The following is a 60,948-nucleotide window of genomic DNA, read 5'->3' as shown; positions in this document are numbered from 1 at the left end:
TTAATAGTAAAATAACGTGTAGAAATAATTTTAGAATATTATGGCTTCTCAAATTACAGATTTTTTTCTATTTTTTCTTTTTTTACTGCTAACCTTATTATTATTATTATTAAGTGTTTGGAAGGGATATTAAAAAGGAGGATTTAGTTTTTAATAATAGTATTGATTGATTAAATTAATAGTAAAATAATACTCTGTAACTTTAATCTAAATTATTAATAACTGAATTTTTTTGTTTGAAAAATCTTTCGTATATTCATATTCATTATATTATTAGTAAAATAACGCGTAGAAATAATTTTAGAATATTATGATTTCTTGACTTACGGATTCTTTTCCATTTTTCCATTTTTACTGCTTACCTTATTATTATTAAGTGTTTGGACGAAAATTAAAAATGATGATTTTGTTTTTAATAATAGTATAAAGGGAAAATGAAACTTTTTCCCCCTTTGTTATATACTTATAACACTTTTTCCCCCTAAATTATTTAAGTGACAGTTTTTCCCCCCTGATATATTAAATGGACATATTTACCCTTAAAATAAATATTTTATTTATTTTTCTTCTCTAACAAATTATAACCACGATTTGAAAAAATAAAATACATTAAGTGTTGAATTTAGAATATTTTAAAAATAAAAAATAAAATTTTAAAAGAAAGTTTGAACCAACCGTTCAAATTGGATCCAAAATTGTGAACCGACGGTTCAAAATAAAACTCAAACCGCGATTATATATACTTATATGTGAGAGTCAATATAAATGCGAAAAAAAAAACATACACTATTTGCAAATATTATAATTCTAATTTAAGCTATTGCTAGTAGTTATTCCGATTTGAACCTCCGGTTCACGGTTCAGGATCCAATTTTTTCCTGTTCACGATTTTAATAAACGGAAACTCAAATATTGGGTTATGTTATGAATCATAACCGAAATTTTTTAATTTGATTGCTATAGTGTTTGGTTCAGTTCGAACCGAACCGTGGTCATCCCTACGTATAAGCAATAATTTGTTGAAGAAGAGAAATAAATAAAATATTTGTTTTAAGGATAGAAATGTCCATTTAATATTATCAGGGGAAAAAACCGCCACTTTTATAATAATTGAGGGGACAAATGTGAATGCATGAATAACTCAGGGGAAAAAGTGCTATAAGCATATAACACAGGGGGAAAAAGTGTCATTTTCCCTAGTATAAATATAGATTCTTAATAACTAATTCTTTTCCTTTTTTTTTTCACAAAATATTCATTAGATTCATCAGATTTATATTAAAATAATAGCCTGTAATTTTAATCTAAATTATAAATAACTTTTTTTTTTCAAAATATTCCTTATTTTATATTCATTAGATTAATATAGTAAAATAACACGTAGAAATATTTTAGAACATTATGACTTCTCGAATTACAGAGTTTTTTTATTTTTCATTTTTTTACCGCTAACCTTATTATTATTATTATTATTATTATTATTATTATTATTATTATTATTATTATTATTATTATTATTATTATTATTATTATTATTATTATTATTATTATTATTATTATTATTATTATGTGTTTGGGCAAGAATTTAAAAAAGATGATTTTGTTTTTAATAATAGTATTGATATTGATTGGAGTAGTGACGAAATAATATTGTTGAATAGGAATAGAAATTTTAATGTAGAATTGTAGTACGAATAAGAAAGTATGAAACAATATACTCCGTATTATATTATGAATTGTATTACACTATTTTACAATATTATGCAAACCTTAATAATATAGGATTGTTTTGGGCGGAAAGTTAAAATGTAGAATTTTGCTTTTATTAATAGTATAGATATAGATTATAAATCTAACAATATAAATTTTAATTAAGGACATTATATTATAGAATATTCCTAAATACATATTAATAAATATTATGTGCATATAAAGTATATTATACAATCATAGAAGGAAATGCATTCTATTATCACTAGTACAGATCTGCACATCCGCTACCCTTGTATAAGGCTTTCTGCTACCCTTGTACAAGGGTAGCGGATGTGGGGGACGCGAAAAGCCTTGAGCTTAATAATATTATGCAGACCTTAATAATATAATTATCCGCGCTACCCTTGCTACAAGAAAGGGTAGCGGAAACTCTTTCCGTCATTTTTTATTTTTAAAATCGCTACCTTTTTAATAGAAAGGGTAGCGATTTCTTATTGATTTATTTACAAGTATGCCACCGCCCTTTTTTTTTTTAAACAATACACTACCCTTGTTTAAAGAAGGGTAGCCTAAAGTCGTATTTCTTTGCTCTATTTTGTACTAGTGCATGGCGTTTGGATGGAGAGAGGGAATTACGTGGGAAAAGAATTGCAATTCCATGGGAGATGAATTACAGGGAATAAGGTGGGAATTTAAATTTCAGTCTTTGGTTTATAGGAATAAAATTACTGAGAATTTCAATTCTAATGTTTGGTATACATGGGAATTGAAAGGGAATAAGTAGAAAGTGGTATAAAGTCCAAAATGCTCATTGTTTTTATCAGGCATCAATTTAAGGTTAAAAAGGAGAGGGTAATTTTGTCTCATCATTGTCTTTTTTTTCTTCTTAAAATCTATGGAATTAAAATCCCATTTGGGGGGGGGGGGGGTGTGGAGGTGGGGACATAGGATTTTAATTTCATGAAAATGAGAAAATTGCAATTTCTTCCAACCAAACTAAGGAATTTAGTGGTCTTTGGAATTAGGTGGGAATTAAGTGATAATGAAATTTAAATTCCCTCCAACCAAACGCCCTGTTAGAGTTTAAATTACTCACGCAAAATTTAAAATTTACATCTTTTTTGTATAAATGTAATTCTATTAGTTATTATTTATATTCTTGCAATTATAATATATATGAAATACAATTTGGAATAAATCAATATAATAATGTAAACTGTCTCTATAGATTTATCTAGATATGCACTTGATTAGGGACTATATTAACCATATAAAATTTTAGTTTTAATTTTGTATGATATGAAAATAAATACTTGACAAAATATATGGAACTCAAACTGTATTTTTATATTATACATTTTAACATCTTTACATTTTTTCTATTTTTTTTTAATGCATAATAATATAATTGATTCTGTGCACCGCACAAGTAAAACACTAGTTTTATTACCAAACACAAATGCTCTTTTTGCTTAACTTATTATCATTGCCAAGTATTTGATTTCAACTACCATTTCAATTCCAATGTTTGAAGCAAACATCCCCTCAATTTCAACATTTCAATTAAGTAAATTTTATTTAAATTACTCTTTATGAATTAATTAAATCTTGTCAAGATATGAGGTATGGATAGGATGACATGCATCACTTTCGGTTTAACCCGTGAAAATCTTACAATAATAAATAAATAAATAAGGTGACTTTCCCCGGTTAGGTTAACTTGTATTATATTCTCTCTAGGGTTTACTAGGGTTTTCCGCTCTCTCTCTTGTGTTTCAAGGTTTTCCGGCGCAAATCGGGCGTTCTCTCCGGGTATTGTGTCGGCGTAACAGTGATGGAAGGGACGGAGCAAGAAGCGGCGACGCAGCAGGCGGTGGCGGCGTTGGGCCGCCGATGGGCGGACGTGGCCTTGGACGACGAAGAAGACGATGTTTTGTGCCGGCGGTGGAGGAAGGCGCTGAACAGCCGGCCGAGGCAGCACCAACGTGGCGGCTAATTGGTAGGTTCCTAACTACCAAGCTTGTGAAGGCGGAGTACATGAGTCAGGTCATGGCTTCGGTTTGGCAGCCGGTGAAGGGGGTTCGGGTCTCAGAATTGCAACCGGGGCTGTTTCTCTTTGTGTTCTTCCATGACACGGACATTTAGTCTCGGTTGGTTCTAGATGGTGGTCCATGGTCCTTTGAGAACCACACTTTTGTTTGCAAGCAAATCCACGATGGTGAGATACCGGTCTCGGTACCGCTGGATTCGGTTGATATGTGGATACAGGTGCATGACTTGCCGTTGGGCTATACCTCGGATCTTATTTTGGAGCAGGTAGGAAATTTTTTGGGTGTTTTTATCAAGATTGATGATAGGTTCGCGAATGCACCTTGGAAGACGTTCTACCGGATTAGGGTTTCAATCTCGGTCTTGAAACCGCTAAAACGGCGTATGAAACTAATGAAGAGGGATAAAACGACTTGTTGGGTAAATTTCAAATATGAAAGATTACACAACTTTTGTTACTTCTGTGGTATGATGGGGCATCTTCATAAGTACTGTTTGAAGGCGCGGGATGCAAAACTACCGGTAGAGCAATATCCGTATGATGAGAGTTTACGTGCTGGTTTTAGAAAAGGACCACGAAAAGTGAGTGCTTCATGGCTACTTGATATGAATGGCAACCCGATGACAGGAACACGGCCAGATATGGTACATAGGCCACGGGTTGATGGGCAGGAAGGGGGGCCAACTGGGCTTTCACGTGACCAGGTGGAAGGTGATGTGGTCACGGCTGCGAGCAAGAGAAGAAGGGCTGAGGCCAATGATGGGGGTGATGAGAGAGTTGGTGGAGATGTGATTATGACAGAGATCCAAAAAAACTTATCCATGGCGGGTTCTGGTTCCCAGACCCGCCCGTCATTATGAGTACTATCAGCTGGAACTGTCGTGGCTTGGGCAATCCACGAACAGTTCGAGAATTAACGGACCTTGCGTCCAGAAAGAAGCCTGACTTTATTTTTCTTATGGAAACAATGGTGCAACGAATACATGCTGAAAGAATTCGTGTCACCCTTGGTTTTGAGGGACTTTTTATGTTGATCCGACACCGCAGGGTGGTGGTGGTTTAGCACTGTTATGGCGGAAGAATAATACAGCAAGTTTATTGAGTTACTCTAGAAATCACATTGATATTGAAGTAAAAATGTCTAGCTTTCCGAGGTGGAGAATGACATGTTATTATGGCTACTCTCAGCGCCATAGGAGGGCAGAAGCATGGGAGTTGATAAAGTCCTTTGCATCCCGGTCCACCTTACCATGGGTTATGATTGGGGATTTTAATGATCTCCTATTCCAGCACGAGAAGAGAGGAGGTAATCCACACCCTAATAATCTCCTACGCGGCTTTGGGGAGACTATTGACCAGTGTGGCTTGACTCAGTTGCAGATGGAGGGTTACCGGTTTACTTGGGAAAAAGGAAAGGGTACGCCAGCTTGCATTGAAGAACGATTGGATAAGGTATTAGCATCTAATGATTGGCGTGACATTGTGCCTGGGGCTAGGGTGATTAATAATCTAATGAGGAGGTCGGATCATTCTGCATTATTTTTGAGTGTCTATGGACTGTTACAAAACGGAGGAGGAGGAAGGAGAGGGTTTCGGTTTGAAATGGCCTGGTTGTATGATGATGGATGCAGGAATGTGTGGAGAAGTCGTGGGAGGAGGGGAGGAGTGAAGGGATCCAGGACTGTATAACACACTGTGGGAACAAATTGTCAAGATGGGGCGGAGACCGGTACCATAAGTTTGGTGAAAAAATCAGACACCTGCGGAAGCAACAGTTACATCTTAGGGGTCGTACTGATTTGGCATCCTTGAATGAATTCCAGCGCCTGGAAGGAATTCTGAGTAATATGGAGATCCAAGAAGATGCTTACTGGAGGCATAGGGCAAAACAACACTGGTTAAGGAATGCGGATGCTAATACGAAATTCTATCACAGGTACGCCTCTCATCGTAAGAAGAAAAATACTATTTATAAACTTATGAATGATAGTGGGGATTGGGTGGAAGGTGATGCTATGAGTGCAGTTATTTTGGATTATTTTAGCCATATATTTTCTTCCTGTAACCCATTGAATGGTGACAATCTGTTTTCTAGAGTATCCCCGGGTAACCCAGGATCAAAATGAGTCATTATTACGACCCTTTGAGATATTTGAGGTTAAAGATGCTCTATTTGCGATGGCCCCTGACAAAGCACCTGGACCAGATGGTATGAACCCAGGATTTTATCAACAATTCTGGGATATAGTTGGTAGTGATGTTGCGGCATTTATAGTGGATTGTCTAAACAACCGTGTTTTGCCCCCCAATTTGAATGATACAGATGTGGTACTCATCCCCAAGAAGAAAACCCCTCAAGTGGTAGCAGATTTTCGCCCGATAGCATTAAGCAATGTAATATACAGGATAATGGCTTAGATGATTACCCAGAGAATGAAGCCGTTAATGGGAGATTTAATTTCTGCATCCCAGAGTGCTTTTATACCAGACAGGCTGATTACTGATAATATTCTTGTAGCTGCGGAAGTAGGGCACTACCTGAATAGAAAACAATGCGGGGCAGTAGGATGGAGTGCACTCAAACTGGATATGGCCAAAGCTTATGACCGCATGGAATGGCCCTTCCTCCGTGGGATGTTGTTAGCTTTGGGCTTTGATGATAGATGGGTTGAGTTACTTATGTTGTGTGTGACCACTGTGTCGTATAGCTTTATGATAAATGGCGCTCACAGTACCTCCATTACACCCACGCGTGGCCTCCGCCAGGGAGACCCATTATCTCCGTATTTATTTATCATATGTGCAGAGGGGCTCTCACTATTATTGCAACAGGTGCAGAATAGAGGTTTAATACATGGTTGCAGGGTTGCTAGAGGCGCACCACCGATCTCTCACTTATTTTTTACAGATGATAGCCTACTGTTTTTTAGAGCAAACAGACACGAAGCATCTGAAATAAAGAATTGTTTACAGTTATATGAGAGCTTATCTGGCCAGAAAGTAAACTACCACAAATCCAGCATATGCTACAGCAGGAATACAGGGCAGAATGATAAAGATATGGTGGCACAAATACTGGGGGTTACACAAGCCCCCAACTTTGGGAAATATCTGGGGCTGCCTTCTTTTGTCGGACGGAACAAAAAGGCGGCATTCGCATACATTGAGGATAAAATTAAGCAAAGGGTTGGATCTTGGAATAAGAAGTTGCTAACGCAGGCCGGGAAGGAAATATTGTTGAAAAGTGTGGCCCAGGCAATGCCAACTTTTTCAATGAGTGTTTTTCTTCTACCAATATCTGTTTGTACGGCTATTGAGCGTACTATGAATCGGTACTGGTGGGGGTCGGGTACGGATCGTGGCATACATTGGAAAGCCTGGGATAAATTGTGTATCCCAAAGAAATATGGTGGACTGGGATTCAAAGATCTAAGGGCATTTAATTTGGCAATGTTAAGAAAGCAGGCATGGAGGCTGCTCACTAACACAGACTCATTGGTAGCCAAAGTTTATAAAGCAAGATATTATCCAAAGGATACTTTCCTAGAGGCAACTATAGGAAATAATCCAAGTTTTTGTTGGCGCAGTATCATGGCAGCGAAGGATCTAGTATGTGGTGGCATAAGAAGAAGAGTTGGGAATGGAAGTTCTACCTTGATATGGGAGCATCCCTGGCTAAATGATGAACTGGACCCTATGATTCACACGGAAATACCGCAATATCTGTCTGGGGCCAAAGTAATAGGGCTAATTGATCGCGATACAGGCACCTGGGATCCGCATATATTGGCAGATATTTTCCAACCAAGTGATATACCCAGAATTCAGAGTATACCAATTGCCCCTGAGTATGATGATATATGGTATTGGTATGGTGACCCTAATGGATGTTATTCAGTCAAGAGTGGCTACAGGCATATAGTGGGGAGTTATGAGCATAATTCTAATGGTATTTTTAATGAATGGTTATCCCTATGGAAATTAAAAATACCACCAAAGTGGAAGACATTCTTGTGGAGAGCTATTTGTGATATCCTTCCTACCACAAACAATCTGCTTATAAAGAGAGTGGATGTTAACCCATTGTGTGCCATGTGTGGAAATGTGAATGAAGATACCATGCATGCATTAGTTTTGTGTGACTATGCACACTCCATTTGGGCAAAATCCAACCTTCCAATCCCCAATATTATCACAAATATTTTCCATGAATGGTTTAGTGCAATCTTGAATGTTCTAGACTTTGATGGGATTGTTTATGCAGCTGCAATTTTATACCATCTTTGGAGGGCCAGAAACGGAGCGGTTTGGGATGCCTGCCTACCAACACCAACGAAATTATTGTCAGTGGCGGCTGCCACAATGAAAGCTTGGAAGGATATTCACCACCGCCACTTGCCGTCACAGCCACGGACCGCCAGCCACCACGTCGCTGCCAAACAGCACCCACTGCCGCCGCTGGGACCGAACGCCGAGCCTGCCGGGAACGGACTGCCGCCGCTGCAAGCTGCCGCTTCGGAATCCGTGATTGGCGAGATGATGACACCCGTCAAATGTTATGTGGACGCGAGTTATCATCGAGGAACCAATGTCGCGGCTGTTGGTGCGGTACTCCTCGATGCCAATGGCCACTACATATCCGCCTTCAGCGCCCCGTTAGCAGGTTGCCACTCGCCGCTCATGGCCGAGGCTTTGGCATGCAAAGAAGCTTTATCATGGCTTAAGAGGAGGAATGAGCTATCTATACGGATTCATACGGATTGTCAACAGTTACAGTGCTACTTATCTGGGCCACCACCCACGTTACGCTCGCATTTAGGTTATGCCATCGATAGTTGCAGAACCTATATGTCTGCCTTTAATTATTGTTCAGTGCTTTATATTCCTAGATTACAGAATTTATTAGCTCATACTTTAGCTACTTCAACACTTAGTTTCAATACTGCTATGTACTGGAACAATGTTCCACCAGACTCTATTTTAACTCTTCTATAAATACAACCGCCAAGTTGACTTTCAAAAAAAAATAAATAAGGTGACTTTCGGTTGGGGACTTATGTACCCTACTATCAAATTTCATATAAATTTCCCTTAAAAAAAAATTGATATTCATTACCATATTTATTTGGAGTTTTTTCTAATTTTGCTTCAACGACTATTGTCATTTCCACATTTGGTTCCTGATTATTAATTTTTCTATATTTCATCCACGACTTTTAAAAAATTACCACATTTGGTCCTCCAACCTAATTTATGGTCCCAATGACCAAATTTTTAGTTGCAAAATGTCATAGAAAATGATAATTTTGTCATTCAAATAAGCCACTTGACTATTATGCATTAATGTTCAATAACATAGAAATACAAATTTGGTCAAAGGGAGCCACAGAGGTATATCTGAGCATAAGGTGCTTGACAATTTTAATATAAATGCACATATATGTAGGCATATATTATATATTTTTATTTATTTATAATTATTTTAATTTTGATTTACTTCCAAATAGAGTTTTTCTACTTAAATCTATTATAATTTTCAAGTATTTGATTCTAATAAGGATTCTTCAACGCGAATTATCTGTAATCAACTCTGCTATTTTAAGATTTGGTTCAAAGTTCAAACACATTGAATATCCTTGTAATATTAGGTGAAAATAGCGATCAAGCTTTTATCTGGATACCAATTTTGTCAATATTAGTTGCTGGAGCCTGGAGGATTCTTAATTCAATACGCCAACTAATCGCGTACCATAAACAAATAATTTTTCCATTTGTCATTGTTTGAGTGATTTATCTACACAAGAAACATTGCATTGATGCATTTCTTCACTCTTACCAACTGTTTGTCTCTCCTATTTCTTGCTCTTGCCTTATTCTTGTTCTGCAGATACCCTCCAGTTTCTTCTACTCTAAATATGGCTACGGATTCCCCAAAATCCATTTTTGATTTCTCTGTTAAGGTATAAAGAAGGGTTCTTGTCTTGTTGTCTGATGTTTCTGCATATTTGTTTTTGATTTCAGTATTTTTTGGGGTAGTTTTGCTTCTATTTGTCCTATGTGTGTTTTGTCTTAATGTTTTCTTGATTCTTTGTTTCTTCCAACTCCCATACTTGGGATAAGAATTGCCCTTAAAACCTCTAGATTCAATTTTTTTTTTAATGAATAATTGTTGACTCTTGGTTGATTGATTGGAAATTTTCTGACTTTGATGACTTTGTGGATTATTGGGTTTTTGTCTTTGAGACCTTAAAATAGTTGAATTGTGATGGGTTTCTAAGTTTTCAATCTCTGAAGCTATTGAGACTGGTTTGATGCACAGAGTTTAGGAAGATTAGTAATATGAGTCTGAACTATCTTATGCTCTCTGAAAGTCTTTTTTTTTTCCTATAAATTCTCATTTGATCAAGAAAAGAAATGGTTTTGTACTTTGATGTTTACTCATTGAACCGGTATTTTCAGGATATACGTGGAAACGATGTTCCTTTGAGCAATTATAGGGGGAAGGTAGTTCTGATAGTGAATGTTGCTTCAAAATGGTAAATGAATTCACCATTTGTCTGTTTCCACGACAATATCACTTCTGTGTTCAGTTTTTTATCCTCGCAGAAATTTTGATTATTCAGTGTTTCTGAAACGAACTGCTTAGATTCTTCGTTACATATACTCGTGATTCATTGTTGATTCTTGACTACGAAATGTTAAAGGAATCGATATTCTGATATGGCTTTTAGCGGTTTTGTGCATTAACCTCCCTCGTTTTTTTCTTTTTTTAACAGTGGTTTGACAAACTCAAACTACAAGGAGCTGAACATCTTATATGAAAAGTACAAGGATCAAGGTTTTTTATTGCCATTTTTCATCTGTTATTATCCATCTCCGTATCTGCAAATTTCTTGGTATTTTCCGTTGTTATGTGTTGTATAAACGAATCTTGATTTACCATTTCAGGGTTTGAAATCTTGGCGTTTCCTTGCAATCAATTTGCTTGGCAAGAACCTGGGACAAACGAGGAGATCCAGGAAACTGTTTGCACTCGGTTTAAAGCCGAATTCCCTATATTTGAAAAGGTATAACTTTTTCTCGGTGAAACATTAGCAGTTTATTGTTAAAGCTACATTTCTTTTTTCCTTGGTTCTGCTACCTTAAAAAATATGTTTCTTTTAACTCTGTCAGTTGATCTGTTATGATATTTTTATAACGGATCCCGCTATCTTAATATTCCATTTAGAGTGACTCTCCTGTGAGACCGTCTCACGGAGGGTCAATATGGAAATGTAATACTTACACAAGGATCCGTACAAGTATTACATTTTCATTTTGACCTGCCCCGTCTCGAGGATTCGTGAGACAGTATCACGCAAGTTTTTGCCTTTGTCCTTTCGTTTATTCAATTTTTTTGATGGTTTTATAGATTGATGTGAATGGGAAGAACATAGCACCACTTTACCAGTACTTGAAATCAGAAAAAGGAGGTGTCTTTGGGGATTCTATCAAGTGGAACTTTACCAAGTTCCTTGTGAACAGGGAAGGAAAGGTTGTGGAGAGATATGGTCCTTCGACATCCCCTCTTAAATTCGAGGTTGCTTCTGAACGCCATTTTCTCCTCTTAATTTCTTCCGTAATATGATTTTGTTGGGCATTCTTGAGTAGCTAGGAACGCGGTTTTTGCTGATTTTAAGCAACTGAGGATTATTATAGGAACCCCCGCGGTATAGGACTTTTTAATGTTAAGAAGTTAATGGATTATAAAGTAAATGAAACAAGGGAAGGGAAGCAGATCAGACAACCTTGGATGTTTCAGAACAGTATGCATATTCTCAACTGAGATTGTTCTTCTAATTTTTTGCAGAAAGACATAGAGAATCTCTTGGGCTCCCCTGCAAGCACCCAGGTCATTTGCTTTCTTGCTTAGCCACTTAGCTATCTTTCATTTCTTTTCTTAATTCAATAGAATGAATCTTGAAATTACTGTTAATATTATTGATGGAATTGGCTTAGAGTCGGTGTTGCAAAAATCCCGCCTAGGCATTGATTAATCAGCACCTAGGAACTAGGCGCTGACCGGCTGTCTAGCGTATTGCCATAATCAATGAGAAATGACAATTTTACCCTTTAAGACAAGTTGCACCGATGACCAAAAATTAGGTCTAATGGACCAAACATGATAAGGATTTAAAAGTTATAAGACCAAACATAGAAAAATTAAAAGTTAGGAACCAAATGTGAAAATGGTCAGATAGTTGTGGGATCAAAAGCGGAAAGAACTCCATTTAAAGGCATCATTATTACTTTCCAAAAGGAATGTACAAGGTTCAAGTCTCATCTCAATCATGGTTGGCATAATTATTGAACAAATACTAATATACTATTAATACGTTAGAGTTTACCCAAAGAATATATTCATTAAAAAAAAATCAGATATTGTTGACACAGTGCAATATCATACAATGTTTTTTTTGCTCATAGAAAAACTACATATGGATATAGAGATATTTCAAATCCAATTCACTCTTCCAGAATGCAAAGCACAGGCATCTATAAGACATGTCAATTACAAAGTAATTACACAAATAATTCCACTAAATACTAGAAAGATGTGTACTAAGAGGACCAAAATGATTTTCCATATGATAACCAGTCATTTGTTCTTGTTACATTGCAGGAAAATTGAAGCACCAAACATTTTAATGGAAGCACCAAGTTTCAGATCTTTGCAGTGTGTAACATATATCATATCATTGGTTGCATTGTAATAGCGAGTGGCATATCAGGGCACTGTTTATCTTCCCTAAGCATCTGTTAGTATCTGGTTTTATTTTCTTTCTGAGCATGCTTGTCTGCCAGCCTTTCCTGCAAATAAGTGTTCAGATCCATGGAAATGAACACAGCATTCAATATTTCATCCTATTTCTGAAACTTTATGGAATGTATATTAAGCAAAAGTTGTGTTTAATCATCAAATTGTTCCAATGTGGCAAGAATTCACTCTTTCCCAAACTTAGAATTTTCAAGATTTGACACTAAAATCTCCTCTCTTTTTTAGTGACGGAAACTTGCAGTCACTATCCGAAAATCTGCAATGGGTAAACTCTGCCTTGTGACCTTAGCCAGCAAAGGACAGCAAGGAGATAAATTGCCCATAGCTGACCCTGATCGGCTCAAACCAAGAAGGCCAATAGGCCACTCTTGCTAGTCGAACTTGTAATCATGTGGTTACCAAGTCAACAGCCTAACCAACTTGGCCAGGGTTGTCCTTGACAATAAAATCTCCTTATTACAAGGTCAAGAGGCATCTGTATAAAGAACATGCAGAGACCATGCATAAACAAATAAAAACGAAATCTGATTTGGTAGAGAGCTTCTTACCCATCAATCTTCCACTTCATGATGTCTCCATGGCAACAGCTTAGAAGTTTTCAGGGAACACTACTAGAAAACATTGAAATCTTAATCCTCTGGAAAGTCCTCCATTGGATGAACCAGAACACTTCAGAAATCCCGCTATTGAAATTCCAAATGATCTGTCGATTGATGTTGGCTTGTTGGTGGCAATAGCATGTAACTGATGGAAACCCCTTCCTAAGTTCAAACTTCCAGTCCAAAGAACTCGAGTGAAATCTAACTCCCTTTGAGTCCAACAATAAACAGGATTTTTTTTTACGTTTCCCTGTTTAGTTCTCAAATTTCATGCACATCATCAACTGATTCCATATTAAATCTGCGACCACCCAGCTAAATGCATCTATCATGTTATAAAATGGTATTAACATAGAAAGTTTCTTATCTAATAGACTAATAAGCATGTTTTTGTTTATATCAAAACAGTAAAGCTCGAATGGACAATTAATTGACACATCGAGTATTAACCAATGGCACAACACATTTCAAACAGTAGATAACAAAATTGCCAAATACCATAATAAATCCTACTTTCAATAGTAAGCAAAATAAGTAGTATGCATTATTCACTTCTCTGTTTTCTAAAATTCACCTAGTTCAACTATGTCCAAACAAAGTATCTAAATTCATAATTGTTAAGAGTTGTCTATTGAAACAAGGCAATGTAAGCATTTTAGTCCCAAATATGTGGTCAAAATAGTCGGCATACTTTTGATGAAAAGCAGTACACTACTAAATAGTCGTGCTTACATTTATAACGAGCTTCTCGTTCAATTTCTTTCCTTTCGCATTTCTTAATTCATCTCCATCCTCTCCAACAATTTACGAGCAATTGCCAACTTGCCAGATTTTTGAAAAGCAGACTCGAATTCATCCTTTACATATACTGGCAGGTAAATTCCTTTTTCAATCATTGAATTAAGCTTTGTGTAGGCATCTTCTAATTCTCCGTCTTTACAAAGCTTTTGCAGAATCTGCATCTCCATCCTTTCTTCCAACTTCTTAGATAAATCCACACGCTCATTTTTTTTTAACAATTTATCCACTAGGCTATAAGTGTGAAAATGTGGACATATACCCATTCTCAGCATTTCCATTAATAGACCGTAAGATGCTTCCCAATTCTGAACTTCACCATAGCTATGTATAAGCATCGTATAGGTTATACTATCTGGAAGGCACCGATTCTTGTCCATAATTTTAAACACTCTTTCAGCATCACTTAATCTACCCAACTTGCATAGCATAGAAATTATAGAATTATAGACTTCTAGCTTTGGCTTCAAGCCACTAGAGACCATCTTCCCAAACAATTGGCTAATTTCATCCACCAAACGGTGTTCACATAGACCCTTCACCACGATCGTGTAGCATCCTTCAAGACATCCCAGTTTCCTTTCTTCAATAACCTTCAAAATGTCGAGAGCTTCTTTCATTCTCCCATGTCGGCAAGCCTCGGATACAAGCTTATTAATCACAAATACACTTGGCAATACACCCAAATCAAGAACTCTCCAAAACACTTTAATTGCAGGATCTATTGCGCCGTTATGTCTATAGACATTAGGCACCAAAATAGTAACCGGTCTACGATTGTCCTTGACTTTAACTTTTTGAATAGCTCCCTCCTTGGAACTCAATGAACAAAACTCGCCAATAAGAGCGTTAATTGCTGTTCGAGTAGGAGCGAGCTCAGTTCGGCACATTTCATGAAAGAGTCCAAGGGCAGTCTCTAATTGGCCAAATTTACACAGACCAACAAGGACATTGCTATAGGAGTACATATCTGGAGACTCGATACTCCTAAAAATCATCATAGCAACATCCAAGAAACACCCAGAACTTTCTTTCTTGCATAGCACATATAGAATGTTATTGAACACAAGATTATCAGGTTTACAATTCAACTCAGATTCCATTTCCCTAAACAAACAAAGGGCTTCTTCCACCCTCCCCTGCCTCCCCAAAAACCTTATGCAAATCGAAACAGCCCTACTCGAAACCCGTCCATTATTTGAAGACACAGATATCAAAAGACACTTCAAATCATCAAAAAGCTTCCTCCTGCCCAGAAAATCAGCCATGTAATCCACTACTTGATCATCAAACCCAAAACCCATTTGCATCCCAGCCCAAGAAAAGAATTCGAGTGTCTTAATCCTACCCAATTCCCTGTAACTCATCAACACTCGCAAAACGACATCAGAGTTAATCCTATGCTTAAAATCAGTCAAGAGCTCACCAATACTGCAGTTTTCAGTGCTTGTGTTGGAAAGCAATAAACAGATCGAATCGGCATCAGAAGAGACTGCTCTTACATCTGTTGGTGAAATAACCAAGGCGTTTGAGGGCGAGGGCGCCAAGGCAGGCCCAGTAGTTTTGCGGATTAGGGTAGGGGTTTTGGACGAAAGAGGCTTAGAAGAAAAGGGAAGAGCGGAAAAGAAGAGTTTGAACAGATTTGAGCCTCCATGTATAGTCTTGGAGAGCATTCAACTGCAATGGTAAAGTGAAAATGTGAAAACCCACAAGCTCCTGCACTTTGATTTTTCAAGTTCTATGGTGTCGAAGAAGCATTTTAACTGTCTGAAGTTCGTCTTTGCCGTTTCCCACGCACCTTCTAATTCTTTGGGTTTCACACCGACCTAGGTCTCAACTCTAGTGGGAGAGTGAGAGTTCGACTCCCAAAGCATAATACACAAAATGTGTCATGATGACAAATGAAATTATAATTATAATAAAACTAAAAGAAAAATAGTCAAATAAGCCCTCAAACTTTTGCTTAAAAGTCAATTAGGCCCTTAAACTTTTTAAAGGTGCAATGAAGCCCAAAAACAAATTAATGACCTGCTATCACAGGTCATTAGGATTCAGGTCACCTTCCGGTGAATTTTCCGGCAAAAAAAAAAATGACCGGCGAAATTTTCAGCAAATCTGGGTCGGTTGCTGGTCACCTTTTTTTTTTTGTTGGAAAATTCGGCGGAAGGTGGCCTGAACCCTAATGACTTGTGATAGCAGGTCATTAACTTGTTTTTGGGCTTTATTGCACCTAAATGAATTGTTGATGGGTGTAATTGAACCTTTAAAAAGTTTAGGGGCCTAATTGACTTTTAAGCTAAAGTTCGAGGGCCTATTTGACCCTTATCCAAACTAAAATGATATTTTAAGTTTGTTATAATGAAATTAGTATGTGAAAAATGAAGTAAAAATAGAGCTCATTCAGTAATTTATATTGTCAAATGAAACTATACTATAATTAAAAGACAACATTATTGCATGGACCATGGTCTTTGTGGGGACCATACATAAAAACATTTTGAATATACTAAAAGTACATTATTTATGTACCTAAGGTACAGTCTTTAAAAGTACATTTTTGCCATGGTCCATGGTCCACACAATAATTTGTCATTAAAAAGAATAAGGATCAAATAGCCCACCCAAATATACACCAAACTTTTATTGTGCAACTTTTGCAATTGTAGTGTGCAAAATCACAGTAGTTGTTCTGGTTGCGAACTGTGCATCCTTCTATGTTTGACTGTGCACATTTTGCGGAGAAATCAATTGTGAAACCTAGAGTTCAAACCTATCTCAGAAATCAAATCCTTAATTAATCCCCTAAAATCCGGACGGTATTTAGGGGTGTGCAAATTTTGAATAGTGTTGTTTAATGTATTAAATATTTAAATGTAATATGTTTATAGTGTTGTTATGGTATTTTTTTTTTTTTGTATATTTTGTTATGAATTTATTATGATATGTATATTTTAATTGAATTTATTATTTTAGGTGCTATTTTTAGGATTTTAAATTTTAACTTAAAAATGTTCGGTTAATCGGTTAACCGACCGATTAACCGAAAAAAATTTGGCTCGGTCAATTCAGTAACACAAACTTCGATTCGGTTAAAACGGTTCGATTAATCGAACGGTTAATCGATTGAACACCTCGAACAGTATTTACTATCCAAATTCCTAAATGCCCCTACCTTAATTAATCTACACAATTCGCCGGTCAAAAAAAAATAAAACACCTTTTTATATATACCATTGATCTCAAGATTTCAAATGCCTAAATTTGTCCACACAAAATCATGGAAAGGATGAACTCATTTAATTATATATATATTTTTGAAAACCTATATATATATATATATATATATATATATATATATATATATATATATATATATATTTAAAATAACCAAGCCTTTTATTGACGTCGAATAGCCCGACGCGAGGCAAAGCCTCCAAGATCATAAAAAAGAGCAAATTTAGTTTTTACTGGTAGGGAATCCAAGCTACAGAAAATCTGCGAAGAGCTATGATTTAGACCAATCGCTGCAAGAGCATCGGCTACTCGATTGGCCTCTCGATATACATGTCTGATCGACGAGCCCCAAGCTGCAAGATTGAATGAAGATGGTGGCCTAACCCATCTTCCACGGTAATCGTGACGACTTAGCTGATACCAAATTGGCGAGAGCTAGCGAGTCTACTTCCACCTCGAGAAGTCTTCTGGCAAAAGCTTCACACCAATAAACAGCAAGGCGGAGCGCCCATGCCTCAGCCTCTAGTGCCGATGATGCATCAAAGCGGAAGCAAAGCCCCAAAAGAAGCTGTCTGTGTGAGTCCCTTAAGCATTCCCCTCCTGCCACACCGCTCTCTGTGAAAACAGCATCAGTGTTGAGTTTCAGTCTTCCCGTCGGCGGCGCAAACCACTTCACCCACAGAGTTACAGTTCTCGGGGGAGCTGCAAATCGTGCCACCAAGCTAGCCGGCACAAGAGCAGCATCTTGAGAATTCGCGCAGCGAGTCGGGCGAGTCAAAGAAATTAACATCAATTCACGCCTAATTTTGACGACGGCTCCGGTAGACGAGAAGGATGCATCCTCATAAAGACAATCATTGTAAGCTCTCCACAAAAACCAAAGAATTAAACAGGGGGGCAGCCGCGCAAAAGCCTCCAGTGCCGATCCTAACGGCGCCATCAACCACCATGCGTGACACTGGGCCCGAATGGACCTTGCAAGGGTAGCCGGCAAACCAAAAATCCCCCCAAAGTGCTTCCAAACCTCCTGAGCCCTGCAGCAATCATATAAGCAGTGGTTGAGAGACGCCAACTGACCTCTACAAAATGGACAGATGGAGGAGAGGCAGAAACCAAAGTTCTGGATGACATCCGGATAAGGCAGCAAACGGCGGAGCAGCCGCCACATGAAAATAGAGACCTTCGAGGGCAGACAGACCACCGCCCCAGATGCATGATGAGGATAGGTTGCGTCCTTGTTTTGGGTGAAGAAGCTCATAAGCTGTTGAGAAAGTGAAATCGCCGTAAGTTGATGGTGCCCAAATAGGAGTCCCTGAAGAGCTAACTACCACGTTATCATTCACAAAGTCCTTCTGTTGCTGCATTCGCCTCCAAGTAATCGGAGGAGCCCTACGAACGCGGCCCTCCGGATAGCTGGCACACAAGAAATCACTCCACAACGAGCCTCCTTGCATCAAATTGAATTGAAGCTTCGCGGAGAAAGTGTGCTGAATGTTAGTGACTGATCGAACTAACGGGCCGCCCTCTTCAGTTGGGTAACAAACTTTTGCTCATGCCGCGCAGTGCCTCTTTTGCTGTCCATTCGCAGTCCCCCAAAAGAATTTAGCAAACTTAGACTCTAGAGACTTCTCCGTGTGGCGGGGGAGCAGAATCGAAGCAGTCGTGGAGAGGGGAATCATAGTTAGCACATGTTTGATTAGCGTCAGTCGGCCGCCCGGAGATAGCAGCTTTCGTTGCCAGCCCAGTAGTTTACTGTCCACTTTTTCCAATAAATGTTGATAGTAAAGCAGACGATTCTTGCCCATGAAAAGATTTACACCCAAGTAACGAAAGGGCAAAACCGATCTCTGCATGCTAAGTATTCGTGCCATAGCGGCAGCCCGCTGATCGGAGAAGTTTCTGGAAGTAACGAAGAAGTTTTTTCGGAAATTAATCTTCTGGCCTGAACCTTCTTGATATTGCGTGAGAACTTCCACAAGAGCTTTTAGCGATCTCGACGCCCCATTAGCAAAGATAACTATGTCGTTCGTGAAGGCTAAGTGGGTGACCGTAGGGCATCCCAATGATGAAGAGTACGATGAAAGCAAGCCAACACCCATCTTTAAAATGAGAGAGCGAGACAAGGCTTCTGAGACCAGAATAAAAAGCAACGGTGATAAAGGGTCACCTTGCTTGACTCCTCGAGTGGGATGGAAAAAGCCAAAACTGATCCCATTTACCAAAACAAACAACCTTGTCGCCTCCGGGTTATGCATTACGATATTGACAAAAGAGAGCAGAAAACAAAGCTTGATTAAAACTGCGCGCAAGCAAGGCCATTCTACCCGGTCAAAAGCTTTCATCATATCCAATTTAATTATGACATTCGAGCCCCGACATCTTTTATTAAGATACTGCAACAGCTCAAAGGCTAAAAGAATATTATCCTGGATACTTCGGCCTTCCACAAACCCCGCTTGCTCCCTGGAAATCAGCTTCGGAAGGACTCGGCTGAGACGAGAGGCGATGATCCTGGTAAAGACTTTGCTCATGAACGTGCAAAGGCAAATTGGTCTAAAGTCTGCAAAAGAATCTGGGTTTGACTTCTTGGGTATTAAAACAATCTGGGCACTTGCCATGGCCCTCGGTAGTGGCACTCCAGCAAAAAAGTCTAGAGCTGCATTGAAAACATCCCCTTTAACCACTTCTCAACAATGGTGGAAGAAAGAGCCCGAAAAGCCGTCTGGGCCTGCTGCACTATCAGGATCCAACCTCCAAACCGCATTCTTAACCTCGTCTTGTGTAATCGGCGCCACCAGGGACTCCGCCTTCAACGTAACGAGGTCAATAGGGAGACATTATAAGAGGGAATCCAAGCCCGAGCAGGCCTCAACCGAGAATAAATGAGAGTAGAATGCCACCGCCTCGGGCTGGATGTCAGCTTGGGAGGTTGAAAGAATGCCATCTGCTCCTTTGACGACACAGATCCTCTGTCTACGATGCCTATCCTTTACGACAGCATGGAAGAATCAGGTATTAGCATCCCCCTCCTTGAGCCATTTCACCCGCGCATTTTGTTTCCAGAAGCATTCTTCCTGCTTGAGGGTTAAGAGGATATCAGCTTGCAGATTATTGAGTACTGATCGAGTTTCACCCGAACGGCAATCAGCATGGATGAGTTTTGCTTCTGCCACCCTGGCTTCAAGTCTCTTGATCCGGTCAAAAACGACTCCTTATTCTAGGTACGAAGAGCCAATTTGAGACGCTTGAGCTTGAAAGCAAGAGCACGCGTGCCCACCCCCCCTCCCCCCCTCCGTCTGCCGGCAAAGCCCAGTTGCTTGTGACAAAATTTTTAAAGTCTGGATGAGATAACCACATATTCTGAAACCTGAACTGCTTTGGCGTAGACATGTCACTATTTGCTCCCTGTAGCAGGATAAGCGCATGAGCTGAGGAATTTCGGGGCAAAATGTTAATTCTAATCTCTGTGAAGTAATCTCGCATGGGCGCATTCATCAAGAAACGATCCAGCCATTTCCACACTGCCCCCAAACTGCGAATTCCGTGCCAGGTGTATTGATTCCCCAGAACTGCCAGATCAATCAACGAGTTGTCATTTATAAAATCTGAGAAATCAGAGATATTATTCATATCTGGCACAGCCTCTCCACGATATTCTGAAATGCTAGAAATGAGATTGAAGTAGCCACCTAGAAGGACCGGGCTAGAATCATTCAACAAAAGAGTTAGTTGTTCCCACAATCATGCCCTATCTGCACGAGAGTGCTTCGCATAAACTGCGCAAAATCTGAAAGAGAATTGCTAGGGAAGATACTGGACTTTGCAGAGCAGAAATTGTTCAGTGTCGAGTAGTATCTCAACTACGCAAGAATCAGACCAGAGAAGCCATATCTTCGATGCCAAGGATGCAAAGCCATTGTCACGGTTGAGCTCACGAACAAAATTATTTAACCAATCTTGAGTGATTATCGGTTCAATAATTGAAGCAAATTGAACATGCTCACATCGAACAAGTCTTTTGATCCTACGCCGTGAGGCAAGCAGGCCCCTGACATTCCAACTTAGCAAATTCATTTCAACCGGTGGGAGAAGGAAACTCGAGCGATCTTACCAGCGGCCAGGCGCGTCGTGACGGAGAGGACATTAGCCGAATAGTCTTTTCGAGGCCGTCTCTTCTTCTTGGTAACAGTAATGAAGTCGTCTGGCAATGAATTGCCTAATTTGGAGGCAAACCGTCTGCTGGCTTCCTTCTAGGACTCGATGAGGGATTGGTTGAGAGTTTGAATTTCTTGGACTTGGTCTCCTTCTGATAAATGGCCTGGTTGGAATCCAAGTGGGAAGAGTGGCGGAGGCACTGATCATCTATGATTGTATTCCCCAGCGAAGCGCATCCGGGATAGCTATCGATAGCGTCAAGCTGTCAGTATCCTGTATACGATCATCTGGCTGGATTTCTGGGGCGCTTGCGGAGTGCAGAATAGGCTCAAGTGTTGAACTCGCCGGAACTAAGCTAGGATCAACATTCCGATCAGCGGTCTCTTGTCCGGCTGGACGCCATCTCTTTCTCAATGGAACAATCTGAGGCTAACGGTTAGGCACAGATTCAACATGGGGATCTCTACGAGTGTCATGATTTTGCCCTTCCGATTGTAAGCAGCAATCTGGAGTTAGATGACCAAACTCCTAGCATCCCAAACAATACGGAGGGATATATTCATACGTAACCTTCTGCACAAAACCGTCGTAGGAATCGTTGTTGATCTATATCTGATCATTTAGGGGGGTACTGACATTCAGCTCCACAAGGACACGAGCCATGGAGGCCCGATTGTGCACCTGAGTGGAGTCATCAACTTTCAGGGGGGGGGGGGGGGGGGGGGGGGGGGGGCAATCAAATTGGCTTATCTTGGAGGTGAGCCGGCAAACCTTCAAAGGCAATCCAAACCGGGACAACGGGAGATTCAAGCTCAGGCTGGAAGTCAGGAGACCATTTGAAGACACGCATGCGGGCACCTTTAATCGACCAGATTCTTCGGAGCCAGCAACGCTGAAAGTCATTCTCGTGATCGAAGTTGATCAAAATATGACGCTGGTCGATCAAACCGAGAGAGAATGCTCCACCGAATCCGATTTGATCGAAAGTCTTGTAGAGATCCACCATCGGCGGACGGCTTTTCGCGAACTTGCCAATCAGGGCAAAGCGGTATTTCAGGGAAAATTGGCGAACATCATCATCGGAAAAGGAAACCGCGGGCATACCCTTGTATCTTCCCGGCGGTCGAAGAGGCGAGGCATCGGAGGTGTTGGCGAGGATATCTGCGAATGTGCGGGGAGGGGGTGCGGCGGCCCCCGGCGGCGCTGCCATCAAAACGCAAAAGGATCACAAGAGGAAACACTATTTGCGGAGAGTTTTCTAACTAATTGTTATTTAAAAAATTGTTTTTTACTCATTGTTTATATATATATATATATATATATATATATATATATATATATATATATATATATATACATATATATATATATATATATATATATATTCTCTATTTAAAATGAGGTCATGAGGTCTCATCACAACCATTAAGTTATTAGAATTTGATGGATGTGATTGAAAGAGATGAGTTAGATAATTAAGGTTATATTTTAAAAATAAGGATAAAAGAGTAATTGTAATAGTGTTATTAATTATGGCTAAAATAAATTAGTAATATTTAGCATAATATTAGGTGGAATAAGAATGGTAATACGTATAATGTATCTGTGTACGAGAATCTGTTTGTGTATGAGTTGTTATCTTGTAGTAGCAGTACGGAAATTTAGTGTTGTAGTATTGGGGTCTGTGTTTGGAATTGTGGTATGTGCGTCTTCTTGTAATGGCGTGTGCGTGTTAGTGTGTTGGCGTGTGCATTTTGGTGAATTGGAGGTGTATAACGTTTTTCCTGTAATTTGAGATCCAAGGAGATAAAGAATTTTTGCGGTTATGGTTGAATGCATGTTGTTTGCCCAGATATGGAAGAAATTAACTAAATGGGTAGAAGTAGTTTGTTATTTTTTGGGCATCACAAGAGTATTATGGGGGGTCTGTGCGTTTGGAATTGTGGTCTGTGCGTCTACTTGTAATGGTATGTGCGTGTTATTGTTGTGGCGTGTGCGTTTTGGTGAATTGGAGGTGTATAACGATATTTTCTGTAATTTGAGATCCAAGGAGATAAAGAATTATTGGGGGTATGGTTGAATGCATGTTGTTTGCCCCGAATATGGAGGAAATTAAATAATGGGTAGAAGTGGTTTGTTATTTTTTGGGCGTCACATGAGTATTAATGGGGGGTCTGTGCGTTTGGAATTGTGGTCTGTGCGTCTACTTGTAATGGTGTGTGCGTGTTATTGTTGTAGCGTGTGCATTTTGGTGAATTGGAGGTATAAAATGTTTTTCCTGTAATTCGAGATCCAAGGAGTTAAAGTAATATTGGGGGTATGGTTGAATGCATGTTGTTTGCCCGGATATGGAAGAAATCTTATCTTATCTTACTCTATATAATAGCAAAAACTTTTTTGCCACATCATTTCCCGCCTATGCAAAACTGTGTCATTTTACTGCATTAAAAGGACACTGTTCACACAATTTGTTACATCTGAATGCGACTTTTCATGTTTGTATTAAATGTTTTTACACTCATTTGAATTTATTACTAGTATGGGAGAATCCGCACCGCCGCAGCATTTAATTACCCTATCTTGCGTGTTCATTCTCTAAAAACATTAATAACGAGAAGATTGTTCATTATTTTAGATCAGCTTTCAAATAAAAATCCTTTGAGTAACATTGAGTGGAGAATACCAACCGTCACAACATTTAATTAAATCTCCTAGCCTGCCCGATCTCCAATAAAATTAATTACGCCTCCTATACATAAGTTTATATAAATCTAAATCACTATAAATAAGTCCTTATAATTATGTTCCTTTACTGCATGGAGAGTGGTAGAGCTAAAGAGGAAGTTGGAAAAGTCTTCCCGTGCAAGGAGAGTGGCAGAGAGCTGAAGAGGAAGTTGGGAAAGGATTGTAGAAGACTGTTGCTTGAAGATAAAGGTGTGTTGAGGACATTCCTTTGATTTTTGAGTACTGATTTTGCAAATTTTGCAATTGAATGATTTTGCTAAAGCTCTGTATCCTCATTCAACTTTCTTATGAAAAAGAATACAATTCTATATATATTGTCTTTTTCTCTTCAATATCCTGCCATAGTGTCATTATAACATTATGCAATAAAAAAATAATAGTTCATTATGCAATAAATAAATAATATGGTGTAAGAAAATGTTTCACCGGTGGTAGCGACAGAAAACAAGGATCCGGTATATATACAAAGCAAATGTATATACAGTATACGATTAGCTTTCTAAACTGGATCAACTTATCACAAATGAGAACGAAAAAGCAAACAAAAAAGACGAAAAATCACTAAAAATTGCGTATGAGAGCATGAATTATCGACGGATTCGATAGAGAAGGGATACGCAGAATACGAAAGGTCGGCGATGATAGACTTCCTCATCATCCAACTGCAATTGTGCAAGAAAAATAGAACATGTAATCAAAGTCTGTAGTTAATTGCTAGAGCCTAGAACATGCCGCCGCCGCAAAACCAAAAAACCGACAACACCAACACCCATTGACGGCGGATATAAACCCCCTGTAACATCGACACACTGAACACACACCATCCCACACCCACGCCTACCACCAACACCAACAACCTAAAAACCTAAATCATTATATAGAATGAAAAACTAAGCAGTAGAGAAGACCGTACCTTGAACCCCAGCGGAGGAAGACCCACGCCGACGCAATGACCGCCTGGATGAGGATGATGAGGAGCCGTCCATGGAGGAACACGGCGAACGAAGACGAGCGAGAGAGATTGAGATTTTGCCGGATGTAGACGAGCGAGAGAAACTGATACGCTACCAGACGAAGACGACCGAGGAATGGAGATACTTAGGGATGTTTGTCTAAACGAGCGAGAGAAACTGATGGCCTTACAAAAGGAAAAAAAAATACACGCTGAATCAACTTCAAAAAGCCAGGAAATTAATGTATATGGCTAATTGCAACCGTACCCCATTAATATACACAGACACTAATTTAACCATGATCCCAAATACAAATCACATCCGTTAAAAAATAAAAATAGACGCTCAGGATCGAGTCTCACAATCTCATTTTTAATCACCGGATCCAAAATCTATATATATTAATATAAATTTATAAATTTATAAAACTGTCATTTTATATCTTTTCACACTTATCATCTTATTCAATAGCTAATTTTACAAAACATATTAATTTCAATCAATTAGCTTAATTATTAGCTACTATTTCTTTTGCTTTCAGCTAAGTGTGTCAAACAAATTCTTAAGGCAACTAAATTTAATAAATTAATACATGAATTATCTTCAACCTTATTTAAATTTGTTACAAGTGATTCACACTTTCATAGATGGTAACAACTAAATATACTTAAATTTCACAACAACTGACCATAATATTTTGTCCAAAGTTAGGATGACAATATGCTGCCAAGGCCACCCTATCCCAATGCAGATTCTAAAACCAATTAAGGCAATCTCAGCCAAGTTAGTCTGACATTTACTTAGTAACTACAAAGTTTAAAGTTTGACTTCCTCTAGAAACTGTCTATTGATTTTCTTAGTTTGAGTCGATGGACTTTACCCAGAGCGTAGCGGCAGGTTTTCCAAATCCAAAATTCTGAAACCAACCCCATACAAATCTTCATTCTCCCAAACTTCCCATTTCAAGTCTTTAAAAAATCTATTGTTATGATACAAATCCAACTGATGAGCTGCAACAGAGATAAATTTCAGCAGCTGTTGGGATGCTAGCAAGTCTTTGCACTCAACACCATATAACTACTTCTACACCTTATCCAAAACTTCCTCTCATTCAACACTGGTCCACATTCACTCAACTATAAGCCAAAACTTCAACTCACTTTTGCTATGAAGGTGAAGGTAGAGATAAGTATATAACCAAGCTCTAATATCAAATTGAAGCATGTGCTCCGTCTCAACTAAAAGCCTAAGCTGATAGTTGGATTGCACATTAATGGTTATATGCTCAACACACTCCAAAATGTCCATTTTATTCTCTGTATATTTCTATCACGCAGAAAATTAAACAGATATACTTTGACTACCGATCTTATAAATACATGAGTTATCTTCAACCCTTATTTGAATTTGTTACAAGTGAATAACATTTTCATAGATGGTAATAATGGAATATACCTTAATTTCATCACAATTCACTATAAATTTTTATCCAAAGTTAGGATGACAATATGCTGCTAAGGCCACCCCATCCCAATGCAAATTTTGAAACCAACCCAGACAACGTCAGCCAAGTTAGTCGGACAGTTGGCTTGGTAACTATAAAATTTTAAGTTTGATTCCCTATAAGAGTTATCTATTAACCTCCTTGGTTTGAATCGAGTTTTCTCGTAAATCAAAGATTTTGAAACCAAACCCATCCAAATCCTCATCATCCCAAACTTCCTGTTTCAAGTCTTTAAAAAATCTATTGTTATGACACAAATCCAACTGATGAGCAACAACAGAGATAAATTTCAACTGCTTGGATGCTAGCAAGTCTCTACACTAAACATCATATATCTACTTCTACACCTTATCCAAATCTTCATCTCCTTGAACATTTATCCACATTCACTCAACTATAAGCCGAAACTTCAAGTCACATTAGCTATGAAGGTGAAGGTAGAGATAAGTATATAACCAAGCTCTATTTTCCCTTTGTCATTTTCTCTATTCTTGCACTCTTCGCGAAGCTTCCCTTCCTCAACCGACCTTACCTACCAGTGCAGAATAGTCACAATATTGTAGTTCTACACTCTAAAATGTCCATTTTATTCTATGTATAATTCTATAACACAGAAAATTAAACAGATATACTTTGACTACCAATCTTATAAATACATGAGTTATCTTCAACCCTTAATTTAAATTTGTTATAAGTGAATAACATTTTCATAGATGATAATAACTAATAACTGAATATACCTTAATTTCGTCACAATTGACCTTAAAGTTTTATCCAAAGTTAGGATGAAAATATGCTGTCAAGGCCACCCCATCCTAATGCAAATTTTGAAACCAACCCAGGCAACGTCAACCAAGTTAGTTGGACAGTTGGATTGGTAACTATAAAATTTTAAGTTTGACACTCTATAGGAGCTGTCTATTAACCTTCTTGGTTTGAATCGAGTTTTCTCGTAAATCAAAGATTTTGAAACCAATCCCATCCAAATCCTCATCCTCATCCTCCCAAACTTTCCATTTCAAGGCTTTAAAAAATCTATTGTTATGACACAAATCAACTGATGAGCAGCAACAGAGATAAATTCCAATTGCTGCTGGGATGCTAGCAAGTATCTGCACTCAACATCATAAATCTACTTCAACACCTTATCCAAATCTTTATCTCCTTCAACACTTATCCACATTCACTCAACTATAAAACATAACTTCAAGTCACTTTAGCTATGAAGGTGAAGGTAGAGATAAGTATATAACCAAAGCTCTATTTTCCCCTTTGTCATTTTCTCTATTCTCGCATTCTTCACGAAGCTTCCCTTTCTCAACCGGCCTTACATACCAGCGTAGAATAGTCACAATATTGTAGTGCTACACTCTAAAATGTCCATTTTATTCTTTGTATAATTCTATCACACAAAAAATTAAACAGATATACTTTGATAAAGTGCATCCATGGAAAGATGATAAGACAAGAAACTGCTGCACATACATTGGTTTGCATGTGAGCTCTTAATCAATATATGTGACTGCACTGCAGAGACATTATATCAAAATCTTAAATTTAAATAAGCAAGCCTTTTTTTTTGTAAAAACTGTGAAAATAAAAGGCTGCAAGGAGAGCAACTCTACAAATCTCTGATGACAACTTACACATTATCATAATATAGAGAAATAACAATAGGTTCAATATGAAAGAAGAAATTCATAACAGCCACAAAGTAATAGACCAACGTAACAAAACAATAAGCAGAATTGTAATGAAATGAAATTAGAATGTACTTATATATTTGGAGCTGAAATTCCAAAACAAAATATTCCATCCTTGCTTCAAAAGTGTAAATGGAACTTGAATCTAACTAATGCTTGAAATGGATATTGTTGTTCTAGGGTTCTAACTGTAAATCATTGTTCTAGGGTTCTAAGAGCTAAGAACTTTGAAAGGAAATTGTCAATTCTAATTATAATATAAAGTCAAATCCCTAATGTCTAATTCTTTCAAATAAAACTAACGTCCCTTATTTATAGCTCCGGGCGAAGCGCGCCACGAGGACTTATCACGAACGTGATAGGCCTCACCCCTCATGCACTCTCAAATTCTCCTTTCATGAAAGATCTTACAAACGTGACATGGTATGTAGTAGGAGAGATTGGCCTTCACAAACTCCTTCACTTGCGTGAAACGATGCACAATAACAAAACTTGGCCTTCACGAACCCTTTCACGCCCGTGACACATCTCGTGATGGCTCATCATCTGGCCTTCATCCCAATTTCGCTACTTTGAGTCCAATTTTCCTTGTATTTGGTCCTTTTTGCTTCCAAAACTTAATATGTGCCCAAACAAGCTCCTCCTACACAATATATTAATCACATAATTGGTCACTTTAAACACTATTAAATCAATTCAAGATTGGCCAATTTATGCACCATTACAGTAGTAAAATTTAGCTTATCACAAAGTTAGTGAGACCTGGGCAAAATTGATATGAAATAGCTATTAAAAATAAATGCAATTGAGCATTGTACCTATCAAGGTATTTTTGCTAGATTTCACGATATATATATATTTTATAATCTCGATTTCACAATTTCGCTAGACTATATTTTATACCCCATAAATTTGTGCAAGATTCATGATGAAGAGATCAATCGAGCCAATCGAGTTTCACGACATATTTGAAGAAAAGACTTGAATAAGTAGAAAAATATGGCATGCTAAGTAACTAGTCAATTAGAGAAAATTTGCTTATGTACATGTCTTCCAACTTTATTAGTTTACCAGTGAGGCTGTGTAACTTTTTCATCTCAATACCAAACTATTCTTCTTTTTTTTTTTTTTAAGGAAAAAGAGTCAAATTGTCCCTTAAGTCAAGCAGATCACGCGCCAATCATGCTTTGTGGAGATAAGACGGGTTTTTCTAGGCCTAAACAATTTCACTTTCAAAATATGTGGCTTTCCCATGCTAGCTTTGCAAATTTTATGAAATCTAACTGGGAAATTTCGGTTGTTAGAGGTGTAGGATTTGTTGTGGCGTGAACAATGTTTGCAATCTGGGAATTATAACTGCTGAGTTTTTGGTGAAGATTAACAGTGTCTGGAAATTTGGATGAGGTAGATGTAAAGAGAATATTGCAATGTGTCGTGTTCGTATGAACACTGCCTTAAAAGCAATTCCCGACTTCCCACGGGTGCTTTCGACCGGTAGCACAGGCACGCTCAGCTTGCGTTTTGCAAACTAGCAACAAAGCTTAGACGTATGAAAATGGCAGCAAGAAGAAGGAATTTTAGTGTGTGTTCACTGATGCATGGGGATAGAGTTTATATATTGTAGAAGTGTAACAACCTTCTATCTGCAAATGGCATTAAAGGTGGGCAAAGTGGCGCAAACTTAGGATCATGACTGTGAAAGCAAAGGAAATATTCTAAAGACAAGAAAATGGCTTTGACCACAAAATTAGGAATAAAGAAAAAGCATATATTAAAAAATTGCTTTTCTATTAATGTTTTCCAACAATCCCCCACACATTTATAGAAAGGCTAGCACAACTCCGTCTGAGCAAAACACAAAGTTGATCTTAATGTCTGTGATTTAAAATCTTGAACTGACACGTAGTGACACTGAGTAATTTTCCTCCCGAGAGTGAAACAAGTCTTGAACTCTTCGTTTGGACAAATTTTGAACTCAGATGCACACACCAACTTTTATTTTAACACATGTGACTATGTGAGTCAATGCCTTGACCACCGAGCCTTATTCTGTCAAGTTTACCTCAATATAGACCACTCATTTAGAGCTACAGAATTATCAGCACTAACACCATATCACTTATGTGAGTTTTTCCACGACCTCGTCATGAATTCCTCACCTCACCGAACTCAAGCCCATTTCCTTTTACGTCTCAATGATGGCTTTTTGGTTTAGCCCTTTTGTTAGAGGATCTGCAATACTCCTCTCAGACTTCACATATTTCATCGTAATTACTCCGGTCGTAATTAACTGTCGTACAGATTCATGTCTGACTCTTATATGCCTTCTTTTTCCATTATAGGCACTATTTTTCGCAACACAAATGGCCGTTTGTGAATCACAATGCAACGGCACAGAAGGTGTTGGACACCCCACAATGGTATGTCTGCCAACAAGTTCCTTAGCCATTCTGCTTCTTGGCTTGCTAGATCAAGAGCTATGAATTCAGCTTCCATAGTTTACCTGGTTATGCATGACTGTTTAGTTGATTTCCATGACATTGCTGCTCTGCACATAGTGAACACATATCCACTAGTGGAGCTAGCATCGTCACCTTCATTTACCTAGTTCGCATCACAAAACCCTTCTATCACTGATGGGAATCCTACATAGTCAAGACCCCAGTCCAGAGAGACTCTGAGGTATCGCAGTACCCTATTGAGTGCATCCCAATGTGCACTACCTGGGTTGTGAGTATAGCGACTAAGTCTATTCACTGCAAAGGCAATATCAGGCCTAGTATAATTCATTAAGAACATTAAACTTCCAATAATTTTGGCATATTCTCCTTGAGATATACTTTCCTCCTTATTTTTAAACAGTTTGATACTCGAATCATAGGGGGTTTTAGCCGGGGTCACATCAAAACTATTGAACTTCTTTAATAGTTTTTCAGTGTAATGGCTTTGAACTAAATGATAACCTTTGGTGGTTTTTGTAACTTTTACCCCAAGAATCACGTCGGCTTCCCCTAGATCCTTCATATCAAATTTGGTACTCAAGATCATTTTAGTTTCAATGGTTGTGTCAATATTTGAACTAAATATCAACATATCATCTACATAGAAACATATAATCACAACTGTAGACTCAATCTCTTTCGCATATAGGCAAGCATATGATCGGTTAGCAGAGTAACCTAGGTCTAATAAAGTATTGTGGAACTTTTCGTACCATTGTTTAGGGGCTTACTTCAAACCATATAAAGACTTTTTGAGTCTACATACCTTTCCTTCTTGACCAGGTTCGGCACACCCAGGAGGCTGCTCCATGTAGATTTCTTCTTCCAAGTCACCATTAAGGAATGCAGTTTTTACGTCCATCTGGTGAACTAGCAACCTGTGCATTGACGCTAACGCAAACAAAACACAAATGGTTGCTATTTTTGTTACTGGTGAATAGGTATCAAAGTAATCTTCACCAAACCTCTGAGTATAGCCTTTGGCTACAAGTCTGGCTTTAAACCTTTCAATAGACCCATCTGGTCTTAATTTCCTTTTAAATATCCACTTGCAGCCTACTGGTTTACACCCTTTTGGAAGATCTACTAACTCCCAAGTGAGATGTGACTTAATTGAGTCCAACTCACTTTTTGTTGCTTCTTTCCACAATGTGCAATCAACAGATCTCATAGCCTCGTCAACATTTTTCGGCTCTTCTTCTAAAACTAACTGACAAATAAATGATCACATATTTCATTTATATCTTTCAATTCAGTCATGTAAATAATGAAACCTGAACCAAAACTTTTCTCAGTTCTTGACCTTTTACTTCTTCTAGGTTCACAAGAATCATCTAACGAATTAGTAAAAGGAAGACATGCAGGTTCACCAAATTGATAGCTGTTATCAGTTAGGTTGTGAGCATTTTTCAACGGAAATATGTTTTCGAAGAACACAACATCTCGTGAGTCACATATAGAGCGATCCTTTAAACACATAAATCCATAGGCAGCGATGTTTTCAGCATAGGCCACAAGTATAGCATCTAAAGTTTTAGACCCTACGTTGGGTCTTTTGAAGGATGGAAGTCCCACTTTGGCTAAGCACTCCCACACTTTGAGGTATTTAAGTTGGGGGCATGCCCTTTCCACAGCTCATAAGGGGTTTTCTCAAACCCTTTGTGAGGAACCATGTTCAAAATGTGATTAGATGTTAACACAACTTCCCCCCACAGGGAGTCTGGAGCACCTGCACTGATTAGCATTGCATTGAGCATTTCTTTCAAGGTTCTATTTTTCCTTTCTGCTATTCCATTTTGTTGTGGGGTGTAAGGAGCAGTTACTTCATGAATAATTCCAGACTTTTCACACAAGTTTTTCAAAAAATTTGTTTCATATTCACCTCCCCTATCAGAACGAAGCCTTTTGATTTTCTTATCTAGTTGACTTTCTACTTCTGATTTAAAAATCAAGAATTTTTGTTCTGCTTCGTCTTTTGTTCTTAACAAGAAAACTTTTTTAAAGCGGGAAAAATCATCAATGAAAGTTATATAATACCGCTTGTCACCTCTACTTTCAGAACTTTTAAAGTCAGCCAGATCAGAATGTATCAATTCTAAAACTGAAGTAGAACGCGAGTTTACAGCAGAAAATGATTTTCTAGCAAACTTAGCTTCAACACATACTTCACATTGGGAATATGAATCAGTAGATATATTTGGCAATAAATCCATACTTTTTAGTCTATTTAAGCAGTTTAAGCCAATATGACCTAGTCTACCATGTCAAATATTTACTGAGACAGAAAGGTAAGCGGAAGAAGCAATATTATTGTTTGGTCCATGCCAATTAACAACATCATGATATGGTTCAGATCTAACTACGTTTACATCCAGTACAAAGAGGCCATTACATAAATATCCATTCCCAAGGTATTTTCCTCCTCGAGTCATGACCAAACGGTTAGACTCAAAAACTAACTTAATCCCGGCCTTGTTCAACAAGGCTCCAGAGATTAAATTTCTACGAAGGGTAGGAACAAATAACACATTTTGTAAGAGCAGTTTCTTCCCAGAAAATAACATAATTTCTACTGTTCCACTACCCCTTACCTCAGAAACGCTGGAGTTCCCCATGAAAACTTGTTCTCCTTCAGTTGACACGAACTCTTTGAACATGTCTTTGTTGGTGCAGAAGTGACGGGAGGCTCTAGTTTCTACCACCCATTCTTCTTGATTTTGTACTATGTTGGCTTTAGTAATAACAGTGCAAAAGTGACGGGAGGCTCTAGTGTCTACCACCCATTCTTCTTGATTTTGTACTATGTTGGCTTCAGTAAAAACAGCTGCAATTACCTCGGTATCTTCAGCATTCTCAAGTAAATTAGCTTGACTTCTTGGTTCAGCATTATTCGCTTTCTGAGAATTCTGATTTTGAATTCCTTTGCGATGATAGCACTGTGCTGCACGATGGCCTTGTTTCCCGGCCACAAACGAAGCATCCACCACTTTTCTCTTTTTTCTAGATTTTGTCATTTCTGAAGCGGTGATCATTGTTGTTGGGCTTATCGTTCTTTTTATTATATTTTTTGTTTTGACCTCCGTGCTTTGCCATGTTCTGATTGAAACTAGATTCAACAATATTAGCTTTAAAGTTTCAAGGATAGGTAACCGACCTGTTTTCGCGAATTGAGGCTTCAATATTGATGGATTTCACCAATTCCTCCAACGTAGTTGCTTTTGAGTTATGCTTCATTTTGTTTTGGAAACTTTCCCAGGAACCAGGTAATTTCTCTATTAAAGCATCACACAGGAATGTATCATTTACCTGGGTACCTTCTGAGAGCATATTTGTGACCAAATTTTCATATTCATGGACCTGCTCCAACATTGGTTTTGAGTCTGTCATTTTGAAGTTGAGCCATCGTGCAACAGCGTATTTGCGACGTCCGGCAACATTCGAACCATACTTGTTCTGTAAAAGATCCCAAATTGTTTTTGCATACCTTTGTTTGAAGTAGAGATCAAAGATGGAGTCTACCATGTTTTGCAGTATAGTTGCACGAACATATTTTTTGTCCTTGTCATATTTCATGCGAATTTCTTCAGTAATTGTAGCTTCCTTTGCAGATGATGCACCAGTAGCAGTACTATTATCCAAAGCAGCGGTCTGAGATTCTGAAGGCTGAAGGGGAGTTGACGAGGACTTCTTTGTCGAAGCTGATGGGGTTTGGACAAGATATGGCGCAGGGTCTTGAAGCAGCATGTAATCTGTTTCAGTTTGCTCAAAGTGCATGAAAATCTTTGATGACCACCTGCGATAGTTGAGGCCATTGAGTGGCTCAAGCTTGGCAAGATCAACAGTGGGTTTGGTTAGAAGTGAAGACATTGCTATCGGGTATTGCTTTTAACTGTTGGATTTTTTGTGGCGTGAACAATGTTTGCAATCTGGGAATTCTAACTGCTGAGTTTTTGGTGAAGATTAACAGTGTCTGGAAATTTGGATGAGGTAGATGTAAAGAGAATATTTCACTGTGTCGTGTTCGTATGAACACTGCCTTAAAAGCAATTCCCGACTTCCCACGGGTGCTTTCGACCGGTAGCACAGGCACGCTCAGCTTGCGTTTCGCAAACTAGCAACAAAGCACAGACGTATGAAAATGGCAGCAAGAAGAAGAAATTTTAGCGTGTGTTCACTGATGCATGGGGATAGAGTTTATATATTGTAGAAGTGTAACAACCTTCTATCTGCAAATGGCGTTAAAGGTGGGCAAAGTGGCGCAAGCTTAGGATCATGACTGTGAAAGTAAAGGAAATATTCTACGGACAAGAAAATGACTTTGACCACAAAATTAGGAATAAAGAAAAAACATATATTAAAAAATTGCTTTTCTATTAATGTTTTCCAACAATAGGGGGTATGTGTGCCCTTGATTTTAAACTAAAACGGCTCAAGCAGGCTCTGCGAGTATGGAACCGGGATGTTTTTGGCAATGTTTTTGATTGGATAAGGAATTTGGAACAGTTAGTATTAGACGCAGAAATGAGGTTTGATGAGTTGTCATCCCTAGAGAATCGAGAGATTGCTGAGTCGTGCTCAAGCATTGCATCTTCATGCTCTTAAGCAAGAGGAAACTTATTGGAAACAGAAGGCTAGAGTTAAGTGGTTGCAGGAAGGTAATGCCAACACTAACTTTTGTCATGCTACTGTTAAGGATAAGCACCGACGGAAATGCATTAGTGCTGTTAGAGACTCATCTAGGGTCCTTCTTACTAATCAGGCTGATATCCAATCCGAGGCAATTAACTTTTACACTTCTTTATTTCAAGCCAAGGATTATGAAGAAATAAACTCTATACTTTATTGTCTGCCTACAGTTTTAACTATTGAGGATAATGCTGCTATTTTGGCATCATTGACTCGGGAGGAAGTAAAAATTGCTTTTTGGGCATTAGATCGAGACAGTGTTGCAGGACCTGATGGTTTCTCTGGGTCTTTTTTCAGGAGCTATTGGGATTTTATTTAGAATGACGTTTTCGTGGTGTTATTGAACTTCTTTGTTGGAGTCCCGGTATCTAGCTTTATAGAGCGCACATATTGTTTTAATTCCCAAGAATCTTAATTCAGCTACATTCGCGGATTACATGCCAATTTGTTTGTGCACCTTTGTTAGCGAAATTTTTACAAGGGTAATTACAAATCGTCTCAGTAAGCTTCTGCCCCGGCTTATATCAAGAGAACAAGCAGGCTTTCTTCAAGATAAGAACACTCATGATAATGTTCCTTTGGCTTTCGAATTAATCCACTTTATTAACAAGCGTTATCGGGGCTCTAATATGACAATTAAGCTTGACATAATGAAAGCTTCTGATCGAGTTGCTTGGCCTTTTTCTACGGGCAATTTTATCGCGGTTCGGGTTCTTAGTAAATTTTGCTAATCTGATTATGAATTTTCTTAGTCTAACTCGTCTTTCATTGCTTGTTAATGGAGTTGCCTGTGGATTTTTCCAGCCTTCTATGGGTGTAAAACAAGGGGATCCGCTGTCTCCGTTACTGTTTATTCTAGTTTTTGAAGCCCTATCTCGTTCGTTGATTTTACATTATGACTCATGACTTATTTCCCCATATGAATCTGCGTTATGTTGGCCGGCAGTGTTGCATCTAGCCTTCGCGGATGATATTATAATATTTGTTAATGGAGGTGTGAATTCTTTGAGAAATCTGTCTAAAGTTTTTAGGGTCTATTAGCAGGCTTAAGGGAATAGAATTAATTTTGATAAAACTTTTTTTGTCACTTCTAAACATTGTAATTTGCACTGCATTACTGCTATGGAAGGGGTCTTGGGTATGAAACACTCTTCATTGCCTTTTCGTTATTTAGGAGTGAAATCTTTTTCAAGGCCGCAACAGGTTAATTTTTTATTAGTATATTTTGGAGAATGTGGATAAGAAGCTGAAGGTTGGCAATGCAAGCTTTTGTCACCGGGAGGTCGTCTGATTCTTATTAAGCACTTTTTTGACATCTATTCCTCTATATACCGTCGCAGCTGTCCAATTGCCTCGCCAAGTAATTAAAGAACTTGAGCGAAAGTTTGCTAGATTTTTTTTTTGGGGAACTTATAAGGGAAAGCCTAACTTTCATTCGGTTTCTTGGAATAATATTTGTTTGCCTACTGATGAAGGGGGGTTGGGAATATGGAATATGGATGTTGTTCAGGAGGCTTGTTCAATTCGGCGAAGCTTTGGTTTAATTTTAAGTGCAAAAGTTCTTTCTAGGCTGAGTTCATGATAGTCCGTTATTCTAAGAGCTCTGCCCGGGCTATTAGATCTCATATATGGCGTCGTATGTTGCAAATTTCTGAACTCGTGGATGATCACATTTGTGAGGTTGGCAGTGAAACTATTTGGACGCTGTCTATAATGGGTGATTTTACGTTGGCATCAGCATATGATATGCTTAAACCAAGGATGTGTTCAACATTGTCTTCAAAATGTATTTGGGCGCTAGGTGTCTCTACTAAGTGCTCAATATTTATGTGGAAGCTTCTCCGGAGTTACTTGCCATTCCTAGATTGCCTAGAGAGGTTTGGAATTTGTCTACCTTCTATTTGTCTTTTTTGTTTGAATGCGAGTGCACCTTTGGAGTATTGTCTATTTTCCTGTGCTCATGTTTTTGGTGTGTGGCATAGTTTTTCTCTAATCTTCAAAATTTCCCTTGGATAATGTTCGGTCGGTAAGAGCTGCATGTCATAAATGGTGGTTATCAACTTCGTCGAGGACTACTGCAGGTTTTTTTTTTCTTTGCTACCTCCTCCCTTGTCTTATTATTCTTTGGGTGGTGTGGACTTTGTATAATGTTGCTCTGTATGATGGTACTAAATTCTCTTTTGTTGATGCTATTTCCAAGATTAAAAGGGAGACTTTGTTGGTTTCTTTGGTTCATCTTGTTTGTAGAAGTGGTTTATCGGATTAATTCTTGGTTTCTAAGGGGATTGTTGCTACATTTGCCTCTCCTCTGAGGCGCATGTGACTTGGATTAAGTGGCATAAACCACCTTCAAGACGTCTCAAGTTGAACACTAATGCGTTATTTTCCATAAACGGAGCGGCGGGTGGGGCATGTTTGAGGAACCCGGCAGGCTTTCTCATTGCGGGATTATCTTTTCCGTCTCTTGCTTCCTCAGCACTCGAGGCAGAGGTATTGGCATTAGATTTTGCCTTGTGTTGGTGTGATATGGCATCTATGATACCGGCACATGTTGAAGTTGATTCTCTTGCACTAGTTCGTTATGTTACCTCGTCCGAAATATTGATCCCGTGGAGAGTTCATGGTGCGCTTAGTCGGATCAATTCGTGGTTGGTTTCTTGGTCTTCATCAATTGTTCATGTTTATCGTGAAGCTAATCGTGTCGCGGATGCTTTAGCTTCAGAGGGTTTACTTTGCACATTAGCTTCTGTGTTGTCTCATTTAGCTTGTTACCATAAATTATTAAATTAGCTCTTTTGTATGATTTCCGGGACTTTGCTGCTCTTAGATCTGTTCGTTCATAATAAATCTTATACTTTGCTTTAAAAAAAAAAAAAGAAAAAAAAAAACTTTTTTTAAAAACAAAATAAAAAATATTTAAAATAGACATGTGTCAAATTACACTATTTGCTTGACTTAGGGGGCCAATTTCACCCTTTTTTTCCATCTTTTTATATGTTCTCTCTACCCAAACGACCATTGTGCATGCTTGTGTTTTGTCGAATAGGAATCCTTGTACAACTAGATCTCTTATGAACCTAACTAGGGCAATTAGCATACAAAATTAAAGTTCCTTTTCAAGGTTCAATTTATACTAATATTCATTCCCTTCGATTTTATTTGTCTTAATTCATTATGTAATGATCAACTGATTTAACTTTGATAAAGTACAGGTTTAAAATGTATTTCTTAAAAATTTTAAAATAAATATGAATCATATTTTTCTTGTAGTTACATAAATATTTAGTGTTTATTTCGAATTATGAAGTTATTTATGTCAACATTGAAGCCTTATTTAATCAAATTGAGTAAAACAATTTTTAGACTACATAAAATGAGAAGGTCCCTTTTTATTTGGGCAAATTATGCCCTGGACCGTGTCCACAGTGAATTGTGGATACGGGCCCAAAACGACGTCGTTTTTCAAAAAAAAACGCGTCATTTAGTTAATAAAAAAAAAAATTGCGCGCGTTTTGCCGTTAACGGCGTTATTTTTTTTGGATTATGAATGTACAGTTATGCCGTTATGAATGTACAGTTATGCAATTATGAAATTATGAACACAGAGCTCTAACATTATGAACTTACAATTATGAACATATATAGTGATAAAATTATGACCATGAAGCTTTAAAATTGTGAATATAGAGCTTCGAAGATTATGAATGTACAGTTATGGAGTTATGAATCTACAGTTATGAGATTATGAATCTACAGTTATGGAATTATGAATGTACAGTTATTGATCGAATTATGAACAAAGAGCTCTAACATTATGAACTTACAATTATGAACATATAGTGATAAAATTATGAACATAGAGCTCTAAAATTGTGAACATAGAGCTTCGAAAATTATGAATGTACAATTATAGAGTTATGAATGTATAGTTATGGAGTTATGAATGTACAATTATGGAGTTATGAATGTACAGTTATAGAGTTATGAACGTACAGTTATGGAATTATGAATGTACAGTTATTAATAATATAGTAATAAAATTATGAACATATATTCCTATAACGAAGCGGTCTGAAATTATAAAAAAAAAAAAAAAAAAAAAAAAAAAAAAAAAAAAAAAAAAAGATAACAGTGCCTAACGGCACTGTTACCCGTGTCCAGCAAGCATGCTGGACACGGATCCAACGCATAACGATTGTATATGATGTGAAATGAGAAACATGATGAGATTCAAATTCAAATTTATAAACTAAATTATGAGACTCCAGTTCAATAATAGCCCGAAGGCCTTACAAGAGATGAAGAGAATCGATGCAAATTATATTGTGGACCATGGTCTACATTATAATATGGATCATGAATAAATGTATATTTTTAATATATTGAATGTGCATTATTTGTGTACCAAAGGTACATTATTTGGTAGTATATCAAATAATGTATTTCTAAAAAAAATAAAATTATTGTATTAAAAATGTACCTTTAGGGTCCGTTTGAAAACCTGGAAAATGTTTTTCGAAAAATAATTTTCAGAAAATGGCTTATTTTTTAAAAAATAATTTAATTTTCTAGTGTTTGGCAGAAGGTTAGAAAATAATCTTAAGTTGTTTAATTGAAAATTAAGAAATTACATTTTTTTCTGTTTGGTTTCATTTTCTTGAAAATGAAAGTACGTATTCTTTGTTACAAAATAATAATAAGGGGTGGTGGTGTGGTAGTGGTGGTGGTGGTGGCGGCGGTGGTGATAGTAGTGATTGTTGTTGATAATGCACAAATTGAACACACTTTTGCTCATATGTGTTTATTAATTGCCTTCATGATTTTTGTGGTTAAATGATTAAATTTATTATATTTTTATTGAAGGATAGTTTAATGCATGACTTGAATGGTTTTTGATGTGTTTTGGATGGTTCTTTTCATGTTGGCAAATCATTGCAAAAGTAAAGCAAAATTATAGTTTTCGCCTAAAATGACTTATGTTTAGTATTTTAATTTGATCATATTTTTTTTTTTAGGAAAGTCCAATTAGGATGATTTTAGTAGCATTGGTAAGCCAACTTCAAGGGCTACAAATCTTATGAAGACCATAAAGTCAAATTATGAAGCTAAAAGGGTCAAAATGAGCTTAGAAGTCAAAGTTGCATTACAGAGTAAGCTCGTCGATCGCAACGAGAGGAGGCAGAATGGTCGATTTTTAGCTATTGATTTCTGTCATGCGAAATATCAGCAGCGCGAAAATTTCATTTTGGCCCCCATTTCAACCCCACTATAAATACCATCATTCATCTTCAAACCTTAATTCCCACCTAATTCCAAAGGCCATTAAATTTCGTAGTTTGGTTGGAGGGAATTTCCCCTATTTTTATGGAATTAAAATCTCATGTCCCCCCCTGGTATTTTAATTCCTGAGAAAAAAAGATAGTGATGAGTCAAAATTACCCCTTCCTTTTTTAACCTAAAATTAATGTCTAACAATAATAATGGACATTTTTGACTTTATACTACTTATTCCCTTTCAATTCCCATGTATACCAAACATTGGAATTGAAATTCCCAGTAATTCTATTCCTATCAACCAAACACTGGAATTTAAATTCTCACTTTATTTCCAGTAATTCAACTCTCATGGAATTACAATTCCTTTCCCACATAATTCCCCCCCTCCAACCAAACGCCCTGTAAGAGTGGCGGTTTGGGAAGACAAAATCGAGTGAAAAATCTAATTCTTTACACTCCAAACAAAGGAAAAAGAGGGATCCCCACCTTTGAAGAGTAGAATCAATTCAATGAAGAAAATAGAAGGTTGGAAGTTTCAAGTCACACCGAAAGACGAAAGAAAAGCTTGGAAGAACATCATTCGAAAAAATTTCTTCCATTTTCTTTTACTTTCTTTGTTTCTTGGATCCTCATTAATATTTGTTTAATGAAGTCAATAATTAGCCATGGTTGGCAAATGTTACTTTAAAATTTTTGGGTAAAATGTATTTATGAACCTATATGCCTTTGCTCTTAAATTCTTCAATGAAGTATTTATATTTGGGTTTTATATCTTCTGTTGCAATTGTAGTTTATATATTATTGATACTTGTAATTAATGATCTAAATTACATGTTTTGTTGCTATATTTTGTGTCTTTATGGGAGTTGATTTTAGATGTTTTTTTAGATGTTTGTTGATTTTATAAAGTAAAACATTGCTATGGTTGAGAGAAACAATGTAACTTTCAAAAGGAGAATAACTAAATTATTATCATATTCAAGAACTTATTTCATCCAAAAGAGTTAAGTATGAGACTTCAGTTTTTAAAATTCGTTATCTTAGGCTTTTTTTTTATTTTTATTTTCCGAGTGTTATAAGGAGATTTCAAGTTGAATTGCCAACAAGCTAAGCATCACTAAAAGAGAGTAATAGGGCAACTACATCTTATAAATATATGAGTTATCTTCCACCCTTATTTAAATGGAGGATTAATATTTGATGCACCGTCGGTGTATAGATGCTATACACTGGCGGTGAAGGAAAAGATGTCACATCATTAAAAAACAAAATTAATATTAACTGGGTCCTTTTTTTACAAAATATTTAAGACTTCATTTTATTAGGTAAGTTTTTTATTTCTAATTAACAAAATATATCTACTCTCCTAAACATATTTATTCCTTGATTATTATATATCTAATTATTAACAATTTTACACTTTCGTTTAAAAAAAAAAACAAAAAAAAAAAAAAAAACAATTTTACACTTGTAGGTTCAATTCTACGACAATGACAAATGAAGCATGTATCATCCTTATGAGGCAATTTATATCCTGCACCAGGGCGGGCGCGCATTGCATTGTGCGCCCTGATGCAAAACGACGTCGTTTCAGATTTTTATTTTATTTTTTTGAAATTTCGATACCCTGTGTTGGCGGATAATTTTCTTTAAAAATAAAATTCATGTTCAAAAATGTACATAATTTTATACTAGAATACACATAATTGTATACATGAATGTACATAATTGTACAACAAAATACACATTTTTTTAAAAAGATAATACATATAATCTAACATAATACATAATATACATAAACTTTTAATATAATAAACATCAACTATTAACATAATACACATAAATTTCCTGTTTCGGGTGTAAATAATTGTATAAAAAAATGTATATGATTGTATAAAAAATGTACATAATTGTATAAACAAATACACATAATTGTATAAACAATACACATAATTGTATAAACAATACACATAATCACGTCAACTCCCTACATAACTTGCCAAAACGATGTCGTTTTGGGAGGCGCGGAGCGCACAGTGCTACGCGCGCCGTGGTGCAGGGTATAACGATCCTCCTTATGATTGACAAATATTGTTAAAAGGTTCTTTGCTTAAAATTTATAATTCTAATTTAACTGAATTTCTAAATTATTATATTTATAATTAAAAAATTTTAATTTTAATTAACAAAAATCATATAATTTTTTATATGTATCTAAATTTTTATATTTATTTAAATCCCTAAACTCCTAGATTTAAATTACAACCTTATTCATGATTAGAAATAATTTGTGGCTCCTCACCAAATTTGTGGCTCGTTTTATGTTTCATCATCCTAGTTTACAAATTTGATTTCTTACATTATTGGATACTGTTGTGTTGAATATTACATTTTAACTTTTTAATAAGTTTTAAGATATAATTTGACTATTATATAATATTTGATTAAGTGTTGATTTTTTTACATTATTGAATATGTATTCTTACAAGATGTTGCAATTGTTTGTAATAGTGACTAAGGTTGTAATTTAAATTTAGGGGTTTAAATAGATTTAGGAGTTTAGATAAATATAAGAAATTAGATGATTTTTGTTAATTAAAATTAAAAAATTTTAATTCAATTAGAATTCTTAATTTTAAGTATAGAACATGTTAACAATACTATTAACCATACGGATGATACAGGTTTCATTGTCACTGTCGTAGAATTGAACTTGCAAGTGTAAAATTGTTAATAATTAGATATATAATAATCAAGTAATAAATATGTTTAGGAAAGTAAATATATTTTGTTAATTAGAAATAAAAGACTTACCTAATAAAATACAAGTCTTAGATATTTTGCAAAAAAGGACCCGGTTAATATTGAATTTGTTTTTTTAATGATGTGGCATCTTCTCCTTCACCGTCGGTGTATAGCATCTATACACCGACGATGCATCAAATATTAATCCTATTTAAATTTGTTACAAGTGAATAACATTTTCATAGATGGTAATAATTGAATATACCTTAATTTCATCACAATTGACCATAAAGTTTTATCCAAAGTTAAGATGACAATATGCTGCCAAGGCCTCAATGCAAATTTTGAAACCAACCCAGACAACGTCAACCAAGTTAGTCGAACAGTTGGCTTGGTAACTACAAAATTTTAAATTCGATTCCCTATAAGAGTTGTCTATTAGCCTTCTTAGTTTGAGTCGAGTTTTCTCGTAAATTAAAGATTTTGAAACCAACCCCATCCAAATCCTCATCCTCCCAAACTTCCCATTTCAAGTCTTTAAAAAATCTATTGTTATGACACAACTCCAAATGATGAGCAGCAACAGAGATAAATTTCAGCTGCTGCTGGGATGCTAGCAAGTCCCTGCACTCAACATCATATATCTACTTCTACACCTTATCCAAATCTTCATCTCCTTCAACACTTATCCACATTCACTCAACTCTAAGCCGAAACTTCAAGTCACTTTAGCTATGAAGGTGAAGGTAGAGACAAGTAGAAAACCAAGCTCTATTTTCCCTTTGTCATTTTCTCCATTTTCGCACTCTTCGCGAAGCTTCCCTTCCTCAACCGACCTTATCTACCAGTGCAGAATAGTCACAATATTGTAATGCTACACTCCAAAATGTCCATTTTATCTCGAGTTAATTAATACCAGCTAGGGTTTTTCAAATATAGTGACACTTCCACGTTTAGTCCTAAACTTTCAATTTAACGACGGGTGTTCCTTCAAAACTTTCAAATTTAACCACACATAGTCCGTCAACTTTCAAGTTAACCACCTATAATCCTTCAACTTTCAAACTTTTAACTATCTCTTGTCCTAACTTTGCCCTTACCTAAACTAACGGAAGGACCACAACTAATTAAATTTGGAAGTTGAAAGTCCACGGGTGATTAAATTGAAAGTTTACGACTAAACATGATAGTGCCACTATACTCGGACTCTTGGAGGACCCCAACTGGTATTAACTCATTTTATCTCTGTATAATTCTGTCACACAGAAAATTAAACATAGATAGACTTTGACTACCAATCTTTGATTAAAATTGTTTTACCAGTAACAAAAATCATCCATTGCAATCAATTACTGATAAAGTGCATACAGGGAAAGATGACAGGACAAGAACCTGCTGCAAATTGTTTTGCATGTGAACTCTTGATCAATACCTGTGACTCTGCACTGCAGAGACATTATTATCAAAATCTGAAATCTAAAAAACCAACCCTTTTTGCAAAAACTGGGAAAATAGAAACCTGGAAGGAGAGCAACTATACAAATTCATTCAACTTGTTAAAAATGTAATAGTACAGCAAGAATACAGAGTGTTATTTCAAGATTTTGGTATGGCATCTGCAGGGCATTATATATTTATATTGCAGTCTTATTGTTATTCTTGGAATTGGATTGGATATTTCCCTCCTTTTCGCGTCTCTCTGCCTCTCTCAATGGAAAACTTTACGACCTACCATCCATGGATTACTCGGTATCCCTCTCCTGGAATGATGACTCGGGAACTTTCAGCACCCGGGAGATACAATCCCATCTTGCCTCTTGGGGTCGGGCTGAGCACAAATGCTCAATGAAGGTCAATGGACCGAAATGAAGAGAGCGGTCTCTCCTTCCTTTCTTATCAAATCGAATCCATCAATCTCCCCTCTAATTGCATAATCTGACCGTGCAAGCAACTGCCTGCGCCCAGTATTTGAGACGAGCTTTAACATCTTCAGGATTATCACCTGGTGTGGTAGAAATAGTAATACATATGATCAGAACAAGGATTCTCACATTTGCAGGTTCTCAGAAACACAAACATAAGATCAATTCTAAACCTTAATACTTCTGTGATAAACTTGTGAAGTACTTAACATTCAAACAAGATATCTATCATTAATTTTTATTGGCAAAAACAAGAAGCCAAGAACAGATCCCAAAGTTAAAGTAGTAACTTTGTGGCCAAATAGGGGATTTTCAGGTATCAGGGCAATCAAACAATTCAAGAAATCTTGAAGCATTAACATGATTTTTGGTATTTATAGATTATTTTATAAGACAATCCATAAACCCCATTTTCTATATCAGGTTGAGGATTGTTCTAAACAGAGAAACAATAATTGGAAATTTGATTTTCTACCCAATCTTGAAACATTAAAGTCATAATTTAGGAATAACCCAGCATCTAGGACCCCTAATCACATCCAAAACAAGTCCTCCCAAGATCAAAGAACTCAAATCCAACAGAAAAATCAAATCTTTTTCATTAATAACCCAGGGTTTGAGAAGAAACATGGCTTACCAGGACTAGAGATTTTCCAATTGGCAATAGGGGTAGAGGCAGAAAAGGTGGAGGCTGTGTCAGACATGGATTCAGGAGACTTCTGGTGATCATCAAGGTACTTTTGGCTCATGGAATAGCAAAGCTCAAGGGCAGGCAAGGTGTTCCGGAGCTCAGGAATTTCCTCATAGTTAAAACCAAACCCCAGATCCAAACACCCTTTAAGCTCCTCCAAATCATCATCAGTCAAGCTCTTTGTCCTCCCAAGCTCATCCTCATCTGATGTCTCCACATACCCTTCAAGAAACACCTGCTTCTTCTTCTTCTTCTTCCCCTTCATGCTCTGCCATGGATCCTCTCCCTCCTCATTCTTGAACCACCCAAACCCATCTCCTTCAACTCCATGGAAAAGGGTTCCATGGGGTGGTGGTGATGGGGATCTTGATTCTGCATTATTGGATATACAGCTTTCCATTTTCTTTTTTTTTTCTCTCTCTCTCTCTCTCTCTCTCTTTCTCTTATTTCTCTCTCCTTGTAATCTTCCAAAAAGTGATCATTTGTGAGCAAAGACCCGACTTATAAAGATGCCCCAAGACAATGGCCAGCTATAGAGGCACCATGATATGATAATGCATGTTATTTCTTAACATATACCCATCATCATCATCATCATCATTATGCCTTTGCCATTGTCATGTTTATAGAATTATATTATTATATATTTTGGTTATGAAACTCTAATTGTTTATAGGTAAAAGACACAAAAATAAGAAGGAAATTTGCATATCGCCGCCCTCGAGATCAATAATCGATACCCTTGTTAAGGAATATATTATGCATCTGTTATTGTGTTTGGGTAAATAGGAATGAAAACGAGAAGAAAAGAAGCTTAATATTCCTAAGACGATAATCCATAACCTAGGAAATTTGCTACCTATCCCTATGACTCGTAATCGGTTGTCACGTTAAGGAATATATACAATTGTTATATACATCTTATTGTTTGGTAAAATGGGATGAAATTAAGAGGAAAAGGAACGGACTTTTCGTAAGACCAGTAATCAATAACTATGTTAAGGAATCTATACGATTATTATACACCTCTTATTGTTTTTTTTTTAATTGCAATTCATATTTGTCCTTTAATGTTATTATTAATATTATTACATAAGGGTATTTTAGTCTTTATATCACTTCTCCCATTTCCATTATTACTCCTTACCAAACGATGTAATTGTAATTCACTTTATTTTCACCTTATTCTTTTTTCACCGAATTACAATTCCTTTCCCCCTTAATTCTTTCCTTCCAACGAAACGCCCTGTTATTGTTTCATTAAAAGGAAATGAAGATGAGAAGAAAGGAAACCGATGGCCCCTAAGACAAATATTGATAGCCATAAATTATAAATAATTGTTACACATAATGCTCTTTTTTCCTCCTAATTTTTACCTCTAAACTTTTTTCTCATGATGTGATTTTCATTTATTGGGTGTCAATGAATTAACTAACACACCAACTAATAAATAAATTTAACTAACAATCACATAATGACACCTCAGGAGGGAAATTTGTAGGAAAATTACAAGGGTTTGTAGCATTTGCTCTATCTTATTAATTATGTATAAAAATAAATGAAAATAGGAAGTTTAAGATTAATAATGAATATTAAAAATTATTAGATTGTAATTCTATATACAACACAATAATCCATCAATTATGGGGGACGTCCCGCTCTCTTTAGGGGAACTAAGGCCCTTCCCTCCTGCCCTCCGTTTTTGGACTATGGGCTGAGGGAAGAGCTTATTTCCCCGTAGGAATCCCTTCGGTCTATTAAATACGATCCCTAGTCACGGTAAAGAAAAGAAAGGAACTCAACTCTTAAGACTGCTACTGCTTTTAGGACTTATTTCACTTCTAGTTCCCTTCGGACAGACCGGTCAGCTCACTCTACCCAGAGTAAGCCTCCCTCGAAGGTTTCTAAAGGAGAGTTATATAGATAGCTATAGCTACGGTTCCTCTCAATCACCGAGGGCTCCTCCAGATTACCTGTTGGATCTCTTACAAGCTAATGCTGGGGGAGCGTTGACTCGTATAATTACTTAACGTTGGCTTTTGCCCCCTCCAATGTAAAAAAAAAATAAAAAAAATAAAAAATAAAAAATAAAACCATCAATTAGTAGCCTACAATTATTATTTAATTTGTTAATAATTAAAAATAAAAACACTAATAGCACCATACATTGCATTGCATGTTGCTTGAAATTTACTCATCCAATAATGTTTAGTTGTCTTGATATTCCTTTCTTGTAGTACATACAAATTTGTCATCTCATGCTTGATTTAACTTTGTTTTAGTCAATATTGGGCTACAACCACTCTTTTCATGTTTAAACCATCGCCTTCACCAAATAGTTCCAACCAAACAACTATCCTAAAACCAAAAAATTTGAACTTTCTCCGTTAGTTTGAAGGATTGATTGATTATGTTGTTAATAAAAAGTCTATGAATTAGATCAACTTTTGGAGAATTTGTAACTTTTTCCTTGTTATACATCCATTTATGTAAACTAAGCAAGTTGGACTTTAATTTATTATATAATATATCTATTTTGCATTCCACCTAAAATCTTACCAAAATAGTAAAATCTCCTCGTCTAAAATAATATACATAAATGTATTTTACAAAAATGTCTACCCATTAGACTTAAGCACAAACTTAACGGAAGAAACCCAAAATACTTATTACTGATTAGACCCTTATGGGGCAAATTATACCGTGCACCATATTGCATTATGCGCCCTAAGAATTTATATGTATTATGTTAAAAATTTATGTATATTATGTATTATGTTAGATTATGTGTGTTATGTTAGGAGTTTATGTGTATTTACTATATAATTATGTACATACAAAACAGAAAATATTTAGGTCACACAATACATTGTGCATCCTGGTGCACGATATAACAATTGCCCTTATGGAGAGTCACACTTGAAATTTAAAATTTTTAATTGTCATAGAATTCGAAACTATTAATTAAGTTAAATCCAAAATACTGATTAGACCCTTGTCCCTTTACCTTAACCTACAATAAACATCCTTCTCCGCAAAATGGTTAGTGGTAGGGGCATTGATGCCCAAATATGCTGCGTATTTGATGTTGAAGGAGAAGGCTATGAGAGGAAGAGGGTGGAGAATAAGAGATTGTTGGTGATTATTTTCTTTTTGGGAAAAATTATACTTTTTGTTTCTAAATTATACAATAATTGTAAGATTTGTTCATACTTGTAAATCGTGTTTATTTCTCATTTCTAAGCTATAACTGATCCGCAAATTTAATTTCACCATTTTTCTAAGAGGTCGTGTCCACTCCTCGCCCCTAAGCTATAACTGACGTTGCAAATTTCATCCCTAATGTTTTGTTAGAAAAAAAAAAAAAAAAAGACGAAATTTACAACGTTAATTATAGCTTATAGATAATAAGTGAACACGATCAGCAAGTATGGACGAACTCTACAATTAATCTCATAACTTAAAACCAAAAGTGTAATTTTCTCTTTTTATTATTATTATTATTATTATTATTATTATTATTATTATTATTATTATTATTATTATTATTATTTAATTATTATTATTATTATTATTTAAGGCACATGCAATCAAAAATAATACGGAGTATTATTTAATGTTATATATGTTACCATAAACATTATACACGACACTTTATGTATTACACTAGCCAAAAGAATAAGGTATTTCATAACATAACGTAAACTACTCTGCATAAACTAGTGGGATAAATGTGAAATTCATGAGGAAGACAACAAATTTACTTTTGTGTTTATTACTCTAATAAATCATTTAATAAAATATTGTATACTGAATTCAATGTACATATACAATAAATAGAGTTAACATTTAGATCACGTTTTTTTTTTTTCTTGAAATAAGGCTCAAATAGGCCATCAAACTATACACGAAATTATAATCCAATTGTCGAACTAAAAAAAACTACAATTAGATCCCTCAACAACACAAAATAATGCAATTGAACAAAAAATGACTTGTTTACCCGTTGATGGCTGACGTGACGGTTATTGAATTAAAATTTAATTTTAAAATTTTTATTTTAATAATTTTAAATTAAAAAAAAAAAAAAAAAAAGGTCGGAGGTCCGGCAGCTTGGAGACGACGATAACTCCGTCTCCATGTTGCTCGGAGACGAAGAGAGCTTCGTCTCCAGGCTGCCTGGAGATGAAGGGACTCTTCGTCTTTGTCTCTGGGCTGCTGGAGACGAAGGTCTCGTCGTCTCCGACAGCCTGGAGACGAAGAGACCTCTTCGTCTCTAGTAGCCTGGACGTCTCCATGTTGCCAAAGTTCTTTTTTTTTTTTTTTTTTTTTATAATTAAAATAATTGAAATAAAATTTTAAAAAATTATTTTTTTAATCTGGTAACTGTCACGTCAGCCATCAACATGTAAACAAGTCATTTTTTATCTAATTGCATGATTTTGCGTTGTTCAATGACCTAATTGTAATTTTTTTGAGTTCAATAATCCAATTGCAATTTCGTGTGTACATAATTCAATGACCTATTTGACCCTTACTCTCTTTTTCTTTTTAGTAACAAGTTTTATATTTGTCTCATTTTTATATTATATATATAAGTGTAGTGAGGTTGGGTTAAATTTCTAGGTGCAGTGTATGATTGGTGGTAGGTTTTTGTTGTTGAATTTGATTGAAACAAAGACTACCTAAATACCTAATAATGTTTAGATTTGAACAATTTGTGAATGAAAGAGTAGTTATAAATGTGTATAATAGATATAAATAAATTTTTAATAGAGCAGGTTTCCAAAAGACATTTTATGTAATTTAAAGGTAAAATGATATTTTTTTTCTCTGAATTATAGATTTATAGTAGTTTTTTTCTTGAATTATTCATGTATTTATATTTGTCCCCTCAAATATTTTAAAAGAGGCGGTTTTCCCTCCTTTGATGTTAAATGGACATTTTTACACCTAAAATAATTATTTCATATATTTTTCTTCTCTAACAAATTATTACTTATATGTAGGGATAATCATCACGGTTCGATTTGAACCTAACCGGACACTATAGGAACCAAACTGAATTGAAACAGTAAAGACGATTCTTGTTTTGATTCCGGTTCACATTTATTATGATTCCAATTTCGGTTTGAACCGTCGGTTCAAATTTTATTTATTTATTTATTTATTTGTGTAACTTTTATTTTATATTTTTAAAATAGTCTAAATTGACAAATTATTTTATTTTATTTTATTTTTTCCGGTTCTGAATTGTAACAATAATCATCCATACTATTTCAATTCGGTTGCTAGTGTCCAATAATTTCAAATCAAACCGTGGTCATCCCTACATATAAGTAATAATTTGTTGGAGAAGAAAAAATAAATGAAATAATTACTTAAAGGTAAAAATGTCTATTTAACATCAAATGAAAAAATTGACACTTTTAAAATAATTGAAGGGGCAAATATGGATAGATGAATAATTTAGGGGAAAAAAGTATTCTAAACCTATAATTCAGGAGGAATATTTTCCCTAATTTAAATGACATATGAACTATCGACAAAGTAAATGGAGGATAAATTAATTATAATTTTTAAAATTGAAAAATTTAAATAATTAAAAAAAAATAATCAATGATTAAATTGATAATTTCATTATAGTCAAGAGACCATCTCGATAATTAATGCTACTATAAGGTGGATAAAGAGTGGTTAAATGGTGGTCCATAGTGGAAAAGACAGCTGTAAGGAATGGATGACAGCGAGGGAAATGGGAATGGGACACGTGGTAAATGGATTACCAGGTTTTTGTTCCCTCCATCATTATTAGGTTTTGTTACGATGCAGCGGCGGTGTCTTGTAAGTTTCAGAGGCCACAGAGAAGTGGGGCCCTGCTTATGTGTGATGTGGGTCCCGCGCATGTTGATGCTGTTGCAGCCTTTTTGTCTGTTTGTGTGTCATAGTGAATAGTGAATAGGGTGCACCCATCATCAATCAATTTGCCGGTACAACTATGTGATCTTTGGCTAGGAAAAGTAAGACATGAGATAATTTGGTGAAAAACACTATATATATTGTATTCAAATATCATCCAATCATAAAATTTTACAAGATTTATCTCTAGGGGCATCTAGAGGATTTTGGCTCAATCTTTTAGAATTTTTAGTGTATGTGGGTAAGAAATAGAGTTTTGTATTCTTAAATTTTACTATTTTCTTCTCACAAGTTTTACTCCTTTAAATCTATTTTCTGATGTAGTTGATAGATTATTTTTCATGTGGGTTCCAGACTACTTCCAGTAAAGTTGAATATTCAAATATGTAATTTTTAATAATTAAATATGAAAACTTGGTAAATTTTATAAAATCAATGAAAAATTTAAATTATTTTAAATATAAATCGTAAATGCTAAACTTTAAGCAGTAAAAAGTAAATCACTAAACTAAATAAAACCAAAAACTCAGTCATAAATTTTAAAATCATAACTCTACCTAAGTGCAATGCACTTTCGCATTTTTGCAAGTGTAATTTTTAATACTAAAATATGTAAAATGTTAATACTAAATGTGCAAAGTATTAATACTAAATGTGCGAACCTGAAAAAGTATGAGAATCGCATATTTTAATGTTCAAGTTTGCACAATAAATTTGATAATAATTACGAAAATTCCACCTTATTTTTTTAAGACCTGATATGATCCGTCTGATTTATCCCTATGTAAGGCTAAAATTTGTTCTTGTTTATCTACTAAGGACTTCTTCTCATTTGATCTAGTATATATATATATATATATATATATATATATATATATATATATATATATATATATATATATATATGCATGTGTGTGTGTATTGAATCAAATGAGAACATACAAATCCTTAAGAGTGAAATACGAACCGATCCTAGCCTAACATCTGAAAAAATTAGACGGATCAGATCATTTTTTTTTAAAACACTGACATTTTCATAATTATCATCAATTTTACTGTACAAACTTGAATACTAAAATATGCAATTCTCAGACTTCTCCAGGTTTGCACATTTAGTATTAACATTATGCATATTTAGTATTAACATTTTGCATATTTACTATTAAAAGATTGCACTTGCAAAAATGCGAAAGTGCATTGCACTTAGGGTTTTGATTTTAGAGTTTATGACTGAGTTTTTAATTTTATTTGGTTTAGTGGTTCACTTTTTACTGCTTAAAGTCTAGCATTTACGGTTTAGATTTAAAATTTAGTTTTTTCGTTGATTTTATAAAATTTATCAGCATATATTTAGTTGTTAAAAATTGCATATTTAAGTGTTCAAGTTTGCAGTAAAGTTTAAGTGTTTCAAAAAAAAAAAAAAAAAGTTTGCATAGTAAAGTTGATGATAATTTCGAAACAACAATGCATTTAAAAAAAAAAAATTGATTAGATCCATCAAATTTTTATAGATGTAAAACTGATATCAGTTCTTATTTCTCTTATATGATACTATTCTTATAGTATAGTGTCATTATATATATTGCAATATTGGTGGCTTAATGCTTAAATTATTTATTTCTACTACACACAAATGACAAATACATAAGTTACTTGGTGAACGAAGAATACCCAAAAAGTAGCCGTTGCCCGTTGGTAGAAACACAACGGTAATAAATTGGCATCCAGTAATGTAGAAGCACCACGGTCCACGTGAAGACTCCTTAAGTCCTTATTTATGAAGTAGTGGTTACGTTGTAACTTGGTAGGTTAGCAAACACCAAAATCTTTTATTTGATATTCAGTAGTATATATGTTTCTTGTTTAACTATTCCAATTCAACTTATCATAAAATATCAAGTACGAAATTGGTGTGACTTCTGAGGTAAATATATAGAGCCCTGCCTCTTCTAATCTTCATCATCCTAAGATTTTGTAACCAAAAAAGATTATGAAAACTATATATGAACATGCTTGCTGGCAGCCCTGTAGTCATTTTTTAACCTTTAATAAGGATTTCAAATACAACCATAAAAACGGACTTTGCGTGTACTAATAGTCTGCTCAACTCATTATATAGGTAGGAGTGCGTTTCAATTTTGACAGCATGCAAAAGAGCGTGCCTCATAGGCCCGTCCCTATTGGTTTGCGGGTTGAATATATATATATATATATATATATATATATATATATATATATATATATATATATATATATATATATATGGTTGAATATTTTAAAATTTAAATTAGTGATGTTTGTTTAAATATTGTTTATACATTTCATTATTTTTATAGTGTTGTATGTAGTGGTCCTAGTGGATATTGGACTAATAAGAGTCTTGAAGAAATTTAGAAAATAATTTGAATGATGGTAGCAATGAAATTAAAATATTAAATGTTGGAATATTATATTAGCATATAAAAATATTACTATAAGTTAGAGAATAGTAGAGACGTAGAGTGTATTAAGAAAAAAAATTGGGTAGGCTAGCCTAGCCAGTTTGCGGGCATTGAAGGTGGCAAGGTCAATCATTATTGTGTGGACTACGACCCAAAAATATGTAAAGTATATTATTCGAACTCATAAAATACATTATCTTACCCAGAAATTTCATTATTCAAATACAAAGTGCATAAATACATTATACATTATTCTAACTCATAAAATACATTATTCTAAGACATAAAGTACATTATTCTAACTCATAAAATACATTATTTTATCTCATAAATTTCATTATTCTAACACATATAAAGTACATTCTTTTAACACATAAAATACATTATTCTAACACATAAAGTACATTATTCTAACACATAAAATACATCCTTACTCAAGAATGTTCATTATTCTAAACGCATGCAGCGCAAGAAATTCTTTTAACATCAAAACGACGTAAAAAATATCATTATTCTAACACATCAAGTAAATTATTCTAACACATAAATAACATTATTCTAACACATAAATTACATTATTCTAACACATAAAATCCATTCTTATCTCATAATGTTCATTATTCTAACACGCACGCGGAGCAAGGAATTTTATTTTTTAACATCAAAATGACGTCGTTTTCCACACAATAATTTGCCATGGCAAGGAAGGCTAGACTACTCTAGGCCCGCTAAGTAGTGAGTGTCAAAGGCCAGCCCCACTCCAGGTCAAATTTAAGGTGCGTGGTATTCCATATATATATATATATATATATATATATATATATATATATATATATAAATCTATTGCTCATTATGATTTTTAGGTACCGAGTCCATAATAAATTGAATAATAATATATAAATTGGATGGGTAAAAAGGGTAATAATATTTCATGGGCACTATGCCCAAATAATATTCACAATGAACTAAGGAGTAAACACAAGTCATAAGTCAAAAAACCATAACTAATCATGACATTTTAGAGATTTGGACGAACCCTAGTCTAGTTGTTGAAATAGTAGATAGGATATCACTCGATTAGATGCCCTAATGGTGAATACTTCATGATTTTAAAGAGAGCAAGGGATTGTTTGCACACTATATAATAAGTGATTGTCATACATCGATCAATCATGTCCACCCATAAAACAAGTGGTTGTCATGCCCTGGTCACAACCCCCACTTGTCTTAATCAAAAGTCCCCACCCCACACCCTTCTCCTTAGTTAATATTTACCGTTTCCACTCGCATAAAAAACATGACAGATTAACTAGAGTAAGGTGTAGTTATGATTCAATTCTCCATAGTTGCACTTCTTCATTTTCTACTCTCTTATGAGCCCTCGTTCCCTCCTCCCCAGCTTTGTAGATTTACCTTCACAATTAAGCGCCTAGCTAGTATAGGTTCCATGGCTTTATAAATTCCATAGTTTTTTTTTTTTTTTTTCTTGTATAACTAGCATTACAAAGTGGTGACTTGCATGATATGAAAGTGCTTTTTCAATTAAAAAAGTGATAACATATTTGATGGGAGATAGTGTAATGAATAATTGCTCATGAATTATACATATTTGTGTAAATAGATGTATTTTAAAATGTTGATAAAGAATGTATAATACTTTCAAAAAATGAAAATACAATGTGAAACAAACTAACAAAAATAAATTATACCTTTCAAAAACAAAAATAAATTATATATATTTTTTGAATGCTATTGACTCTATTACAAATTATATTTATGTCTTGAAGAATATAAAAGCGCATCATAAAATATTGTAAAATAAACAATTTTGTTAAAAGAAATTATGTTTATATTTTTATTTCTTTAAAAGTAATAATAAGATGACTATATTGACACTACTAAATTTAGAGGTTGGTTCTGCCATTAAATATTAACCTATAATCTTAGGTTAAAATATTATAAGTTCAATCCTTACTCCCTCAAATGTTTTTTTTTAAAAAGATAATTTTATTTTTCATTGGCTAGTGATTAATTGATTATACATGTGTATTGTTGTATTCAGAATATTGAAAAAATATATGAGAAAAAACACATTGTTTGTATTTATTTAATATACATTTAGCCTGCCTCAATTTAAAACTATAGAATTAAATACATATTATGACCATATATTATTTTATAAAAATTTATTATCTTATGTAATTGAAAAAAAAAAAAAAAAACGGTAGCTTTTTAATATTGTAATACTACATTAGTGCCCCAACTTCGTATGGAGTTGCAGTTGTTATTGCCTAGTTGTGTTTGTCATTTACCCTCCATTTGGGGTAATGTGGACAAAAGATCGAAAATGAATCATATTGAAAACTCTTGTCTCATCACTTAACGAATATATATGTCTTATTTGAGTCTCAGTATTTATTAATCAAACAAACCTTTTTTAAAAAAATTTTATTTTCTTTTATTCATTGCTTATGATTTGTTAGGAAAAGTGTCAAATATATCACTAAACTTATCTCTTTTGTGCAATTAGGTTATTGAACGTATAAAGTGTACAATTAAACCATTAAACAAATAAAATATGTGCAATTAGAACATTTTGTTGTTATCGTGGCTCATTAATGATCCCTTGTGGGTGTTATGCATAGAGATCAGGGACAGAGCCAGAAATTCGGTTGAGGGGGGGGGGGGGGGGGGGGGGGGCGAAGCATGCAATAGGGACGGATTCAGAAAAATTTTCCAATAAAAGCGAAACATTAAAACAAAAGAGATAATTAAAAAAAAATTACCTAAGAAATATAGTTGTAAATATTTTTGGATATGGACGAAAAATAGAACACATCGGAACTTTATAAAAATATTCATAACAAATATGAAACATAATTAATTTGATAAAAAATTTTGAATATAAAACACATTATAAATTGCACATCTCACTATTAATATAAAAGAATGATATAGTGTGTGTGTGTATTAAATATTAAAAAAACTATTAAAAACGTGACTGGAGTAATAATTAATAGTGTTTTTATACTAATATTAACAGATATACTATATATACATATATACATACAAATATTATATAAGGGGTGGGGGGTGGGGGTGGGGGGGACAACTGCCCCCCTTTAGCCCCGTCCCTGATAGAGATCCTGCGCAAGGATTGCATGTTGTTGATATCATGGCCCCATATCACGACAGACCTTCCTGTGCGGACGTGTGGTCATTTATTATTAGGCATGCAAATATGCACAACGTGTTCAAAAATGTACCAGGAGTGTGGTGCATTTGTACATTTCACTTTGATGTATTTCTGAACAAATAGTGGTGTATTTGGATAATTAAAACAAAAGAGATAATTAAAAAAAAAAATTACCTAAGAAATATAGTTGTAAATATTTTTGGATATGGACAAAAAATAGAACACATCGAAACTTTATAAAAATATTCATAACAAATATGAAACATAATTAATTTGATAAAAAAATTTAAATATAAAACACATTATAAATTGCACATCTCACTATTAATATAAAAGAATGATATAGTGTGTGTGTGTGTGTATTAAATATTAAAAAAACTATTAAAAACGTGACTGGAGTAATAATTAATAGTGTTTTTATACTAATATTAACAGATATACTATATATACATATATACATACAAATATTATATAAGGGGTGGGGGTGGGGTTGGGGGTGGGGGGGGGGGGGGGACAGCTGCCCCCCTTTAGCCCCGTCCCTGATAGAGATCCTGCGCAAGGATTGCATGTTGTTGATATCATGGCCCCATATCACGACAGACCTTCCTGTGCGGACGTGTGGTCATTTATTATTAGGCATGCAAATATGCACAACGTGTTCAAAAATGTACCAGGAGTGTGGTGCATTTGTACATTCCACTTTGATGTATTTTTGAACAAATAGTGGTGTATTTGGATAATTAAAACAAAAGAGATAATTAAAAAAAAAAAAATTACCTAAGAAATATAGTTGTAAATATTTTTGGATATGGACGAAAAATAGAACACATCGAAACTTTATAAAAATATTCATAACAAATATGAAACATAATTAATTTGATAAAAAAATTTAAATATAAAACACATTATAAATTGCACATCTCACTATTAATATAAAAGAATGATATAGTGTGTGTGTGTGTATTAAATATTAAAAAAACTATTAAAAACGTGACTGAAGTAATAATTAATAGTGTTTTTATACTAATATTAACAGATATACTATATATACATATATACATACAAATATTATATAAGGCGTGGGGATGGGGTGGGGGGGGGGGGGGGGGGGGGGGAGGAGGGGGAGACAGCTGCCCCCCTTTAGCCCCGTCCCTGATAGAGATCCTGCGCAAGGATTGCATGTTGTTGATATCATGGCCCCATATCACGACAGACCTTCCTGTGCGGACGTGTGGTCATTTATTATTAGGCATGCAAATATGCACAACGTGTTCAAAAATGTACCAGGAGTGTGGTGCATTTGTACATTCCACTTTGATGTATTTTTGAACAAATAGTGGTGTATTTGGATAATTAAAACAAAAGAGATAATTAAAAAAAAAAAAATTACCTAAGAAATATAGTTGTAAATATTTTTGGATATGGACGAAAAATAGAACACATCGAAACTTTATAAAAATATTCATAACAAATATGAAACATAATTAATTTGATAAAAAAATTTAAATATAAAACACATTATAAATTGCACATCTCACTATTAATATAAAAGAATGATATAGTGTGTGTGTGTGTATTAAATATTAAAAAAACTATTAAAAACGTGACTGAAGTAATAATTAATAGTGTTTTTATACTAATATTAACAGATATACTATATATACATATATACATACAAATATTATATAAGGCGTGGGGATGGGGTGGGGGGGGGGGGGAGGAGGGGGAGACAGCTGCCCCCCTTTAGCCCCGTCCCTGATAGAGATCCTGCGCAAGGATTGCATGTTGTTGATATCATGGCCCCATATCACGACAGACCTTCCTGTGCGGACGTGTGGTCATTTATTATTAGGCATGCAAATATGCACAACGTGTTCAAAAATGTACCAGGAGTGTGGTGCATTTGTACATTTCACTTTGATGTATTTTTGAACAAATAGTGGTGTATTTGGATAATTAAAACAAAAGAGATAATTAAAAAAAAAATTACCTAAGAAATATAGTTGTAAATATTTTTGGATATGGACGAAAAATAGAACACTTCGAAACTTTATAAAAATATTCATAACAAATATGAAACATAATTAATTTGATAAAAAAATTTAAATATAAAACACATTATAAATTGCACATCTCACTATTAATATAAAAGAATGATATAGTGTGTGTGTGTATTAAATATTAAAAAAACTATTAAAAATGTGACTGAAGTAATAATTAATAGTGTTTTTATACTAATATTAACAGATATACTATATATACATATATACATACAAATATTATATAAGGCGTGGGGATGGGGTGGGGGGGGGGGGGGGGGGGGGAGACAGCTGCCCCCCTTTAGCCCCGTCCCTGATAGAGATCCTGCGCAAGGATTGCATGTTGTTGATATCATGACCCCATATCACGACAGACCTTCCTGTGCGGACGTGTGGTCATTTATTATTAGGCATGCAAATATGCACAACGTGTTCAAAAATGTACCAGGAGTGTGGTGCATTTGTACATTTCACTTTGATGCATTTCTGAACAAATAGTGGTGTATTTATGCATACATAATGGAGCATTACCGCACAGTTTAAGATTGCATTTGTGCATTTTACTCTGGTGTATTTCTGAACACGTTGTGATATATTTTTGCATACCTAATTGTGCAATTCGCACGGCCGCACAAAAATGTCAGACCGCATTTGATCTAGTACCTAACATGACCAATGATATAGGATGGAGGGGTATAAAAAATTATATTATTATAGTAAAATGCAAACCAATAAAAGCGTTAGTTAGTTATTTATTTATTAATATACGTTTGACACATCCTATAATTTATTTTATTTGATAAAAATACAATGAAACAGAGAAATTTATATAAATTCCTTAATATAATAGCTATATCATTCCATATTTTTGAATTAGCCATTGGAAGGCTGCAGTAAACCCAACCACACTTTTATTTTATTTTATTTCTTGTGCTCTTAAAGTAAAATAATATATATAATACTTTACAACTTTAAAGTAAAAAGAAATATGTATCAGCCACATATACACTAAAAATAGGTTGAGAAGTAACATCACAAATAGATAAGTACGTGGTGATAAAGTGGTCCCTAAAAGGGATAAGTTCTTTTGCAATTTGAACATTTATTTATATAAAAAGTGAAACAATTGGGCAAGGAAAGAGGAAACACTCATTTCACAAAATTAGCAAAGAGATGGTGATAAAGTGGTCCCTAAAAGGGATAAGTTCTTTTGCAATTTGAACATTTATTTATATAAAAAGTGAAACAATTGGGCAAG

The 60,948-nt window shown here is 35.4% G+C and overlaps 4 protein-coding genes across 4 annotated transcripts; 2 read left to right on the top strand and 2 right to left on the bottom strand.

The window, feature by feature from the left end:
• Positions 1 to 6,208: 6,208 nt before the first annotated feature.
• LOC109167861 lies at positions 6,209 to 8,758 on the top strand. The gene is made up of 2 exons (XM_019316933.1): positions 6,209 to 7,712; positions 8,004 to 8,758. Exons 1-2 carry the CDS (start codon positions 6,209 to 6,211, stop codon positions 8,756 to 8,758), a joined length of 2,259 nt encoding a protein of 752 aa, XP_019172478.1.
• Positions 8,759 to 9,475: 717 nt separating this feature from the next.
• On the top strand, positions 9,476 to 12,716 carry LOC109167962 (probable glutathione peroxidase 2). Its single transcript, XM_019317043.1, has 7 exons — positions 9,476 to 9,723; positions 10,223 to 10,299; positions 10,540 to 10,601; positions 10,712 to 10,830; positions 11,175 to 11,342; positions 11,613 to 11,654; positions 12,426 to 12,716. Exons 1-7 carry the CDS (start codon positions 9,580 to 9,582, stop codon positions 12,432 to 12,434), a joined length of 621 nt encoding a protein of 206 aa, XP_019172588.1. The 5' UTR covers positions 9,476 to 9,579; the 3' UTR covers positions 12,435 to 12,716.
• LOC109167961 (pentatricopeptide repeat-containing protein At5g12100, mitochondrial-like) lies at positions 12,348 to 15,810 on the bottom strand. The gene is made up of 2 exons (XM_019317042.1): positions 13,913 to 15,810; positions 12,348 to 13,505 (listed from the first exon to the last, which is right to left on the bottom strand). The coding sequence occupies exon 1, from the start codon at positions 15,649 to 15,651 to the stop codon at positions 13,957 to 13,959; it is 1,695 nt and encodes a 564-aa protein (XP_019172587.1). The 5' UTR covers positions 15,652 to 15,810; the 3' UTR covers positions 12,348 to 13,505; positions 13,913 to 13,956.
• Positions 15,811 to 45,006: 29,196 nt separating this feature from the next.
• LOC109167965 lies at positions 45,007 to 46,573 on the bottom strand. The gene is made up of 2 exons (XM_019317046.1): positions 46,041 to 46,573; positions 45,007 to 45,483 (listed from the first exon to the last, which is right to left on the bottom strand). Exons 1-2 carry the CDS (start codon positions 46,492 to 46,494, stop codon positions 45,404 to 45,406), a joined length of 534 nt encoding a protein of 177 aa, XP_019172591.1. The 5' UTR covers positions 46,495 to 46,573; the 3' UTR covers positions 45,007 to 45,403.
• Between the last annotated feature and the right edge of the window lie 14,375 nt (positions 46,574 to 60,948).

Source organism: Ipomoea nil, unplaced genomic scaffold, assembly GCF_001879475.1.
Source record: "Ipomoea nil cultivar Tokyo-kokei standard unplaced genomic scaffold, Asagao_1.1 scaffold3170, whole genome shotgun sequence".
Classification (NCBI taxonomy): domain Eukaryota; kingdom Viridiplantae; phylum Streptophyta; class Magnoliopsida; order Solanales; family Convolvulaceae; genus Ipomoea; species Ipomoea nil.
This window is presented reverse-complemented; position numbering and strand designations above follow the sequence as displayed.

Excerpts from the sequence above, each read along its gene's own strand:
- LOC109167861 (XM_019316933.1), top strand. The coding sequence starts at position 6,209 with ATGGGAGATTTAATTTCTGCATCCCAGAGTGCTTTTATACCAGACAGG. Across the intron at positions 7,713-8,003 it reads TTATGAGCATAATTCTAATG|ACTTTGATGGGATTGTTTAT; the intron begins GTATTTTTAATG and ends TGAATGTTCTAG.
- LOC109167962 (XM_019317043.1), top strand. The coding sequence starts at position 9,580 with ATGCATTTCTTCACTCTTACCAACTGTTTGTCTCTCCTATTTCTTGCT. Across the intron at positions 10,602-10,711 it reads TGAAAAGTACAAGGATCAAG|GGTTTGAAATCTTGGCGTTT; the intron begins GTTTTTTATTGC and ends TTACCATTTCAG. Across the intron at positions 11,343-11,612 it reads CATCCCCTCTTAAATTCGAG|AAAGACATAGAGAATCTCTT; the intron begins GTTGCTTCTGAA and ends AATTTTTTGCAG.
- LOC109167961 (XM_019317042.1), bottom strand. The coding sequence starts at position 15,651 with ATGCTCTCCAAGACTATACATGGAGGCTCAAATCTGTTCAAACTCTTC.
- LOC109167965 (XM_019317046.1), bottom strand. The coding sequence starts at position 46,494 with ATGGAAAGCTGTATATCCAATAATGCAGAATCAAGATCCCCATCACCA. Across the intron at positions 45,484-46,040 it reads TTGGAAAATCTCTAGTCCTG|GTGATAATCCTGAAGATGTT; the intron begins GTAAGCCATGTT and ends CTACCACACCAG.